The sequence below is a fragment of the Bos grunniens genome, chromosome 11, assembly GCF_055505025.1.
Source record: "Bos grunniens cultivar Pamir isolate PY7600 chromosome 11, Bosgru_T2T1.0, whole genome shotgun sequence".
In the NCBI taxonomy this organism is placed as follows: Eukaryota; Metazoa; Chordata; class Mammalia; order Artiodactyla; family Bovidae; genus Bos; species Bos grunniens.
In genome coordinates, this window is record NC_141175.1 from 17,364,227 (window position 1) to 17,436,315 (window position 72,089).

A 72,089-nucleotide genomic window follows, 5' to 3' on the forward strand; every position below is an offset into this window, starting at 1 on the left:
ATTGTGTTGACGAGTCTCAAACTGATTATTCCTTGGAAAATAAGGAAATAAACAGAAATGAAGATAGAACACAGGGCATCTATCTAATAGAAATATTACTGATAGCCGGGATCCAGATAATATTTGTGCTCACGTTCTCTTTGGGGTGGCATTCCCATCTGGGTAGCGGGCGTCGGTGTAAATGGGAGAGATGAGGACAACTGAAATTAAGCCACGGGTACATTCCAGACCAGCTGTGCTATACAGACATTCAACCCCAGTGGCCCTCTCATAGGCTGATGGGGGAGACCACCTGCACTAATGAGCCTGTGATTATTCAGCCCCTCGAATGGCTCATGTGGGCATCCCCTCTGGAGGGCAGCGCCGAGGTTTTATTGAAGGCAAGGCTGAAGATTTATGAGGCAGAAAGCACCCCAATCAGGGACTAGCTGAAACTTCTGCAACTCATTCAAATCTTGATGACCAAGTGTTCAAAGTGCAGTTTGAAAAGGTGAGACACCATCCCCATCACCCTGACTTGCTACAAGCACTTGGGGTGGTAAATCCAATGGACATGTGAGCCCCGTGAGGCTACCGGCAAGGATCCCACGGAAGCATCCTATAAAGTGATGTGAGGTGTCAGAATGCTTGGAAGCCCTTCTGAATCCTGACTGGGGAGGAGACTGGGGTTTAAGTGGCAGAGTCCATGGGAAAACCGAAAGCAGGGATGCGGGAGTGCAGAGTGCCCTGCTCTGACATTCAGGGGGCTCTCGGCCATGCAGAAAACCCCTGAGAGCCCGACTCCCCCACTCTCTCTTTCATCAAATAAGCAGGATGCTCTGCCCTGCCTGCCTCATGGTGTTCATGAAGATAATCCAGGTCAACACACCAGGACCAGAGCAAAGGCAGTAAAATAAACCTCTTGCTTTCTGACGAATGCAAGGTTATATATATTTACATCCATGCAACGTTTGGTTTGACTGCACCTGAGTAAAGATGAACTTGCCCTTGATTAGACTCTTCCTCTGTGAACCAACTACCTTACTGTTTAAAAAATATGTTGTCCTTATTCCCTAGTCTATTGCATTTCTATTTAATCAGGATCCTGTGTCTTTACGAGGATCCCAGGTATCATTCCTCCAAAAATTAGTTTTGACTTGATATATGGTAGAAGAATATAAGGATGTCCCTGGTGGCTCTGCAGTAGAGAATCCACCTGCCATGCTGGAGACCTGAGTCTGATCCCTGGCTTGGGAAGATCCCCTTGAGGAGGGCATGGCCACCCACTCCAGTATTCTTGCCTGGAGAATCCCATGGACAGAGGAGCCTGGCGGGCTACAGTCCATGAGGTCACAAAGAGTCAGACATGACTAAAGTGACTGAGCATGCACACATGGAGAAGAATATAAATTTCTCACTGCATATTGAATTAAGCGTCATGTCTTCAGAACTTCCAGGCACACACAATTCAACAGTGGTTTAAAGAAACGGTGTGATCAGTTTGGGGCTCACAAGGCTCTCTCTCTGTCAGTGATTTAAAGTGGGAGGCATTGACCCAGGCATGAACAAGCCGCTGAGTCAGCACAGTCAGGAGGAAAGGCGCAGCTCTGGTTTCTCCATCTGTAAAATGAGATTGATAATCTCCTGCCGTCATTACTCCCAAAGAGGGTGTGTGAACACGGCTGGGGTGACGTCTGCTGAGAGCTTCGCCTGCTCAGAGAGGACGCACAGCCGTATCCACTGGGTCCAGCAGCTACTAATTAAAGCGGTATACACAGAATAATAAGGGTTGTGATAGGGTTGGTTCTCCCCTACACTACACTGCTGTGGTGTCCAGAGCAGCTGTGCATGTATTCTCTATCTTTGCAGAGAAAGAAATTGAGAGGGAGGGGGTCAGTCATTAACTAAAGTGATGAAGCTAATAAATGCCAGCTCACAGCTGGCATCTAGGAGTCCATTCCCCACACTGACCTTTACACTTTGTCCCTCTGCCATCTCCTTGCTCAGTCCTGACTCTGAATACTTTTTTTTTTTTTTGCCCTCCTGGAACTGGAAAATTGGATTATGAGTCAGGAGATCTATAGTCTACCCCAGGACTTCCTTGGGAAACCTCTTCATGTCTAAGATATGGGGCTGTTCACTTATAAAAATTTGATGCCATCTGAAATTCAGTAAGCTTTTCCAGTCCTAAACTCGAATGCATGCCATAGCATCACATAAGGATGTAAAGGAAGGAAGAATAAATACCTTGAACTGGATCTATTACATAGTGTACTTTTACTATATATTTTTGTTTGCATAAATCATGTAATATGTGATACTTAGTACATTTTAAAAATTGGGTATTTGAAACAAAATTCATTTCTGAGAAATCTTACTATAAAACACAACAGAATATGAAAAAAAAAAGATCTGAATTATAAAATTTAGATTTAGACTCTTTGAAGACTGCTGCTGCTGCTGCTAAGTCGCTTCAGTTGTGTCCGACTCAGTGTGACCCCATAAACAGCAGCCCACCAGGCTCCCCCGTCCCTGGGATTCTCCAGGCAGGAACACTGGAGTGGGTTGCCATTTCCTTCTCCAATGCAGGAAAGTGAAAAGTGAAAGTGAAGTCGCTCAGTCGTGTCTGACTCTTAGCGACCCCATGGACTGCAGCCTACCAGGCTCCTCCATCCATGGGATTTTCCAGGCAAGAGTATTGGAGTGGGGTGCCATTGCCTTACCTTTTTTAAATTAGAGGATATGACAGCATACAGCGGATAAGTAAAGTCCTCAGGATTAAAAAGCTATGGGAAGTTTTTAAAGATAAACTTAATTTTATTTATTTATTTATTTTTTTCATTTTATTTTATTTTTAAACTTTACATAATTGTATTAGTTTTGCCAAACATCAAAATGAATCTGCCACAGGTATACATGTGTTCCCCATCCTGAACCCTCCTCCCTCCTCCCTCCCCATACCATCCCTCTGGGTCGTCCCAGTGCACTAGCCCCAAGCATCCAGTATCGTGCATCAAACCTGGACTGGCATCTCATTTCATACATGATATTTTACATGTTTCAATGCCATTCTCCCAATCTTCCCACCCTCTCCCTCTCCCATAGAGTCCATAAGACTGTTCTATACATCAGTGTCTCTTTTGCTGTCTCGTACACAGGGTTATTGTTACCATCTTTCTAAATTCCATATATATGCATTAGTATACTGTATTGGTGTTTTTCCTTCTGGCTTACTTCACTCTGTATAATAGGCTCCAGTTTCATCCACCTCATTAGAACTGATGCAAATGTTTTCTTTTTAATGGCTGAGTAATACTCCATTGTGTATATGTACCATAGCTTTCTTAAAATTCTGACTTTTACATTTAAAACCAGATTTGAAGGTACTCCAATCCCAAGTAAAAACAGGCAGATTGGTGTAAAAGTAGGCATTAAAAACCTAACTTCTAAAAAAGCCTTTTTTATTTTCCAAAAATTTGTCCTTTTAATTTTATTTATTTTGTTTGTTTGCTAAAGACCTTTTATTTCCTAAAGTTCCTGTCAAAATACAAATCTGTCATGTGAGAACACCATACACTTTTCATTAGATTTTCCTATCATCAATCTGTTAAATTCCCTTATTCACCGAGAGTTTGGGAAAATCTAGTCAAAGAAAAAGTGATTAGTGAAGGGGAAATTAGAGAGAGAAGGAAACACCCAGGAGAGTAGAACATTCCAGGATACACGTGTTTCTAATGGGTAGTGTAACAGCTGAGAACATCTCTGTAATGGAGGGAACTAGCCAAAATTCCTCTCTTTCTTTACCTGGAGCTGAGCCTGAGTTCCAAGGTGACAAATCACACTTTCCAACTCTGAATATCATGAATAAGACTTACCCCAAACAGCTAATTTTCTAACAGGATGACTTAGATGTTATGACTCTGGTCCATTAAAAGGAAAAGATAAATTAGAATCCACTTAAGACTGTGCTCTGTGCACATGTTCTTGACTGAGGGAGATGACAAGGGATATGGTAGAGACAAAAAATACCAAGACACAAGTGCTTCCTCACCTCTGGTTTTCAATCCTGTAGGAAGACTGAAATATATGTTCCTATCCTCTGAACACAGTATAATCAGCTCTTCACTCTTTAAGTGTTTATTTGTACCCATAAGCTCCTGGAAAGCAAGGATTATATCTTAATTTCTGAAAGCTCTCTCTGTTGACTCGATACTAAAGTACAGTTAATCAATATTGGTTACATTAATGTTAGAGGTACTAAAGCAATGTAATTTTAATTTTTGACAATTAAGTAGGTAGGACAGATATTATAGAACATTTTCTGGGATAAGTAGTCATTGAGGTGGGCTTTAAATACCCTGTTAGCAAAACTACATGGGTGTTGGGTATCCATGCTTATATAAAACCCCAATGCTTTCCCGGCAGAACTTTTTTATGAATCATTAAGCTTTTGTGTTGCCTCCTTTCTCTGCCAGGAAATAATTCTCAAAACCTAAATCTGTTTAATCTAGAAGAAACCACTATTCGTATACTTCAGTTAGCCAAGCTACAAAGATGGCTTGCATGCAGCCTAGGATAGCAACCACCCCCCACCTCCAAATTTGTGCTTTCATATCTTTGGTGGTGGTCACCCAGGCAAACGAGGGGGTAACGTAGGTGGTAGGTTTGTTACTTCTGGTACAGCTGGGCTCTGGTATCTAACAGAGAGAAAAGATGTCAACAATTTGTGAGGCACAGCACCTGGAATAGGGGTCCAGCTGCCAGTACTTAAAGTCTCAACAGGAATTCAACGCATGAAACAAATATAATAACACAAATTTCAACTGGTATAAATCTTTTCAATACTTAATCTCACATGGCTTGAATATTCTCCAGCTTTGAAAGAGAGGGAAATAGAAGCATACAGAATGATTTGAGAAATAGAATGTAAAGCAAGCCAAGCGTTCACAGAGTTGCAAAGCATTATGGCTGAAAACAATTCTAGGGATCAGTATTTTTTCAAAATATGGATTAGAGGTCTATATCAGAATCATGAGGCTTGGGGGCCCCCAGTCAGATTTTCTGACTCCCTCTAAAAGGTTTAACAGATCTGGGGTGGGTCCCAGAAATCTGCATTTTTAACAAGCACTTTTTTTTTCAACTGACTCACTTCTCTCATATGGTCATTCTGTGAAATTCGATGCCCAGTGGGGAAGTCCATTCACAGTGAGGGAAATGGGCCTTGGAAAAGCTCACTGCGTGAAATCGATTAAGGACTGGGGCAGTTATATTGTACTAAGAGGTTTCCCAAAGAGCCATCGGCATTCACCTTGGCTGTAATGGGAATAAGTGGATGGATATTCATGCTTCGTCAGCGTGCCAAATGGGGGTGGTGTGCAGTGTAAACTAGAATACATTTCTCAACACACAGGCAAAATGTGTGCCATAAAGATGGTGTGAGTGTGAAATTCAGTATATGCAAAGCTTGGGGAGGCAGCTGCTTCTGGAATATAGGTGGTGAGCCTGGTCTTTCTACCAAGGTGTGTCTGCTAATTTGTTAAAAACAACTAACAAGCAAATTAAAGGGAGATGATTTTTATCTTTACAATAAAGAAATCCCTCAAGGGCCAGAGAGTGAATTTTTTAAGGCTCTGAGACTAGATAGTCAATATGACAACTATTCAATTTTGTTGCTTGAAAGCAGTCATAGACACTTCATAGACACTACATAAACTAATAAGGGTGTCTTTATCTCAATAGAACTTTATTTACAAAAAGAGATAATGGGTCAATTTGACCTAGGGGCTCAAGTTTGACAACCTGGATTTATATCATGAAATCCAGGTTTATAATTAATGCTATTAATTTATAGCATTAAGCTTTCATGAGTTGTTGTAGTTGTTTATCTGTTTAGCAAAAATTTGGAGTCTTAAGGTCTTACATATACCATCTATCTTTTCTTAGAAAGAATGGGAGGTGTATTAATAAATGTTACAACTGAATAGTACAATGTCTTGGACTGTGTGATCATTTTTATGAGTAGACTTTGTTCAAAAATAATTAGCACAAGTCTTTTAGTTTCATCTACCATTTCCCCCAAATTTTTATGCAGGAATACAAGCAAGTCCATAGCACTCTTGACCTATTTTTTTCTAGGTGGGGGGTATCTCTCATGTATGTGTTCATTTTATACCTAAATGGCATGTTACAATTCCCCAACTCTTCTGCTCTGGTTTGTCCATTGGGTTCTACGTGTTGATCACTGCAATTTCTTCTTTATTCCTTCGTTGCACATGGACGTGACCCAGTCTTGTGGGAACTAGAGCAACTGGCATTGGGAATTGCCACTCCTGTTTGATAACTGTGCTCCACTGAGACAAGTTTTCCTTGCACTGAGGATCTCCACGGCCAGGCTGACTTGGCTGAGGTGGAAGAGCTAGAAGATGATCTGAGGTCAAATGAGGGGATGGCTCTCTGTTTCTGTGTCACAGTCTGACCTGAAGATGTTTGCAGAGCCTGGAATTGTATCTAGATACTTTCAACAGTTTTAAAGATGCACCTTTTACATTTTCATCCAAAGTACTGTGTGCGTGTGTGTGTGTAACCCAAACCCAGACCAAGACAAAAACTACTTAGCGACTCTAGACCAACTCTCCTGCTCTCTTTGCAAGTGGGGCTCAAGCTTTCACCCTCTCCACTTGTTTCTCTCTAAAAGTAGGGTCTGCATTTACATGTCTACTCAGCTCCTCTACAAGAAGGTGAATGCTGTCTTCCCCAGAGGAAGGCACATCCCAAGATTCAATTTAAGGAATCATCCATCCTTCCAGAAGCACCCCCTCATCTAAATTGTGATCCCTTGCTCTGAGCTTTCTATTTTCCTTTTGGCCAGTAAATTGATTTATTTTCCCATTAAATCTCAGTGTCCCCAAAGGCTCAATTCTAGGTCTGCTCTTCTTTCTACTTCTTATTCTTTGAACAATGGTTTCCCTCCCCAGGATGGCAATGAGTATATATGGTCAGATTATTTTTAACTAAAAATTCTCAGCATAGTTTTTCCCCTGGAATCCAAAGGAAGAGACTCTATAATGTCTTAGTGTCTTGAACTCAAGTGTCTTAAGACATTTTGAGTGTGTTGTGTGTTCTCACCACTTTCTTTGTCCTCTGTCCATATTCCCTACCATGAATGGTGCCACCATGGGAAAAGAGACACAACAATCACCACATGCTCCCGCCCTGTATCTCCTGCCATATCCAATCAGATATGATATCCCGTATAGTTTACTTTCTGCATTTCTTTCAAATCAAAATGCATCTTTTCTGGTTAAAAAGGAAAAGAAGATTTGAATATATTATTTCATTACAAACTTATACATATTCTTTATCAAATACTAGAGTGTATAAAATTATGCAGAAATGATCTGAGCTCTCCCCTACAACAACTCAGATCCCAGAGTTAACCCCAAGAGTGCTATGATTTTCTATACAAGTTTATTGTAATGCAAAGTGACCACAGGACTGGAAAAGGTCAGTTTTCATTCCAATGCCAAAGAAAGGCAATGCCAAACAATGTTCAAACTACCGCACAATTGCACTCATCTCACACGCTAGTAAAGTAATGCTCAAAATTCTCCAACCCAGGCTTCAGCAATACGTGAACCATGAACTTCCAGATGCTCAAGCTGGTTTTAGAAAAGGCAGAGGAACCAGAGATCAAATTGCCAACGTCCATTGGATCATTGAAAAATCAAGAGCATTCTAGAAAAACATCTATTTCTACTTTATTGACTATGCCAAAGACTTTGACTGTGTGGATCACAACAAACTGTGGAAAATTCTTCAAGAGATGGGAATACCAGACCGCCTGACCTGCCTCTTGAGAAACCTGCATGCAGGTCAGGAAGCAACAGTTAGAACTGGACATGGAACAACAAACTGGTTCCAAATAGGAAAAGGAGTATATAGGAAAAGGCTGTATATTGTCACCCTACTTTTTTAACTTATATGCTGAATACATCATGAGAAACGCTGGGCTGGAAGAGGCACAAGCTGGAATCAAGATTGCTAGGAGAAATACCAATAACCTCAGACATGCAAATTACACCACCCTTATGGCAGAAAGCGAAGAAGAACTAAAGAGCATCTTGATGAAAGTGAAAGATGAGAGTGCAAACGTTGGCTTAAAGCTCAACATTCAGAAAACTAAGATCATGGCATCCGGTCCCATCACTTCATGGCAAATAAATGGGGAAACATGGGAAACAGTGGCTGACTTTATTTTTGGGGGCTCGAAGATCACTGCATATGGTGATTGTGGCCATGAAATAAAAAGACGCTTACTCCTTGGAAGGAAAGTTATGACCAACCTAGACAGCATATTAAAAAGCAAATACATTACTTTGCCAACAAAGGTCCGTCTAGTCAAACCTATGGTTTTTCCAGTAGTCATGTATGGATGTGAAAGTTGGACTATAAAGAAAGCTGAGCACAGAAGAATCGATGCTTTTGAACTGTGGTGTTAGAGAAGACTCTTGAGGGTCCCTTGGACTGCAAGGAGATCCAACCAGTCCATCCTAAAGGAGATCAGTCCTGAGTGTTCATTGGAAGGACTGACGTTGAAGCTGAAACTCCAATACTTTGGCCACCTGTTGTGAAGAGCTGATTCATTGGAAAAGACCCTAATGCTTGGAAAGATTGAAGGTAGGAGGAGAAGGGGATGACAGAGGATGAGATGGTTGGATGGCATCACTGACTCAGTGGAGATGAGTTTGAGTATATTCTGGGAGTTGGTGATGGACAGGGAGGCCTGGCGTGCTGTGGTCCATGGGGTTGCAAAGAGTCAGACACGACTGAGCAACTGAACTGAACTGAACTGAAAAGTACATTCCCATATACTTATTCATAAATTGTCTCTAGCAACCAATTCTGCTGTAACTACATGATTTACTAGGTTACTCTAAATATACTTTTAATGGAATGCAATTCTCCCAGCAATGTAAAAGATCACTGTGCCCCAACAAAAATGAAGTCCCGTGGTCAAGATGGTCCTTTAAGAATAAATGGAGTTGTGGCTTGGATGGATAAGCAATTTTTAATTGATTTGCTTTCTAGTCCTAGGATTCAAGCACAAAATGAAATGAATCTCTGTGCTGTTTTGTAAGGTGCTAAGACTTTTAAGTTTTCATCAGTTGACAAAGGTGGAGAAGCCATACTTAGAAAATCCACATGCCAGGACCATAAAATGAATACACACTTGGTCTCTGTGTAAGATTGGCTCCAGTCCAGCCTGGCTGTGGCCAGGTTCTATAGTCCCTGCCATAGACTCAGCTGAAAGCCTTCCACTGCTGTCTCTGCTTCCAGCCATCCTTCAAATGATTTTCCAAATTGTTGTTTTTCTGTTTACCACTCTTCAGTGACTTCCCTTGCCTTCAGGATGAAACACCAACTCCTTAGACCCTAGACAGGAATGCATAGCACATACTGTCCATCCCACCTCCCCTCTAGGACCATTCTTAGATAGAGACCTTAGCTAGGGCTTCATCCAGACCCAAGCCCTATGAGGCTCCCACCTCTGTGGAATCCCTGATGCTTTCTCAGCTTAAACCACCTTCTTTGATCTCATCTACCTGGGATCTAACTCATTCTTCAAGATTTAGTATAAATATTTCTTCAGCTGAAAAAAATCTAGATTATAAAAATGTACACATTTCATGATTTGTTGTATTGTTCTTAAAATGAAATACAGGATGCAGGATAAATAAGGAATTTGGGATTAACATATATACACTACTATAAATAAAATAGATTAACAACAAAGACCTACTCTATAGCGTAGAGTATAAATAAATAACCTGTAAGAGAAAAGAATATGAAAAAGAACATATATAACTGAATATATATATATATATAACTGAATTGCTGTACTGTATATCTGAAAAAAACAATATTGTTAATCAACTATATTTCAATAAAAATAAAATACAGAGAAAAGTCTTCAAGTACATATGACAAATTAGGCAAAAATTTTCAAGTGACTTTTTCCCACCTTATTACATTTGTTTTCTGCAATGAGCATATACTGCTTATGTGATGTCATTTTAAGACTCAGTGCAGATATTTGAATCCTGTGAGAAGCAATTCCTTCTTAATGTTGATTTCACTCACTCACAGTTGTGACTTTGTGTATTTGCTCTATCCAGAGCACTCTGAGATCAGAGTCTTTTGTGTTGTTCAGTGGCTGAATCAGTGTCTGACTCTTTGCAACTCCGTGAATCACAGCATGCCAGGCTTCTCTGTCCTTCACTGTCTCCTGGAGTTTGCTCAGACTCATGCCCATTGAGACAATGATACCATCCAACCATCTCATCTTCTATTGTCCCCTTCTCCTGCCCTCAATCTTTCCCAGCATCAGGGTCTTTTCCAATGAGTTGGCTCCTTGCTTCAGGTGGCCAAAGTGTTGGAGCTTCAGCATCAGCATTAGTCTTCCCAATGAATATTCAGAGTCGATAACAACTATCATTATTCTGTGATGGTTTTTTAAGAAGTCTATCCTGGCAGTCAGGACATGCATTTTGAGGTTGGTACTCACCTTCCTTCTGGGCTTGAACCCCAGCACCCAGCAAGGTGCCTGGCACATAACTCAGTAAATAATGAATTAAAGAATCAGTGTATTAGATCAAAAGCTACTGAGAAGCAGGGCCAGATTATGCAAGCATCCCTTTTCTTACCATCACCTGGGTGAGTGGATGAGTACAGGGAAGTTTCCATCCAGACAAGAAGTGAGCACCGTCCGCATCCACAGTGCAAACACGCTGGCACCCTCAGCAGGAAAGCTGTCTAGGAAAATCTAAGTAATAGTGGAGTGTGGATAGACCTTATGAATATTTATGAACCAAGGGTCTTAGCAGCCAAGCTAAGCACAGAATTACAGCAATTATCTGAATGATTTACACACGCACAAAGCCAGCCCCAAGCAAAACTGTCAAGGAGGCTGGAAGTCGGCTGTCCCTCCTGCTCTGTTCCTCCTTCTGCCTTTCAGCATGCCCTGCAGGGGCCTGTGGCTCTCTGCCCACCTGGGGGGTCTCTTGTGCCAACTCCCTCCAACCACCTCCTCACCCTCCACCCCTTGTGACTGGTCTCAGGTGACTTGGCTTTTCCTTCCAATTTCTAATGGATCTATTCCCTTGGAGCTTAAGTATTTAACTAGCTAACCCAGCCAACAAATTTGACATTTCAATTTATGTTGAGATATAAACTGACCTTGCTGTTCTATTTCACTGTTGTTGATATAGAACCTTGTTTAACAGCCTTTTAGTGGTAAGGTTCTTTAACTGAATTTCAGTATGAGAGGCTATAATCTGATTTAGTAAAGAAATATATGTTGAAGCTGGCAAAAGCTTGATGATGTATTAAATACATCAATATTATAGAACCATAGAGAAGGAAGGAAATTTGTAAGCCATTTAGTTTGATGTTCCCCATGCTGAGTTTCAGTTCAGTCACTCAGTCGTGTCTGACTCTGCGACCCCATGGACTGCAGCACTCCAGGCCTCCCTGTCCATCACCAACTCCCAGAGTTTATTCAAACTCATGTCCATTGAGTTGGTGATGCCATCCAACCATCTCATCCTCTGTCGTCCTCCTCCTGCCTTCGATCTTTCCCAGCATCAGGGTCTTTTCCAGTGAGTCAGTTCTTCACATCAGGTGGCCAAAGTATTGGAGTTTCAGCTTCAGCATCAGTCTTTCCAATGAATATTCAGGACTGATTTCCTTTAGGATGGAATGGTTGCATCTCCTTGGATTCCAAGGGACTCTCAAGAGTCTTCTCCAACACCACAGTTCAAAAGCATCAATTCTTCGGTGCTCAGCTTTCCTTATAGTCCAACTCGCACATCCATACATGACTACTAGAAAAACCAGAGTTTTGACTAGACAGACCTTTGTTGGAAAAGTAATGTCTCTGCTATTTAATATGCTGTCTAGGTTGGTCATAACTTTCCTTCCAAGAAGCAAGCATCTTTTAATTTCATGGCTGCAATCACCATCTGCAGTGATTTTGAAGCCCCAAAATATAACGTCTGTCATTGTTTCCACTGTTTCCCCATCTATTTGCCATCAAGTGATGAGACCAGATGCCATGATCTTACTTTTCTGAATGTTGAGTTTTAAGCCAACTTTTTCACTTCACTTTCATCAAGAAGCTCTTTAGTTCTTCTTCACTTTCTTCCATAAGGGTAGTGTCATCTGCATATCTGAGGTTATTGATATTTTTCTTGGCAATCTTGATTCCAGCTTGTGCTTCTTTCTGCCCAGCATTTCTCATAATGTACTCTGCATATAAGATAAATAAGCAGGGTGACAATATACAGCCTTAATGTACTCCTTTCCCTGTTTGGAACCAGTCTGTTTTTCCATGTTCAGTCCTAACTGTTGCTTCCTGACCTGCATACAGATTTCTCAAGAGGCAGGTCAGGTGGTCTGGTATTCCCATCTTTTGAAGAATTTTCCACAGTTTGTGGGGAGCTACACAGTCTTTGGCATAGTCAATAAAGCAGAAGTTGGTGTTTTTTTGGAATTCTCTTGTATTTTCGATGATCCAACAGATGTTGGCAATTTGATTTCTGGTTCCTCTGCCTTGTTTTAATCCAGCTTGAACATCTGAAAGTTTACGGTTCACGTATTGGTAAAACCTGGCTTGGAGAATTTTGTGCACTACATTGCTAGCTTGTGAAATGAGTGCAATTGTACAGAGTTTGAGCATTCTTTGGCATTGCCTTTCTTTGGAATTGGAATGAAAACTGACCTTTTCCAGTCCTCTGTCCACTGCTGAGTTTTCTAAACTCACTGGCATGTAGAGTGCAGCACTTTCACAGCATCATCTTTTAGGATTTGAAATAGCTCAACTGGAATTCCATTACCTCCACTAGCTTTGTTGATAGTGATGCTTCCTAAGGCCCACTCAACTTTGCACTCCAGGATGTCTGTCTCTAGGTGAGTGATCACACCATCATGATTATCTGTGTCATGAAGATCTTTTTTGTATAATTCTTCTATGTATTCTTACCACTTCTTCTTAATATCTTCTGCTTCTGTTAGGTCCAAGTCCATACCATTTCTGTCCTTTATTGTGCCCATCTTTGCATGAAATGTTCCCTTGGTATCTCTAATTTTGTTGCTTTTCTCTATTTCTTTGCAATGATCACTGAGGAAGGCTTTCTTATCTCTCCTTGGTATTCTTTGGAACTCTGCATTCCAATGGGTATATCTTTCCTTTTCTCCTTTGCCTTTCACTTCTCCTCTCTTCTCAGCTATTTGTAAGCCCTTCTCAAACAATCATTTTACCTTTTTGCATTTCTTTTCCTTGGGAATGCTCTTGATCACTGCCTCATGTACAATGTCACTTACCTCCATCCATAGTTCTTCAGGCACTCTGTCTATCAGATCTAATCCCTTGAATCTATTTGTCACTTCCACTGTATAATCATAAGAGATTTTATTTTGGTCATACCTGAATGGTCTAATGGTTTTCCCCACTTTCTTCAATTTAAGTCTGAATTTTGCAGTAAGGAGTTCATGATCCAAGCCACAGTCAGTTCCCGATCTTGTTTTTACTGACTGTATAGAATTTCTCCATATTTGGCTGCAAAGAATATAATCAATCTGATTTCAGTATTGACCATCTGGTGATGTCCATGTGTAGAGTCTTCTCTTGTGTTGTTGGAAGAGGGTGTTTGCTATGACCAGTGCATTCTCTTGGCAAAACTCTATTAGCCTTTGCCTGCTTCATTCTGTACTCCAAGGCCAAATTTGCCTGTTACTCCAGGTATTTCTTGACTTCTTGCTTTTGCATTCCAGTCCCCTATAATGAAAAGGACATCTTTTTTTAGTGTTTGTTCTAGAAGGTCTTATAGGTCTTCAAAGAACCGTTCAAATTCAGCTTCTTCAGCATTACTGGTCGGGACATAGACTTGGATTACCGTGATATTGAATGGTTTGCCTTGGAAACGAACAGAGATCATTCTGTCGTTTTTGAGACTGCATCCAAGTACTGCATTTTGGACTCTTCTGTTACCTATGGTATATTCACAAGGAATTTATATACATCAATATGGAAAGTGATGATTTTCTGGTAGCTAAGTGAAAATAGAAATATGTAAATAGGTAATTAACGAAAGGAGAAATGCAAATAACCAATAAACACATACACTGTACAAAAATATATAAACACAATAGCATTCATTTCATTGCTCTTTATATTGGCAAACAAGTCAGAAGTCATCTAAACATCACAAAAATGATGTAATGGTTAATGCTTCATAATTCACAGATGAATGTAACAGTATTTGCCTATGAAAAATATGGCCATTAAGACAAAGCAATAATAAAAAGATTTGATTAGTTTATAATTTTTAGCAAAGAAGCTGAAAAATAATATGTATTATGTAAGACGTTAAATCTTTGAAGACATCACAGAATAAATGCTCTAAAGGAAAATTCTCCAAGTATTTTATGTCTCTTGACAGTGTTCTTATAAGAGGTTCTTATCTGTGTTTTTCTGTACTTGCTGTAATAGCACATAATCAATTCAGTCAGAAAAACAAAGTTTGACCTCACCAGTGCTTCCCAGGGCAGAGCAAAGGCAATGTCACCCTGACGCGCGGCGCTTTCACAGCATGCCTCCGAGTGCTGCTCCCAGACCCGCGGCAACCTCCTCCAGAACTCTTCCTCCCCGGCGATGACACGGTCTTTGAACCCCACTCAGTCTGATCTGTCCCTATGCTCTCTACTACCTCGTCTGTCTCCCCTCCTCGGCTGAGCAAACCCCTTGCAGTCTACAGGCTGCCAGGAAGGAAGAGGTGCCCTGAACTACAGGAGGCCGTGCTGGCCTTCACCCGCGACCCTCATGGCCAGGGCGGGGACCGCATCTGCAGACGCAGTTTCCTTACTGTAGCAAGCAAGGAAACAGAATCGATAGGTTCATTTGTCTCTTAAATCTAATGATAACAATGGGGAAGATGATGATAGTGCTTGTGCTTTTTCACTGTTCAATCTTAATTTTCAATTTATTTTATTTAAATTTTATTTTACAAACAGTATCTGTCCACACATACTGGAAATGAAAGGGGAAAAAAAAAATAACAAAGACTAAAGCAAATCCAGCTCTGGTTCCTCACCACAGGAACTTGGAGAAGCGAAGTGTTGAGGACCCAGTCTCCAAAGCACAGGAGGGGTGAGGCCTTCAGATCAGACAGCCTGAAGTCCAGAGGAAGCTGCAGGAAAGACAGGGGCTGAGAAGGACTGGGGGGCACTCTGGACGAAGGAGGCCTTCTCAGGATCGCCTGGTGGGGAAGGAAGCTGAGGATGGCAGTTGCTATTCAGAAAAGTCCATCCAGGATAAAAATCTACCAGCAGCCAAGGGAATCTTCCTTTCCCTGGCTCTTCCAACCACATCTTTTGAAAAGCGTTCTTTGCCCTATTGTGGGCCTGAAGTGAGTGCCCAGATGTGTGTGGAGATCAGGTTACCCTCCCAGCCCCCAGCCCACACCCGCCCCCCACCGGAAAAGTGACACCGGAGGCAGTTTGGAAAAAAAAAATGCATGAATGATTTCGTGATTTCACATTTGTGTCTCTAGGGCGCTGCCTACTCGTTTGTTAAAAAGAATCTTACGTTTTTATAAAAACAGAAGCCCACCTCCAAAAAAAAGAAAAACCCCAAAATCCCTTCAATGTAGCCTTCTTGTTTTCAAACAGAGGTAGGAGTATGCTGCCAAATTAAACTAGGAACTTTTGTAAAATTTGATCTTGATGAATAATAGCGAGCAAACAAGAGAGACAGAGAGAGATATTCATTTCAATAGAAGTCACCATGGCCCCTGAGATGGGAGTAATCCCACTATTTTGTTATGGGATTAGATGTGGAATCACGGTTGTGCTTCACTGAGTGTTTTCGAGTATCATGGTTCTCATTTTTACTACCTGCTCTTATCAATTAAGAAGTCTTATAATGCTTTCTACATTTTTCTATCATGCTGTCACTTTATTTCAGTGAATTTTGCATATCCCTGGAACTGTCTAGCCAAGGGAATATACTTCAGATTACACACACAAGTAGGGCCCCAGTGTCTCTGACCCCCAGAAATACAGACAGAAGTGTGCTAACAAAGAGTGCCTTATACTGGCTTGTCCCTCTCACCAGAGGATGGAGTTAATGAATCCAAGGTCAGGAGATCAATCACCATATGAGCCACTTAAGCCGAGGCTGGAGCAGAGCTGTGTCCCCAGCCAAAGCTGCACCCTGTCACAGTCATCTTGTAAATGTCAGCCACCAGCCACAAGTGCAACTAGAAATGAAAACAGGGCTCGTTCCAAATAGCTTCTAACCAACAACTAACTGCAAAATAGTTCTGAAATAAAACCATTGTCATCAAACTCCCAGTGATAAGAGGTGTCCGTCTTTAAAGTATCTGTGTAGACATTTCTTCACTCTCTTTTAAATATTATTTATCACAACTGCCCTTAAGGAGGTAAGTTAGGTGTTATTACTTCATTTTAGAGATGAGAAGTCTGAGATAAAAATATTACTTTAGGGACTTCTCTGGTGGTGCAGTGGATGGAAGTCCACCTGCCAATGCAGAGGACACTGGATCAATCCCTGGGCTGGGAAGATTCCTCGTGCCTTGGAGCACAAGGCTAGTGCACCACAACTCCTGAGCCTGCGTGCATAGAGCCCTTGCTTCACAGCAAGAGAAGGCGCTGCGAGGAGAAGCCTGTGCATTGCAGCTAGAGAGTAGCCCCTTGGTGCCACTAGAGAAAGCTTGCTTGCAGCAACAAAGACCCAGCCCAGCCAAAAATCAACAAATTATATTTTTAAGATGTTACTATAATGATAAGCTTTAGAGTCAGGACTCCTTCAAATGCCAGTAAATATTTTCCAGAAATGAATGTTTTAGCGACAAAGCAAAGGTAGAATTTGTGCATAAATGGTGAACCTTTCTTTCTGGTTTTATCAAAAGGCAGGTGTGGTATTATCACAGAAGGTAAGAGCAGAGTATGTTTGGGATAGGCCCTGGGGTCATGGAGACTGTCAGTCATTTGGGTGGGCGGGCTGTGAAAAATTTCACTTGGAGGTGAAATAGCCCTTTGACAGTCTCTAGTCTCCTTGAGACCTAGAATTTTAACTCTTGGCCAATTAAAAAAAAAATCAACTTTCATCTCAGTCTCTGCAAACATTCACCCAGTGTTTGTACTTATCTAGGAGACTTAAGGGCTTCCCTGATGGCTCAGTGGTAAAGAATCCACCTGCAATGCAGTCAGGAAGATCACTTGGAGAAGGATGGAAACCCCACTCCAATATTCTTGCCTGGAGAATCCCATGGACAGAGCAGCCTCACTGGCTACAGTCCATGGGGCCTCAAAGAGTCAGACATGACTTATCAACTAACATGCACACACACACACAGGAGACTTAAAGCAAGCTCACTGAGTGCCAGCTGATCAGACACTCTTCACAATGCATCAGTCTGCTTGATTGTTGGTGTTTAGTTGTTCAGTTGTGTCTTTTTGTGACCCCATGGACTGCAGCACAACAGGCTTCCCTGTCCTCCACCATCTCCCAGAGCTGGCTCAAACTCATGTCCGTTGAGTTGGTGATGCCATCCAACCATCTCATCATCTGTCATCCCCTTCTCCTCCTGCTTTCAATATTTCCCAGCATCAGGATGTTTTCTAATGAGTCCACTCAGTTTGATAGGTATCCTTGAAAAAGGGTTTGACTCCGGTTACTCTAATTCTCTATCGATCAAGGAAACTTTCCATTCTCACATGTGTTTTTAAGCAGTATTTTTATACAGAGAGCTTATAGGCTCAACGGTCAACATAAATGAACTTCTCATTTGCATTATCTGTATTTAGCTCACATAGAATGCTTTCTGTCAGTAAGGTACCAGGATAGATGTTTTTACATACACGAATGCTAAGACCCACCTTTTGAGACCCCAAAGCCTTTGAGGTTCTGCATCAAAGATAAGACAAGGGAGATGAGCATGCCTCCCCAAAGCTGACTGGACTGGAACACCTGCTGATTCACCCAAGGGATCACACCAACACATTTGGGTCCACATTTCTACAAGTCCCCAGAATGCCCTCTCCCTTTGCTGCGCTTCACATCCCTCTCCCATGCACAGTCCTCTCCTTTTGCAGTAACAACTCCCATCCCGTGGTTGCCATGACAAACAGATGAGGCACTGTTAAGAAAGATGAGAGCTGAGACCTTCACTTCTATTTCAATTTTGCAGTTTATTTTTACTCTTGAGTTCTTAGTATTTTACGACCTGCTTCATTTGTCCATGAACTCCAAATGATTTCCAGAAGGATCTGGACTTTATCAGATATGTAAGTAACAAAGGTCCTCCTTTGTCTTCCCTCTTACTTGGCAGTGGTGATCAAAGTACCAGCATCACGGGATCTGTGAGCCAATTATGACAGAGTGATCCAAAAGTAGTCGAAGACAAAGGAGCCACATATTTACCACCACTGACTTCATGTGAAGTGAAGTCACTCAGTCGTGTCCAACTCTTTGCAACCCCGTGGACTATAAAGTCCATGGAATTCTCCAGACCAGAATACTAGAGCGGGTGGCCTTTCCCTTCTCCAGGGGATCTTCCCAACCTAGGGATCGGATCCAGGTCTCCTACATTACAGGCGGATTCTTTACCAGCTGAGCCACAAGGAAAGCTCAAGAATACTGGAGTGGGTAGCCTATCCCTTCTCTAGCAGATCTTCCCGACCCAGGAATTGAACCAGGGTCTCCTGTATTGCAAGCAGATTCTTTACCAAATGTTATCAGGAAAACTGGCCTTATGAAGGGTTGTAAAAATGTTTAATAATGGAGAAACAATTAAGATCACCAATGTGAGTCAATGAAGACTCAGTTCCAACCAAAAGCACTTTGCATGTTTGAACATGTCCACTCCATTAATAGGATAAAATAGCAACCACGTGGCAAGGTAGGTTCTATCATATCCTCCTTACAGCTAAGAAGTTGCAGTTCAGAGCCATCACATTACTTGCTCAGGACTGTTTCAGGTGGTAAACAGTAGACACAGACTTCCAGACCCAGAGTTTGCCACACTTCAAGGCATTCCCCAGGCTTCAACAATATTCTTCTCCATAGATTAATACTTTACGTTTGCTGCAAGGTGGTCTTTTGCCAGCCTGAATGGCATGAGCAAGACTTGCTGCTGTGAAGCCATCCCTGGGGATACCCCTGCCATGCAGAGCTGTGATATCACTCTCCTAGTCTGAGCTTCTCTAAGTGCAACCAGGAAGGACCCTGAGCCTTGCACATTTTATGCCAAGTGAAAAGTGGTTCTCACGCTTGCTGCACATTGGAAACACCTGCTAGGATCTAAAAATACTGACTCCTTGATCCCTCACCTCTTAAATTCGCATTTAATTGGTATGGAGTGTAGGTTGGGCACCAGGCTCTTTAAAAGCTCCCCAGATAATTATAGTATGAAGCAAAGTTGCAGAACCACAGCTCTGAAGGTTTCAAGGCAGGTTAGATTCTATAATAATTTTCTCTAAACCCTGTAGAGCACTAGAATCATCTGGACAACCTGGTAAAATGCACATTCCCCGGTCCGTTCTATGATGCTGATTCAGCAAGTCTGGGATGGAAACTCACTGGGTCCCATGTATTAATAGCTCGTTGATGGCTGGTGATCTTTGGCTCCTGAAGTGTGGACAGAGTAGAAAAATGGCTTACTTCAGACTCTAAGAATCAACTGACCTCTACTAACTACCATGACTTTCAAGTAGGTTTATTTCAAAACTCAGTAACAATTATACATGCTTCCCTGGTGGCTCAGAGAGTAAAGAATCTCCCTGCAATGCAGGAGACCCAGGTTCAATCCCTGGGTCAAAAAGATTCCCTGACGAAAGGAATGGCTACCCACTCCAGTATTCTTGCCTGGAGAACTCCACGGACATAGGAGCCTGGCAGGCTACAATCCATGTGACCGCAAAGAGTCGGACATAACTGAGTGACTGAGCAACTAACACTTACTTATCACAGTTTGGCAGATCTCTTAGAGAGAAGAACACATTGATGCCCACCAGCCCATTTGAAGAGAAGCATTCTATATTGGCAGCTGTCAGGCTATGACGTGTGGTTCATCCAACCCTGGGAAGGGCACAGAATCCACATCACTGCTCAGAAACTGCTTTTTCTCCAAAATACTTGCTAATTTCTTTTCCCCTCAATTTCTTCTTTATTTTAATTATTTTGACAGGAAGACTTGAGCTATTAGGTTGATGCAAAAATTTTGGCAAACTCATTATCTGCTAACAGCATCTTCCTAAACAAGAATCACTGGCTGGATTGAGAATAAAATGTCATTGGAAACTTGAAAGAACTTGGACAATTAGGAAGGTCTATCATCAGCTTCCGCTTTCTTTGCATCATTTGTTTTTAATTTTTGGAACCACCTGTGTCCTCCCCTTTCTACCTAATACTTCTCCCCTAGGAGCCCAGGGTTAAATTAGCTTACTTCTCTCATCAAATCAAAGCCTACTCCACAGAAAGTACCCAAAATCCATTAGATCCTTGATATGAAATCTTGAGAATAACTTAAAATGCTACTGTCTTAGTGAAGGTCACATTTATACCAGATTTACAAAAAGATATGCAAGAAAGTAGAATAGAAGTTGAATATTTATTCTACAGCAGCATGTACTATGTGGGGAACTCGAGGAAGAAGAGTATGACATGGCCCTGATGTTAAAAAGCTTCCAATTCTGCAGGAGATGAATATCAAGCCTGTGAAAGTCCTGTGGTGACTTGAACAGCAAAAGCTTTAGGAGCTGTTGGGCTTCATCAGCCACACCCCTTGTTTGTTACGCCTTTGTAAACTGTTGGGTCCACACCGCCTCTGGTCCTTTAATCCAGATGAGCTACTTTCTCTCCGTCTAGCACTCAGCAGTGAACACGTCAAGCTATGGTTACCTGAAAGCTGGCTAGGATCTTGGATCTGTTCTCACTTCAACTTTTCCCTACTTACTCAGATATTTGGATTCAAACCCTAACCCAGTCCTGGATCCTATGGACTTAATGTAATATTTGGTACTCCTGTTCCTTACCCTTTGACTCCAACTAACCCCTCATGACTCTGCAGGGAATCCTTCTGTGTCTCCTCCCCTTCTGTCCTCCCCAGTACTTCCTACAGTACCTGGTCACACAACTTACAGAAATGGGCAGATTAGAAGAGCTCCTGCTTGGGAATTGCTTAGCAAGGCGAGACTGACACTTTTTACAGAGTCTAATTATAGGATTTTCTCATTCTCAACTCAACTCGTAACAGAGGATTATAATGACTATCCTCGAGGAGGCTATTCATATCTGGAGAACCTCGGTTCTAAGGTAGATCTCATGGCCAATAAGGAAACATCAGATTTAAGTGACTTCTGCCAAAACCATACTACAGATTTTCCTTGAAAATCTACATATGTTGTCATCTTATTGCTTTCTTTTAGATTCAGGACTCTGAGGCTGTATTACTATATCTTATACCTTAGGAATAGGATGACAACTGTAAAGAAAATTACAGCTAAAATTAAAATATTTGCTGAGCTATGAGAGGTGTTATGGGTTCCCTCACCTGTACCACAAAGTCATATGCTGAAGGCCTTACTTCAGTGTGCTGGTGTTTGGAGAAGGAGACTTTGGGAAATAATGAGGTTCAGAGGAAACCATCAGACTGGAGTCCTCATGATGGGACTGGTTTTCTTATAAGAAGAGACACAGGAAAACGTGCTCTGTTTACCCTTCCCCCAGTTCCATCTGCGAGTGTGTGCACGTGCGTGTGTGCATGCATGGAAACACAGCGGAAAGGCTACATGAGGACAAAACAAGAAAGTGGCCATCTGCAAGCCAAAAAGAGAGTCCTCATCAGGAATGAATAGACTGGCACTTATAATCTTGGACTTCCCAGCTTTTAGAACTGTGAAAAATCAGTTTCCACTGTGTCGGCCACCTATGGAATGGTGTTTTGTTCAGGCAGTTCAGTCACTCAGTTGTGTCCGACTCTTTGCAACCCCATGGACTGCAGCACGCCAGGCTTCTCTGTCCATCACCAACTCCCAGAGCTTAATCAAACTCATACCCATTGAGTTGGTGATGCCATCCAATCATCTCATCTTCTGTCATCCCCTTATCCTCCTGCCTTCAATCTTTTCCAGCATCAGGGTCTTTTCAAATGAGTCTCTTCTTCACCTCAGGTGGCCAAAGTATTGGAGTTTCAGCTTCAGCATCAGCCCTTCCAATGAATATTCAGGACTAATTTCCTTTAGGATGGACTGGTTGGATCTCCTTGCAGATCCAGCCACCGCTTATCTAGTTGCACTGAAGTGAACCTCCATCCATAGTTCTTCTTCATAGTTCTTTTTCGATGATCCAATGGATGTTGGCAATTTGATCTCTGGTTCCTCTGCCTTATCTAAATCCAGCTTGAACATCTGGAAGTTCACGGTTCATGTACTGTTGAAGCCTGGCTTGGAGAATTTTGAGCATTACTTTGTTAGCATGTGAGATGACCACAATTGTGCAGTAGTTTGAACATTCTTTGGCACTGCCATTCTTTGGGATTGGAATGAAAACTGACCTTTTCCAGTCCTGTGGCCGCTGCTGAGTTTTCCAAATTTGCTGGCATATTGAGTGCAGTGCTTTCACAGCATCATCTTTTAGGATTTTAAATAGCTCTACTGGAATTCTATCACCTCCATTAACTTTGTTCATAGTGATGCTTCCTAAGGCCCACTTGACTTCACATTCTAGGATGTCTAGCCATAGGTGAGTGATCACACCATCGTGATTATCTGGTCGTGCTGGAGTAGCAGCTGCACAGCGCCGGAGGGGCTGTGAGGAGATACCCCACATCCAAGGGCATAGGAGAAGCCTCAGCAATATGGTAGGAATGCGAAATCACATTTAGAATCGAACCCCATACCCGCAGAGACACTCAGAGGGCCCAAACAAACCTTGTACACACCAGGACCCAGAGACCCCACAGAGACTGAGACAGAACTGTGTTTGAGTGTTTCCTGTGGAGGTACGGGTCAGCAGTGCCTGCCACAGGGGCAGGGGCTCTGGGTGCAGCAGACCTGGGTATGGCATAAGCCCTTTTGGAGGAGGTCACCATTAACCTACCATAGAACCGCCAGAACTTACACAGGGAAATAGACTCTAGTTGGGCACAAACAGAACCTTGTGCACACCAGGACCCAGGAGGAAGGAGCAGTGACCCCACAAGAGGCTGACCCAGACTTGCCTGGGAGTGTCCAGGAGTCTCCGTCAGAGGTGTGGGTTGGCAGTGGCCTGATGCAGGGTGTAGAAATGGGTGAATGGGACCTTTTGAAGGAGGTCACCATTATCTTCATTACCTTCACTATAGCTTGGCCCCAGGTAAATAACAGGGAGGGAACACAGCCCCTGCCCCACCATCAATAGAAAATTGGATTAAAGATTTACTGAGCATGGCCCCGCCCATCAGAACAAGACCCAGTTTCCCCGTCAGTCTCTCCCATTAGGAAGCCTCCATAAGCCTCTTATCCTTCTCCATCAGAGGGCAGACAGACTGAAAACCACAATCACAGAAAACTAACCAATCTGATCACATGGACCACAGCCTTGATTAACTCAATGAAACTATGAGCCATGTCATATAGGGCCATCCAAGAAGGATGGGTCATTGTGGAGAGCTCTGACAAAACATGGTCCACTGGAGAAGGGAATGGCAAACCACTTCAGTGTTCTTGCTTGAGAGCCCCATGAACAGTGTGAAAAGGCAAAAAGATAGGACACTGAAAGATGAATTCCCCAGGTCGGTAGGTGCCCAATATGCTACTGGAGATCAGTGGAGAAATAACTCCAGAAAGAATGAGAAGAGGGAGCCAAAGCAAAAACAACATCCAGTTGTGGATGTGACTGGAGATGGAAGTAAAGTCCGATACTGTAAAGAGCAATATTGCACAGGAACCTGGAATGTTAGGTCCATTGAATCAAGGCAAATTGAAAGTGGTCAAACAGCAGAGGGCAAGAGTGAACATCGACATTTTAGGAATCAGCGAACTAAAATGGACTAGAATGGGTGAATTTAACTTAGATGACCATTGTATCTACTATTGTGGGCAAGAATCCCTCAACAAAAGAGTCTGAAATGCAGTACTTGGATGCAATCTCAAAAACGACAGAATGATCTCTGTTTGTTTCCAAGGCAAACCATTCAATATCACAGTAATTCAAGTCTATGCCCTGACCAGTAATCCTGAAGAAGCTGAATTTGAATGGTTCTATGAAGACCTACAAGATCTTCTAGAACTAACACCCAAAAAAAGATGCCCATTTTATTATAGGGGACGAATGCAAAAGTAGGAAGTCAAGAAACACCTGGAGTAACAGGCAAATTTGGCTTTGGAGTACAGAATGAAGCAGGTCAAAGGCTAATATAGTTTTGCCAAGAGAATGCACTGGTCATAGCAAATACCCTCTTCCGACAACACAAGAGAAGACTCTACACATGGACATCACCAGACGGCCAACACTGAAATTGGATTGATTATATTCTTTGTGGCCAAAAATGGAGAAGCACTATACAGTCAGCAAAAACAAGACCAGGAGCTGGCTGTGGCTCAGATTATGAACTCCTTATTGCCAAATTCAGATTTAAATTGAAGAAAGTAGGGAAAATCACTAAACCATTTAGGTGTTTTGTTACAGGAGCCTTAACTGACTAGCATTAAAGGTGAGAAGTTGTTGTTCAGTGGCTCAGTCATGTCTGAATTTCTGTGACCCCATGGACTGCAGCATGCCAGGCTCCCCTGTCCAGTATCTCCTAGAGTTTGCTCAAACTCATGTCCATGGAGTCAGTGCTGCTATCCAACCATCTCATCCTCTGTCACCCCCTTTCCCTCCAGCACTCAATCTTTCCCAGCGTCAGAGTCTTTTCCAATAAGTTGGTTCTTCACATCCGGTGGCCAAAGGATTAGAGCTTCAGCTACAGCATCAGTACTTCCAATGAATACCCAGGATTGATTTCCTTTAGAATTAACTGGCTTGATCGCCTTGCAGTCCAAGGCACTCTCAGGAGTCTTCTCCAACACCATAGTTTGAACAAATCAATTCTTTGTCACTCATCCTTCTTTATGGTCCAACTCTCATATCCATACATGACTACTGGAAAAGTAACGGCTTTCCTGTCCTTTATGACAGGTCTGACTTGATTTTCAGTATCCCCACTTATTGGAATTACGTAATAATAAAGTAAAGCAATGTCAAAGAATGCTCAAACTACCACACAATTGCACTCATCTCACACACTGATAAAGTAATACTCAAAATTCTCCAAGCCAGACTTCAGCAATACATGAACCGTGAACTTCCAGATACTCAAGCTGGTTTGAGGAAAGGCAGAGGAACCAGAGATCAAATCAACAACATCCACTGGATCATCAAAAAAACAAGAGAGTTCCAGAAAAACATCTACTTCTGCTTTGTTGACTATGCCAAAGACTTTGACTGTGTGGATCACAACAAACTGTGGAAAATTCTTCAAGAGATGGGAATACCAGACCGCCTGACCTGCCTCTTGAGAAACCTGTATGCAGGTCAGGAAGCAACAGTTAGAACTGGACGTGGAACAACAGACTGGTTCCAAATAGGAAAAGGAGTACATCAAGGCTGTATGTTGTCACCCTGCTTATTTAACTTATATTCAGACTACATCATGAGAAATGCTGGGCTGGATGAAGTACAAGCTGGAATCAAGATTGCCTGGAGAAATATCAATAACCTCAGATATGCAGATGACACCACCCTTATGGCAGAAAGTAAAAAAGAACTAAAGAGCCTCTTGATGAAAGTGAAAGAGGAGAGTGAAAATGTTGGCTTAAAGCTCAACATTCAGAAAACTAAGATCATGGCATCCGGTCCCATCACTTCATAGCAAATAGATGGGGAAACAGTGGGAACAGTGCTGACTTTATTTTTCTGGGCTCCAAAACCACTGCAGATGGTGACTGCAGCCATGAAATTAAAAGACACTCCTTGAAAGGAAAATTATGACCAACCTAGACAGCATATTAAAAAGCAGAGACATTACTTTGTCAAGAAAGGTCCATCTAGTCAAGTCTATGGTTTTTCCAGTAGTCACGTATGGATGTGAGAGTTGGACTATAAAGAAAGCTGAGTGCCGAAGAATTGATGCTTTTGAACTGTGGTGTTGGAGAAGACTCTTGAGAGTCCCTTGGACTGCAAGGAGATCCAACCAGTCCATCCTAAAGGAGATCAGTCCTGGGTGTTCATTGGAAGGACTGATGTTGAAGCTGAAACTCCAATACTTTCGCCACCTGATGTGAAGAGCTGACTCATTGGAAAAGACTCTGATGCTGGGAAAGATTGAGGGCAGGAGGAGAAGGGGAAAACAGAGGATGAGATGGTTGGATGGCATCACCAACTCAATGGACATGAGTTTGGGTGAACTCCAGGAGTTGGTGATGCACAGCGAGGCCTGGTGTACTGGGGTTCATGGGGTTGCGAAGAGTTGGACACGACTGAGTGACTGAACTGAACTGAACTGAATGATAGAACCTTTGCTTGTTCATTTGATTTAGAGTATTTCTTACTTGGGAACCAATGGATCTCTGCTCAGTCATGTTTCACTGCGTTCATTCATCACCTGTCCTTAATGAAAAAGAAATTTAAGTTAAGTGAGTGGTGAGATGGATTAAATTATTCTCTAGAGTTTTGGAGGGTGTTTCATGCTCCCTGGATGGTATATAAATGCCTGAACATTTGTATACAAATTGAGCAAACATGCAAATCAGTAATCTGAGACTAAAGAGATACAGAAATGATCTTGGAAATTGCATTTAAGAAAAAAAATGACAGTATCAAGTTGATAGACACAAAAGAACTTTGATGAAAGCAGCTGTTAAATTGTTAATTTAACATAAAGATGGAGCTGATGATTCAAAAATGATCAACTAGGCTGAAGATATTCTGTACTCTGAATAGCATAGACTGAGCAGCTTTCAGCCTTACCCTCTGCTGTAATTGGGGGTTTCATTCTATCTGCATTAGCAGAACTGTTAATAAATCACACAAGCAAGAAATGAGGAATTGAAAATCTCCAGGTGTTTGATGATGCCCCAAATATCCTCCCCACATGTTCCATAGGAGTCATGTGAGTTCATAAAATGACTTGATGATCACTCACTCAGGATACAGTCTTGTTTACTTGCACAGGATCAATTAAAACATAGGTTACGATCATTATAACCATTCCTCTAGCCTAACCCTCAGGAGTTTCTTAAATCCTTTGCATATGTTAGATATCTGGTCATTACTTCTCTGACCCTTCTGTTTTATTATAAAACTTACATACACACACATACACACCCATAATTTTGCCACAGAGATGGAGATTTGAGCTGTTAGTAGAATGGTTAAGGACCTAGTTAAGAGAGATGTGCTTGTGTGAGCTCCACATTTCCTGGAGAAGCTATTATTTAAAAGGCTTTGCTTAGTGTCATTACTGAGAAAGGATGAGGTGAAGACATGATTAGAATATAGACTCAAGCCTTGGCACCTGGCAGTAGCTGAGTAACTGGGCATCAGAAGTGAAATGGCTTGTCAGAGCCAATCTTATATAGCAAGTATAGTCTTCTATGAGATAATCTGCTAGACAGAGGGCCTGGGGACACTTAAGACCTAGGTCTTGAGCTCTTGGGGGACTTTGCCCTGATGTCTGATGTGTCTCAGTATCAGAGGAACAGAACATTGAAAGAACAGAGGTGAGTCAGTCCTCATACACAGGAGGCCTGACCGTGGGGAGGATGCCCTTTGTTCTTATCCAACATCATGTTGATGGTAAACCTTCCTTTTCTTATTCCAATCTACTTCTAAATAGAGGCAATGTAACTCTGTATTATAATTGTATTTTCCAATGGGTTTTATTGACTACTCTGCAAATGACCAGGAAATGAAAAAACTCTTGATATGTCTCAAAAAATGTGAAGATACATAAGCCAGTCTTCTTGACAAGATGATCTGTACACAATGCTTTCTACCCAAGAAGGAACATCATGCGGGTATTAGCATAGGGCTCTTTCTGCCTTTGAACAGAGAAGGCAACTGCCAAATGCTTTGCTCTGAGAAAAGATCAGTCCCACCTGTATATAGATATTCCCACCAAGATGTCGATTTCAGTGTAGATTTTTTTCCTTTTAAAATAATCCTAAGTGTTACAATAGATGCAGGAAGGAAGGAGGTTGTCCCCCAAGGACCCTCTACATTAACCAGAGATAAGAGGGGGAGTCCTCGCATCATTGCAGGGCATAGTTTGGGGGCAGAGCACATATACACACCTCTGTACACATTTCCAAATGTACCTGACTCAGCGAGCCCCTTCTCCTGGTGTCGTGACGTTTATGCAACAACAGATGAAAGGCACACATATTTTAACCCTAAAAACATCTTTCCAGGTAGTTTTATAAAGAAGTAAAGAAGAGTATAAAGAAGTCTTCTGGGATCCAGGATTCAGGGGCAAACTGCTAGTTTTATCTTCTTAAACCTCAGTACTCTCAGCTTCTCATTTTATAATGAGGACAATAATCAGCCTGTGTTATGAAATGATTGTGATGATTAGATAATGTATTTAAAGTTGCTAAGTAAGTATCCTCCCCTGCAAAAAAAAAAAAAGAAAAGAAAAAAATCTAGCTGTTACTATCTATCTGTCCATCTATCTGTCTGTCTTCCTGTTGGACTATCTATCTATATCTGTCAACCTATTTGAGGGAAAGATATAAAATCCCCTTACAAGTTGCAAGAATAAGATCATGGTAACTAAGCGGAGAAAAGCTTGGATTTCTGTTACAAAGCATTTTTTACTTAATGTGAACATGTGCTTTTGAACTAGTCAAATATGTATGAATAGTATTCCCAGCATTTAGTAGAAAAATCGGGTTAGAGCAATAGCTGTGATGGTTCTGTTTATTTTTAGCTACACAAATCATCTCAGAGGACTACATCCAATTTTGGTGTTGACTTATTAATATATATTTGGCAGAGATATACAGGAGCATGCTCAAAGAAGAACAACCAGGATAATTAAATTTTAAATCAAGATATGAAGAAATGGGTGGTGAGGATAAGGGCATAAAAATATTCAGATGCATAATATAATTATCTTCAAGAATTTGTTAGCCTGACAAGGGAGAATGGTTAGACATACTGTAAATGGTTTCATGTCATAAATGATCTGCTGGAAGATAAAAGAGCAGAAATGATCTCAAAATGGAGAGAGCATTTCTAATAGTTGGAATATTCACATAATACAAGATGCCTTGAAAGATGTGAAAATCGCTGTCATTCTATTCAACAAAAACTTGTCAGATGCATTGTATTTCTCATGGCACCCATTCAGCCACAGTAAGGATTCAAGAAATCTATGTTCCTGTCCTTGGGAGGTTTATAGTCTTGTAGCCAAAATGAGAACTGTATAATTATATGATTCGGCAGAACACGTTACATGATGTGAGCAAGGTAGGAAGACAGTGTTGAAGGAGAATGTTTCTATTGTATTCATTAAAATGGTAGGTCTCTCTCCCTATTCCCCAGAAGAAAAGTCTCTGAAGTTTAGATGATTTAAAATGTTTTATTTGGTATAGAAATAGGCAAATGCTGAAGTCAGATGTAAGAATAAGACATAACAATAAGAATAGAAGATAAGTATTTTTTTATTCTACATTGTTCATTATGTATTCTCAAAGAATGCCTTTTAAAGGATGTAATTAGGAGTAATGAGGTGCAAAATTTCATGTACAAAAATGATCTTGTTCAGGGCATTTCAGGCAGTGCAACTGAAAAAAAAAAAAGACTTTTAACTCTCGATTAACTCGGTATCAATATTACATACCCTTGACTCCTCTTTATATTCAGTTCCAGTGGAGTTTAAGAAAATCAGGAATTTAAATAATTCTGCTATCCCTTTGATTACAATTATTTGATTGTTTTGTTTTGTTTTTTTTAGTATAAGAATATTGTAGTGAGTTGCCATTTCCTTCTCCAGGGGAATCTTCCCAACTCAGGGATCGAACCCACAGCTCCTGCATCAAGCAGTGGCCAAATCTTATCAAAATCTCAAATAATCACGACTTTGAATAATCCAACACCTCTTGTTTGATACTTACTGATCAGTCACCTTCTTAGCCACATTTATCAAGTTCAAGAGCTTGGACAGAGTAAGTGCTCATCACAGAAACCCTTTCTTCCTCACTGCCATCATGGAGGGAGTTTCCCCAAGAGCTGCAGAGCCCTGAGAGTGGGCCAGCTCTCAGACACGGATAGTTCCAGCACTGTGTTTGCAAGATACGCTTCGCAATTTTAACCTTGCACCTTCTGCCAATGAAAAACTCAATATCCCCAAACTTAAATCAGTATGCATTCATTTTAAGCATTACAAGGAAAAAGGTGGCAGAGTAACACAGCATTATAAACCTAGGAAAGGGGGAAATATTGGAATTATCTTATTAAGTTTGGTCTCTATCGTGACACAAATCCAATAAAAATCCAGGTGATCCTTACTTTGACGTTCATTTCAAAAAACACTTTACTGAATGTTTTCAATGTGCCAGGACTTGCCAGGCAACAGAAAAACTCCCACAAATGCTTCCAGACTATGGGAGAAACAGATGAGTACCTGGATGGCCCCTCCATAGGATGGTATCGGGGATTGTATAGGGTGGTGTGGCTCCTCTCTGATGGGTCTCTAAATTCCTTGGGACATGCAAGGCAAAGCTTCCCAAAGGAGGTCACACTTATACTAGCTTGCATTGGGGGAGGAGGAGAGTTAGCAAGATTTAAGAATAAAAAATACATTATAAGGAGGAAGGACAAGTCCAGCAACTCTGTTATTCCACTTTGTTGCTGTTCAATCGCTAAGCCACATGCTAAGTCAATTGCTACTCTTTGTCACTCCATAGACTGCAGCATACCAGGCTTCCCTGTCCTACATTGTCTCCTGGAGTTTGCTCAGATTCATGTCCACTGAGTCAGTAGTACTACTGAACCTCAGCCACCCCCTTCTCCTCCTGCCCTCAATCTTTCCCAGCATCACGGTCTTTTCCAATGACTCGGCTCTTTCCATCAGGTGGCCAAAGTATTGGAGCTATATTCTGTATATATGGGGGCCTATTCAATCATAGGCTATAGCAATTTACGACTCAGAATGTACCTCTGCAAAAGCCACTGCGTACTCAGAGCTAAGCCCCATCTGTGTCTGGTAGAATGCCCAGTTACGTGTTGTAACAAGGGGGGAGGGTCCTTCATTACTCAGGTGCAGCCTGATAGTCATTTCACGCTTTTGTTCAGGGAAGAACACATGGAACAACTGAGACGTAAGAAATGCATTTTATACTTAGAATGCTCCTTTATGACCAGAGTAGAATATGTGCGGAAATGCTGAGAAGAGATGAAGAAGCCAAGAAGAAATGAAGTCGTGAAAGTGTTGTGGACTAAGGATTCGAACTTCATTACAAAAGCTATGGTGCACTCAGGAGGGAGGCACATAGATGAATAACGTTACATTGCTGATAAAAAAAATAATAAAAAAATAGCGATTTGAATTTTATTCCAAAAGCTATGGTGCACTCAGGAGGGAGGCATGTAGATGAATAACATTACATTGCTGATAAAAATACATTTGCCTTAACTTATAAGCTAAGGCAAAACCATGGAGACAGTAAAAAGACCAGTGGCTGCTGTTTGTTTGTTTTTGTGGAGGGGGAATGGATGAATAAGTAGAGCACAGAGGATTCTTAGGTCATTGGAAATACTCTCTCTCATCTGGAAAAGGTCAGTTTTCATTCCAATCCCAAAGAAAGGCAATGCCAAAGAATGCTCAAGCTACCAAACAATTGCACTCATCTCACATTCTAGTAAAGTAATGCTCAAAATCCTCCAAGTCAGGCTTCAAGTATGTGAACCGTGAACTTACAGATGTTCAAGCTGGATTTAGAAAAGGCAGAGGAACCAGAGATCAAATTGACAATATCCACTGGATCATCAAAAAAGCAAGAGAGTTCCAGGAAAACATCTACTTCTGCTTTATTGACTATGCCAAAGCCTTTGTGTGGATCACAACAAACTATGGAAAATTCCGAAAGACATGGGAATACCAGGCTACCTGACCTGCTTCCTGAGAAATCTGTATGTAGGTCAAAAAGCAATAGTTAGAACTGGACATGGAACAACAGACTGGTTCCAAATCAGGAAAGGAGTACGTCAAGGCTGTATATTGTCACCCTGCTTATTTAACTTATATGCAGACTACATCATGAGAAACACTGGGCTGGATGAAGCACAAGCTGGAATCAAGATTGCCGGGAGAAATGTCAATAACCTCAGATATGCATATGACACCACCCTTATGGCAGAAAGTGAAGAGGAACTAAAGAGCCTCTTGATGAAAGTGAAAGAGGAGAGTGAAAACATTGGCTTAAAACTCAGCATTCAGAAAACTAAGATCATGGCATCTGGTCCCATCACTTCATGGCAAATACATGGGGAAATAGTGGAAACAGTGACAGACTTTATTTTTTGGGGCTCCAAAATCACTGCAAATGGTGATTGCAGCCATGAAATTAAAAGACACTTGCTCCTTAGAAGAAAAGTTATGGCCAAACTAGACAGCATATTAAAAAGCAGAGACATTACTTTGCCAACAAAGGTCCATCTAGTCAAAGCTATGGTTTTCCCTGTAGTCATGTGTGGATGTGAGAGCTGGACCATAAAGAATGCTGAGTGCGAAGAATTGATGTTTTTGAACTGTGGTGTTAGACAAGACTCCTGAGAGTCCCTTGGACTGCAAGGAGATCCAACCAGTCCATCCTAAAGGAAATTAGTCCTGAATATTCATTGGAAGGACTTATGTTGAAGCTGAAGCTTCAATATTTTGTCCAACTGATGAAAAGAACTGACTCATTGGAAAAGACCCTGATGGTGGGAAAGATTGAAGGCAGGAGGAGAAGGGGATGACAGAGGATTAGATGGCTGGATGGCATCACAACTCAACGGACATGAGTTTGAGTAAACTCTCGGTGTTGGCAATGGACAGGGAGGCCTGGTATGCTTCAGTTCATGGGGTTCCAAAGAGTCAGACATGACTGAGCTACTGAACTAAACTGAACTGATACCATAATGGTGGATACATGTCATTAATCATTTGTTCAAACTCATAGAATGACTCTAAGAGTGAGCCCTAAGGTAAACTATAGACTGAGTGATAATGAAGTGCCAGTATAGGTTCCAGTACAGCTATGTTTTTTCCAGTAGTCATGTACGGATGTGAGAGTTGGACCATAAAGAAGGCTGAGAGCCAAAGAATTGATGCTTTCAAATTGCAGTGCTGGAGAAGACTTGTGAGAGTTCCTTGGACTGCAAGATCAAACCAATCAAGCCTAAAAGAAATCAACCCTGAATATTCCTGGGAAGGACCAATGCTGAAGCTGAAACTCCAGTAGTTTGGTCACCTGATGTGAAGAGCCAACTCATTGGAAAAGACCCTGATGCTGGGAAAGATTGAAGGCAGGAAGAGAAGGTGGGCGGCAGAGGATGAGATGTTGGATGGCATCACTGACTCAGTGGACATGAGTTTGATCAAACTCCTGGAGATAATGAAGGACACTGAAGCCTGAAAAGCTCACCTGCCATGAGCGTCAGCTTTTCAGGCACTGAAGCAATTGTGGCACACACAGGTTTATAATAAAATATGTCTACGCTGAAAAAGAAGGAAGTGCACAACCAACTTGTCTGTGCTCACCACTGGCTGAGCTGTGCCTGGCCTGCCATGGGCTGAGGCTCTAGAGAGTGGAGGATGAGTGTGAAATCATAGTGACCTCAGATCCCAGGGAACTAGACTCACACGAGGTGTAGGTCCATACAGACAGGAGCCACATACCCAGGCTGGAGGGGCATGGAACCCACTGGTGTCTGAGACGGACAGAGACCTGGAGCGGGCACCTTTTCAATGTCTTGTTCTCTTCTCTCATTTCCAAGTTCAGCAACATGAACTTGACTTCCAGATCTGGGCTCAAACAAAGTCTGCTGTACTCTGACTGTGGCATTTTGCAAATTATTTAACCTCTCTGAAGTTCAGTCAGTCCCCTGACTGGGGAGACAGAGAGGAGAAAATTCTTTTTCAAAGTGTTGATGCAAAGTAAGATAGAGAATATAAAGATCTTAGTGCACTTAGCGCAGCGTCTGGACTATTTCAGGGGATCCATAAATTTTAGTTTCTATTTCTCTACCCCTCCCTCTTTCATGAGAACTGGGAACAGAAAAAGTGCAGGTTTTAGCATTAGAATCTATGCTTTTATGAGGGTTTTTTTTTGGTCTATTCTCAGAGAGAGAGATTAAATCTAAAGTATAGTTCTCCTATACTATGCATTCCTAGAAAATAAAACAGGAAAAAAAGCACAATTTTCTCTTCACAGATAACCAAGGGGGAAATACCCAGCTAGCTCTCATCTCTAGGAAGACAATAGGTAGATCCATGATTGCCTGGAGTAGTCTGGGCTGCAGTGGGGTCCTCTCTGATAACCCACTGTCCCCTTATAAGCCATCATTTGTCTTCAGAATGCTGCATCGTGTGGAAAAATGACTACATTTCTGGGATTTCAAAGAAAAATTCAACAGACACACTCCTGGGTATATGGCAGCATTTTAAAGGAAAACCACACTTGCTTAAGTTAAGGCACTGTTTAAAAAGTATTAATCGATTTACATTAATTTGTGTATTTCATGTACTTACCGAAATTTTGGTCCTGTCGCCTGATATCATCTCCTTGGTTGTTCCTTTTAACTGTATAAACTCTTCAGTTTTAATATTCATTTCCTATTTTGTATGAATTTAATATTACAAACCCTACTAAAGGGTGAATATACAAACACATGTATCATTTACATTTATGATTGAATTTTGGGGAATAACATGCATTATCTTTATTCCCTGGATATCTGGAAGAAGAAAAAGTGGAGTGACCTATTTTGTGAATATACACAATGTTTTATTCCTTACTGTAAACAATGTTAAAAATAAGTGCCTATTTTTTAAAATATTGTTTGTTCAATGAAAAAAGTGCAATAAAATGAAAGGCCAAATATCTACAGAAACCAATAGTATCTGAAGACAAAGCATGTTAAGTATACAAAGACTATAGACCTCATACAGGTGCCAAATTCTTCTAGAAATAGTGCACTGCATACACCTCTCAAGACCCCAAGTATCACTACTTTCTCAACATCCACTTCTATTATTTCTACTAGAAAACATCAGAGCTGTCTCAGTAAGAACTCTGGGTAAAGCTAAAGGTATTTCCCACTATACACTCTGCTTTTCATCTCATATAGATTTCCAGGAACACAAAAATGTTCATGTGAACTCTGTGAATTTCAAGTGCTGTGGTTGGTAGCTATTGTGAAAGTGTTGCTCAGAGGTATCTGACCCTTTGCAACCTCATAGACTATACCCTGTCAGCCTCCTCTGTCCATGAGGATTCTTTAAGCAAGAATACCGGAGAAGATTGCCATTTCCTTCTCCAGGGGATCTTCCTGATCCAGGGATTGAAATTGCATCTCTTACATCTCCTGCATTGGCAGGCAGGTTCTTTACCACTAGAGCCATCTGGGAAGCCCAATACGGACACTAGTAGGCATAAAACGAGAGATTAGAAAATTGAGGAAGATGCTCTGGGACTCAATAGACCAAGTTACGAAAGTTAACCTAGACACGAGGCTTTCTAAAAGGTAAAATCACTGCCTCATGGAGGATGAATACGATAAAACAGAATAAATTTCATTGCTGCTGTTCAGTTGCTCAGTCATGTCTGAATCTTTGCAACTCCATGGACTGCAGCATGCCAGGCTTCCCTGTCCTTCACTATCTCCCTGAGTTTACTCAAACTTATGTCCACTGAGTCAGTGATGCCGTCCAACCATCTCATCTTCTGTCACCTCCTTCTCCCCCTGTCCTCAATCTTCCTCAGCCTCAGGGTCTTTTCCAATGAGTTGGATCTTCGCATTAGGTGGCCAAAGTGTTGGCGCTTCAGCTTCAGCATCAGTCCTTCCAATGAATATTCAGGGTTGATTTCCTTTAGGATGGACTGGTTGGATCTCCTTGCAGTCCAAGGGACTCTCAAGAGTCTTCTCCAAAACCACAGTTAGAAAGTATCAATTCTTCAGCTCTTAACCTTCTTTATGGTCTAACTCCTACATCCATACATGGCTACTGGAAAAACCATAGCTTGGACTATATCGACTTTTGTTGGCAAACTGATGTCTCTGCTTTTTAATACGCTGTCTAGGTTGGTCATAGATTTTCTTCCAAGGAGAAAGCATTAATTTCACGGCTGAAGTCACAGTCCACAGTGATTTTGGAGCCCAAGAAAATAAAGTCTGTCACTGTTTCCACTTTTTCCCTATCCATTTGCTATGAAGTGATGGGACCAGAGGCCATGATCTTCGTTTTTTGAATGTTGAGTTTTAAGCCAGCTTTTTCACTCTCCTCTTTCACCTTCATCAAGAGGCTCTTTAAATTTTAGAACAAGTTAAATTAATTAAAATTAAATTGAATCCCCAGTGGCTGTCTCCAGGTCCCAGAATTCCAAGGAGGAGAAGTTCCTGTTCCAGCCACAGGGTGGCGCATGGGGTTTGCATGCGGGCCCCAGAGGTCGCAGCAACAGGGTTGGCCCATGAAGCTGGCTGTTGACTGGAAATTCAAGAAAGGCCTCAGCAAATTTCAGAGAGTGAGTAAACCAAACAGGAAAACAGGAACCCCACTGCTCTGCAAAGCAGCGCTGAGATTTAGAAGACCTAAGCACTTTACATTGGGGGTTTCAGATGCTTAGGGAGGAATCGTTTCAAGGGAAAGTTAGGGAGGGCGCTGGTGGCCAGGAAGTGAGCCGGTCTCAGATTTGTGCTGTGTTTCAAGAGACAAAGCTGAAACCAACTAGTTCTAACTTTACTGTTAAAATAATCATAATAGTGAGCAAATCTGTTTTTTTTTTAATTCTTTAAAACTTCATGGAAGAAGAGATTGAATCTTGATTACATGCCGTATTTTCCCCAAGGATTACATAGTAATCAGTGCACAACAGAAGTCTGATTAGTATTTGTGCTTGAATGAAAATAGCACTTGAAACACTAATGAAAAAGAAATAATGGAAAATGTATAATTTTAGTTGCCTCGGGCTGACCTAAGATGTAATTAAAAAAAAAGTCTAAATTTTGACCTAAGGTAGACCTGGGTTCAAATCCATACTTGGTCACATATTTTGGCTTTGGACCAGCTACCTGGCGACTCTGACCTGGTGACTCTGGCGACTCAGTGTTTACTTAGCTTTAGAATGAGGGCTAGGGACTTCCCAGGTAGTCCAGTGGTTAAGACTTCACCTTCCAAGGCAGGGAGTGTGGGTTCAACCTGGGACTAAGATCCCACATGCCTTATGGCCAAAAAACCAAAACATAAAACAGAAACAATATTACAGCACATTCAATAAAGATTTTTAAAATAGTCCATATCAAAATAAAACCTTAAAAAAGAAAGAATGATTGGAGGATGTAATAATGCTTCTAACTCAAGGTTGATGCAAAGATTAAAGAAAAGAAGAAGTAACACACTTAGCAGAGAGTAAGTGCTCAAGACTCGTTGTGCTTCGTCGCTCGGTGGTGTCCCAGTCTTTCCTATCCCGTGGACTGTAGCCCACCAGGCTCCTCTGTCCATGGGGATTCTCCAGGCAAGAATACTGGAGTGGATTGCCATGCCCTCCTCCAGGGGGTCTTCCCAACCCAGGGATCAAACCTAGGTCTCCCGCTTTGCAGGCAGATTCTTTACCATCTGAGCCACTAGGGAAGTCCCAAGACTCATTAGCTACCTCTTTTGCAAAATTCTATCTGATAAATGCATTCAGTGGTGCCGAACAACCAATTTTGACTTTGAGGACAGAGCCATGCAAAATTGCTCTGTGACCTGAAAATAAATTTCCAGATGGTGGGAGCTGCTGTAGCATATGCTTGGGTCATCTGGCATGTTCCCATCATGCCCCTGACACATGAGTGCCTCTTTCCTGTGCCTCTGACAAGCCCTGGAAGTTGGATTCACACGTGTTTCAGAGTAAGTGTTCCCTGAGCACGATGGAGTTGGGACAGTATGAAAAATCATGGTGTCCCAGCAATTTGCAAAGAGTTAACCTGACCCTATCTCACACAAAGCCTCCTTTTACCTCAAGCCAGAGTGAGATGATCAGACCTGTCAAAAGTGTAAATGTTGAGAGTCTGATATGAATAAAATATAACTTTGATGGCTTCCATCTCATACAATACTACCTTCAAGAATTTAGAGGCTCCTGCATAATGTATCATCTTTCAAGTATAAGTGATCACTAATAATATGCCTTTGTTATTTATTAACATTTATGTCCACCACAGTTCTCTCATGTAAATAATATAACAGATTGTCCAACTACATATTTAATAGTTTGGGTATTTATTACTAATAACTGCGCATATATAACTTGATGCTCAGTGAGGAATGAAGATGAATGAATAATCAGCCCAGGGAATGTCTTATGGATGGAACGTGCATTTGGTATTTCAGGCGAGATGTCCAGGCAAGATCAAGGCTGGATTTTGTTTTTCCAGAACAGAACTAAAAGACAAAGCATGGCTTATTTAAGAGTCATAACCGGCTCTGAAATACACAGGGACACTATTAAGACAAAATGTGGACTTCTGTTCATCAGTGCCAGGCAGCGGTCATTCATTCATTCATTCATTCAGGAAATGCTTATTTGTTATGAGTGAGGCACTAAGAATATAATAATAGCCAAAACATTTATAGTCACCAGGAAATGCTGAACAAAATACTCACACAACTGCAATGAGGGTACTGAAGAGGGTGTTCAGCGGGACGATGGGAGATCTTTTTAAGGAAGTGACAAGTGGGCTGAGATTTGAAGGATGGCTGGAGATTAACTCATCAAAGGAATGTTCCAGGCCTGGGGCTGAACACAGTGTTCTTCATTTTTATGAGGGGGATGCAGACAGACTTGCTCAAGCTTTATATCCATCACTTATCAGCGCTGTTAGATTTTCTAATGTACGTGGCCTCTTCCACATCTGTAGAACAAGGAACACGGTTTCAGTCTTAAAGGACATGAGTCGGCTTTATAGAAAATAGGGCATGTATTTTTGCCAAATATAGTGCCTGGCACATAGTAGGTCATCAGTGGTTTCTTAATTCTTTTTCTTCCTAACTTCTACTTACCTACTCCTCACCCCCACTCCCTACCATCCTCCTCCACACCAGCTTCTCCCGTACATTTTCTAAGGGAGAGGATATAGATTTTTCTCCTAGCTCTGTTTTACTGGGGTTTCAGATTAACCTGAGAAAAGACTTGGTAAAAAACAAAATTTCTTGAGATAAAGGAGAGAATTCACTGGTGTGAATGACAATGCCTTTTGGAAGTTCACTTCCGCAGATGTGAATACACACTTTGCGTGATTGGTGATGGGGTCTGACGGCTGTACTTCATTTTAGAGCAGGGGAGATCCATGCCAAGCCAGAGGGAATTTTCTCATCAGCTGTCTTCTCCAGGCCATCCATCACCTAAGTGGCTCTCACAGGTTTCCAAGGGGCTGGCAGAGGCGTCTAAACAGCACCAGCCTCCGATCAGGGATACTGGGCGCCTGGTCCCTCCATCTGCCTTTTTGGTTCAGCACTAGGTCTTCCCAGGTGGGGCTAGAGGTAAAGAACCTGCCTGCCAATGCAGGAGGCATAATAGACTCAGATTCAATCCCTGGGTCAGGAAGATCCCCTGGAGGAGGACATGGCAACCCACTCTAGTGTTCTTGCCTGGAGAATCCCATGGGCAGAGGAGCTTGATGGCCTACAGTCTATGGGATTGCAAAAAGTCAGACAAAACTGAAGCGACTTGGCATGCACACACTAGGTCTGCTTGCTGGCTGGAGTAAGATCATTCTCAATGATAGCATCTCAGTGATTCAGCATGATCAGATCTGCACACACCCATATCTCAGTGGTAGACAGCAGGGTCACTTCCCGAAGCCCCCCTCCCAGGCTCTGAGAGTGACAGCTGAGCTTTCTCCCCATTGGGCCCCTCCCCACCTCTCCCCAGACAGCCCCCAGCCCGCTCAGCCATGCCAGGTGGACACCATTAAGCCTTCTGGTGAAGAGCCCAGCAGCACCCAAGCTGAGAAGAGAGGCTTGGAGGATGCTTTGGCGATGAGCCAGGTCCTCCACACATTCAAGAGAACCCAGAAACTCCCAAAAGAACCAAGAATAAGTCTCTGAAAAGACAAAACACAGAGCAGAGTGAGCCTGGGTTCTTCTGCCTTTGGTTTGATGGAGAAGGACATCTGCTGGCAGGAAGACAAGTTCTGCAGGAAAGAGCTCCCTTCTTGGTTTCGAATGCAGCAAACCGCAGCTTGTTGCCCAGCTGGAAGGCCAGCCTTTGACCTGAAAGGAGAGCCAGAGGGCGCTTTGGATGGTGCAGTGTTCAGGCTGGTCTCCAACCTGATGTAGGAAATTACATAAGTAATATATATAAATATATATGGGAAATTATAAAGAAAATATGTGCGTGCGTGTGTGCTAAGTCACTTCAGTTGTGTCCAACTCTTTGTGACTGTATGGACTGTAACCCACCAGGCTCCTCTGTCCATGGGATTGTCCAGGTAAGAATACTGGAGTGGGTTGCCATGCCCTCCTCCAGGGGATCTTCCCGACCCAGGGACTGAACCCGAGTCTCTTATGACTCCTACATTGGCAGGTGATTTTTAGCAGTGGTGCCACCTGGGAAGTCCATCGACTGTAACCAGCTTTGAAAACACTAATAAAAGCAAAGAATGGTATGACTGTGACTTGCCCCAGGAGCTGTCCGAGGTTGATTTCCAGATTTCATCCTCATGACAGTCCACCCAGGTCACTGATACTGGTATCCCCAAATTGTGGCTGAAGAAACTGAGACAGAGAAATTGGGTCGTTTGCTGAAGGTCGCCAAGCAAGCACACGGGGGAGGTGGGAATGAAACCCAGACTTGAACACCGCTCTCCCCTGACCCTTGCCCTCATCCTAGGCCTGTGAGGTGCAGGCAGAAGGGACAGTTGGGGGTCTGGGGACCCAGGGAGCCTGTGGAACACAGAAGCAAAGTAGAAGACGGGGTTCTGGATCAGACAAGGGGATTAAAGAGCTTTCAAAATAAAATCTATAAATAGCCCTCCTATAATTAGGTTTAAAAATAATTCCTGTTTCAACCCAGGTTTGTTTAAGTGCCAATAGCTGCGAGAGAGAGGGGCCCCAGGTCCTCACGCTGTCCTCTGTGCCCCATCAAGAGGAAGCGAGGAGGGAGACCTCGGGCTCTGTCCAGCGCTGTCCTTCTGGCCAGAGTGCTCTCTCCCCGGCAGTCCCAGGCGGCTCCGTCTTACTCTGTGCTCACGTTGCCCCGCCTGCTGGTGCGTCTTCACATGGGCCCCCCACCCACATCGTACCCCTGGAACAGCAGCGGGAAGGCAAAGCTTGTCCGCTGCTCTCCCCAGCTGCGGGAGCCGGGAGCACCAGGCTGGAGCCGCGGCTTCGGGAAGGCAGGCAGCTGCGGAAACCGCAGGCAGCTGGCGCCGCGGCTCAGCCCCGCCTCATGAGGACTCGCCGTTCTTTCTGATCCGCAGCGGTCCAGGAGGAGAAGGACCCGGAGAAGAGAGGGCAGAAGCAACGCCTCCCCAGATCCCCGGCCCTCCTCAGCCCAGCCCGGTCTAAGGAAGCCCTCCGTGGGGGCTTCAGAGACGCCCCGGTTCAATGACTTCAGAGCCCAGTCACTGTGAAGCGATGGACCAGCACTGCTATTTTAGCAGGCCAAGGTCATGGCCTTAGTTATAGGTGCTCTTTGGAAATTCAGCAAAAACCATCGTTACCAGGCTGCTCCCAGGAAACAGACAATTCCCACGGACAGCTAACAGAGAAGCAGTTTTCTTATAGGATTTTCTGCACAAAAGTATAAAATGATTATCCTTCATCCTAAACCAGCTCCCCACCTGCATCTTTGCCGGGTCATGAGAACAGCCTTCTGCTTTGGGACTTCTTATTTTTATATATTACTAATTACACTGTCAGCACATCCCCAAATGAACAGCACCTGGGAGCATCCAGAGATTTACAACTAGCTTCCATTTAGCTTTCAAGAACGGAGATTCTTAACCACTGAAGGCTGAGCTTAATCTTCTTCTGAAGTTTACACCATGAAAAAATACAAGAATACATCCACAGTGTTGCTATCAGCAATATTTACCTTGCTAAACCCTAATTTCAAGAGAAAATAACAGTACTAGGAAAAAAATCAATAAACTAACCCAGGTAGACTTTATTTTTGCAGAATTGCAGAAAGAAACATAAAATGCAAATTCTCAAAATCATGTCTAACTGCAACAGTGATGGTGGTGGTGTATATGACATTGATTATTTTTTATATTTCAGCTGCAAGAAGCTGCCTGAACCCTCAGGTACGTGTGTCATCCACCTCTGGGACAATGGCATAGGTGAGGAATCTAAGAAGGCTATTTAAACTTGGGAGTCTTCAGAACACAGATGGCATAGGCAGCAAAGAGCCTGGGTAAGATCACTGGGTAAATCTGGATAAAACAGATTATACTCAGAGTCTCTTCCCATCTTCATTCTCATTGCTCTTTCAGAGGTTTTATAACATGTATTTATGACACATTCTGCCATTGCATATGCCATTCACTTATTCCACCAAGATGCCTTCCAAACCCATGGCATTCACATATATGAGTCCCAGTTCAGCCTTTATATGGGGCTTCCCAGGTGGTGCTAGTGGTAAAGAACCCTCTTGCCAATGCAAGAAATACAAGAGATGTCGATTATTTATCCCTAGGTTAGGAAGATTCCTTGGAGAAGGAAATGACAACCCATTCCAGTTTTCTTGCCAGGAAAATCCAAAGGACAGAGGAGCCTGGTGAGCAGTCTTCATAAACATCCTAGGTCCATATTGTTTAGAAATGTGTCACTCTCCTGAGGCCTAGACATGAATCTTATATGTAAGCTTAATGTGTAGGAAGAAGGCACTGAGCAACTGAGGATTAACATGGTTAATTAACCTGGTTAATCCATCCCTTTCTTGACCCACTTTGTCCTTGGGTGCTCGTATACCTTGATAGCTCTGGTTACATCAGCGCTGGTGAAACTGCCCATTTCTGCCTTTTCAGTGTGCCTCCCCATGCATATTAATGTTCTTCTCCATTCAGCAGAAGATATTAAGAAGAGGTGGCAAGAATACACAGAAGAACTGTACAAAAAAGATCATCATGACCCAGATAATCATGATGGTGTGATCATTCACCTAGAGCCAGACATCCCGGAATGTGAAGTCAAGTGGGCCTTAGGAAGCATCATCACAAACAAAGCTAGTGGAGGAGATGGAATTCCAGTTGAGCTATTTCAGATCCTAAAAGAGTATGCAGTGAAAGTGCTCTACTCAATATGCCAGCAAATTTGGAAATCTCAGCAGTGGCCACAGGACTAGAAAAGGTCAGTTTTCCAATCCCAAAGAAAGGCAATGCCAAAGAATGCTCAAACTACCACAAAATTGCAGTCATCTCACATGCTAGTAAAGTGATGCTCAAAATTCTCCAAGCCAGGCTTCAGCAGTACATGAACAGAAAACTTCCAGATGTTCAAGCTGGATTCAGAAAAGGCAAAGGAACCAGAGATCAAATTGCCAATATCTGTTGGATTATTGAAAAAGCAAGAGAGTTCCAGAAAAACATCTACTTCTGCTTTATTGACTATGCCAAAGCCTTTAACTGTGTGGATCACAACAAACTGAAAAATTCTGAAAAAGATGGGAATACCAGACCACCTGACCTGCCTCTTGAGAAATCTATATGCAGGTCAAAAAGCAACAGTTAGAACTGGACATGGAACAACAGACTGGTTCCAAATCTGGAAAGGAGTACGTCAAGGCTGTATATTCTCACCCTGCTTATTTAACTTCTATGCAGAGTACATCATGAGAAATGCTGGACTGGATGAAGCACAAGCTGGAATCAAGATTGCCAGGAGAAATATCAATAACCTCAGATATGCAGGTGACACCACCCTTATGGCAGAAAGTGAAGAAGAACTAAAGAGCCTCTGGATGAAAGTGAAAGAGGAGAGTGAAAATTTTGGCTTAAAACTCAGCATTCAGAAAACTAAGATCATGGCATCTGGTCCCATCACTTCATGGCAAATACATGGGGAAATAGTGGAAACAGTGACAGATTTTATTTTTTTGGGCTCCAAAATCACTGCAGATGGTGATTGCAGCCATTAAATTAAAAGATGCTTAATCCTTAAAAGAAAAGTTATGACCAACCTAGACAGCATATTATAAAGCAGAGACATTACTTTGCCATCAAAGTTCCGTCTTATCAAAGTTCCGTCTCATCAAAGCTCTGGTTTTTCCATTAGTCATGTATGGATGTGAGAGTTGGACTATAAAGAAAGCTGAGCACTGAAGAATTGATGCTTTTGAACTGTGGTGTTGGAGAAGACTCTTGAGAGTCCATTGGACAGCAAAGAGATCCAACCAATCCATACTAAAGGAAATCAGTCCTGAATATTCATTGGAAGGACTGATGCTGAAGCTGAAACTCCAACTCTTTGGCCAGCTGATGCAAAAAACTGACTCATTTGAAAAGACCCTAATGCTGGGAAAGATTGAAGCCAGGAGGAGAAGGGGAAGACAGGATAAGATGATTGGATGGCATGTCAATGGACATGAATTTGAGTAAACTCCAGGAGTTGGTGATGGACAGAGAGGCCTGGTGTGCTTCAGTCCATGGGGTCACAAAGAGTCGGACATGACTGAGAGACTGAACTGAACTGAACTCCATTCTGAGGTAGGACAAATGGGAACCTTATTCTGGATCTTCACCAGTTAGAAACAAAGCCAATTTCAAAATTCTTCACATCAGAGCACATATAATATTCAATATCCTCTAATAAACCATAGGGATTCCTCCGTGGCTCAGCAGTAAAGAATCAGCCTGCAATGCAGGAGACCAGGGTTTGATCCCTGGGTTGGGAAGATCCCCTGGAGGAGGGCATGGCAACCCACTCCAGTATTCTTGCCTGGAGAATCCCATGGACAGAGGAGTCTGTCAGGCTATGGCCCATGGTGCTGCAAAGAGCTGGACACACTTGAAGCACCTGTTGCGAAGAGCTGACTCATTTGAAAAGACCCTGATGCTGGGGAAGATTGAAGGCAGGAGGAGAAGGGGATGGCAGAGGATGAGACGGTTGGATGGCATCACCGACTCCATGGACATGAGTTTGAGTAAGCTCCGGGAGTTGGTGATGGACAGGGAGGGCTGGTGTGCTGCGGTCCATGGGGTTGCAAAGAGTTGGACCACGACTGAGTGACTGAACTGAACTGAAGCAACTGAGCATATGAAAACAACAAACCACAATGGAAAGACTATGAAAAAGAATATATGTGTGTGATTGAATCACTTTGCTGTACAGCAGAAGCTAGCACAGCATTGTAAATCAACTATACTTCAATTAAAAATTATTTTTTAAAGTAAAAAAAAATTCCAGTATTATCATATATAGAGAGCTGGCTAGGTATTTTGTGAACTGGATAGGTGAATATTTCACTTGATTTGTTCTCAAGTAGCTCATGCCCTTCCCTTGTTGCTCAGATGATAAAGAATCTGCCTGCAATGTGGGAGACATGAGTTCTATTCCTGGGTCAGGTAGATCCCCTGAGAAGGACATGGCAACCCACTCCAATATTCTTGCCTGGAGAATCCCACGGACAGAGCCTGGTAGGCTACAGTCCATGGGGTCACAAAGAGTTGGACATTACTGAGCATCTAACAGTATCATTTTCAACTCATAATCCAATAGAAATAAGAACTATGAGTTCTGGCTCAGATGGTAAAGAATCCGTCTGCAATGCAGGAGACCTGTGTTCGACCCCTGGGTTAGGAAGATCCCCTGGAGGAGGGCATGGAAACCCACTCCAGTCCTCTTGCCTGGAGAATCTCCATGGACAGAGGAGCCTGGTGGGCTACAGTCCATGGGGTGGCAAAGAGTCAGACACAACTGAGTAACTAAGCATTGTATTATAGTTCTTATAATACAATATGGAGAATAAGGCAGGCCATCAGGAGGAGACCGTCCTGGGTGCTTCTACTGATACATCCTCTCGGACCCCTGGACTGGACTGCTCTGGGCTGCTTCCTCCTCTGCGGAGGACCCTTCAGTGAAGTGTCTTTCCCCGGAGCCTAGGCAGACCCCACAGCCAATAACTGACTGGCCTGGGGGTCCAAAGGCAGACTTTCTGACTCAAGGTTGGACCAGCTCGGTGATATAGTTCAGACCCCAGAGCATCCTCTGTGAGGAGGTCCGAGCTGGCCAGAGGTGGAGAACCATATCCATCCTTGGCTCCCCTTTGCAGATCCCATCTCCCTCCCTACACCTCTCTCTCCTGCTGGCCCTCCCTGAAGGAATCTCTCACGTGCAGCTTAATTTCCACCCCAGTTTCTCTAAGGAATCTGACCAAAGATAGGCACAAGGAAAGCATAAAGGGAGTTCTTACACAGACTCTGTATGATTTTAATACCTTTAGACCATGAAATTTTGGCACCTTGTTAATGTCCCTGGATATATTTCAGCGTCTCCTGGTTTATAAACTTTGAAAACTTGAATAAAATGTGTATCCTGCTGTTGTGTGAATTGTATAAATCTTAATTATCTGAAAAAAAAATTTAAAAAAATAAACAAACAAGCAGAAAGAAAAAAAGGAGTTCTTGCAAAATATTTCTGCCCCTTAGATGAACCAGGGATGCTGGTGATCATGGAGGACATGGTATTTGGATTTTCTAAGATAAAAGAACAATTTACGCATGAAGGAAGTATCCACGAGGCTTACCCTGTGTATGTCAATGGCCAGAAGCACACTCCAGTCCCTGTAAAAAAGATGCCCATGTGCATTTTAGGGCCAAGAAAGCCAGACTCTGCATATCTCAGACCCAGAGAGATGTTGAATTCAAAAGAACGTATTCTACACTTTGCTGTACAACTGAAACTAACACAGCATAGTGCATAACAATACTATAATCAGTAAATAAACAAATTGAATGTTCATGTGAGAACGCAGATCCCTTACCCTTGATTTCTGATTTTTGTGTTTATCAGCAGGGGGTCATTTCCCCTCACTGACTGATTTTATGATACATAAATATAATGATATTAAATTTGTAAAATTAATTCAGATTAATACAAAAACCAAAAGACCAGGTTCTAAGGTCCAAACTGCTTTGACAATCGCTTGCCTTTCACTTAGTTCCCAAGAACTCTGTGAAGAACCCAAGCTGATCTGCAGCCCTCTGCCCTTCTCCCCGCAGTGTCCCTCATCCCGTCTACTGACCACGCTCATGGACTTTCATGCTTCCCTGGACACACACACCCAGACACCCTGTACTGGACCCTCTACCCCATACCTTCTTCTCATCTCCCTGTTTTCAGGCACCTGGACAAAAAATTCTTCACTTGGCCACATCTAGCAAGACAGGTGTCTCCTCCAAGAGCCAGAGAGCGGGAACTTCCAATGGTGGTCTGATAGTTACGACCTTGCCTTCCAGTGCAGGGGGTGTGGATTTCATCCCTGGTTAGGGAGCTAAGACCCCACATGCCTCCAGGTTAAAAAATCAAAACATAAAACAGAAACAATTTTGTAACAAATTCAATAAAGATTTTTGAAATGGCCAACATACAAAAAATTTATTTTAAAAAAACAGCAAGGCAGGAAAACAGACTCCAGAGGTCAAGCCAAATGGCTGTTACTGGGCAGATTCAGTGAAAAGCGAAAGAACGGTTAGGTATCAGAGGTTGCTGCCTTATTGTCATTATTGGCGCATGCTGGGTGCCAGGCGATTTATGGCTGTTGTGTCTCTGTTCACCCTGACCCCGTCACTACCCCCATTTTGCATGCAAGTAAACAGACCAACGCAAAGTTGGTTTGACCTTTCTAAGCCTATCAGCTCACGTGAGCTTTTCCCTCTACACACATCTACTCCATGTTTCTCTCCTGTTCTCAAACATTCCCGGCAAAGCAACACCAGTTTCACTTGGCTCAGCAGAATTTGGGATTGGGTTTTTTACTGCGATCGAAAGAGACACAACTACGTGAACATATTCGAATGAATCTGAATAATTTCTGTGTTTCACTATCTCCAAGTTTTTCATCATCACCATTAAGAACCTTTGACTGCGTGCACATGGCAACTTGGTGAGCAACACAGTAATTTAACCCTTTCCCCATGGAATTCAGACATACCAGAACAGTGCTCATTACCATTAGCTATGTAATTCAGTTTTATCCCATGATATCCAGGAAAACAGGATCATTAACTGTGGCATTTTTGTGGACTACAGACAGAAAGCAAATGTCTCCATGTGAAATTAGAAAGACATCTAGTTATGATAGTTGGTATTTTAAATGATGCATTTGTGTTTATTATATGCATTTTGCTTATGTTATATTAATGCTTCTATTTATGGATGCTTATATTGTCCTTTTTGTTAAGTATTTCCACAAAATAAATGCATGTTTCATGATATGTATGTTTTTATCATAGAACTAAGATGATAAATTACATATATTTTATTTATTTATATTTATCAATATTTTTCAATGCATTGAAATGCATTTTTATAAAAATATTGACTGTCCATAGTGATTTTAACTTCTTTCAGTTTTTTTATTCTGTTGCATACACATTTTAAAAATGACTTGGGGGGATTTTTATGTCTTGTCAGCTAGAATTTTTGAACCTGTTTTGAACAATAGGTATGCTGTCACTTGTATATAGAAAAGGCAATGCAAAAGAGAAAAAGAACATTTTTGTTGTTGTTTTATGGAAATCTGTGAAATTGTTAGCTGAGTTGTTAAAGAATTAAAGAGTTGAGATAAGTTAATATGTACCATTTAAGCCAGGCTTTTTATCAAAATATGTCATGTCCACATTTAGAAATTAGTTTATGATTAACTTACATTTTGTTCAGAATGAGCCTCTGACAATGGATAATAATGACTGCATCACTCAAGTGAAAACAAAATAAAATGAAGAAGCAAAGATTTGCAAATCTCTCACAGAGAGAAGTTTGGGTTAATAAGATGGGTTACTTTAAAGAAGTAAAGTTTAATCCAGCTATAGAATAGGCCTAGAACTGTCGTTGTAGTATTTCACATTCGTTTCTAGTCAATTTGGATCAAATCGAAGGAATTTCGAGTACCTGAAACACACTTTGAAGTCTGAGGGAGCAATGCATTTCTAAACGCGAGCTGGATGAATGGAAGTGTGTTATCACTAGAACCTTGTCCTGTAGCTGCATCTCTCTGCTCACACCTGAGGGACGACTTCCTTCTCCTTGGAGCCCAGCAGGCAACCACACTGCTCTGTGCCATGGGTTTCCTGGGTGATGGATCAAGGCAGCAGCATCTATTCCAGGGGTCACTGAAAGACAAGAGCGGACTGGTGTGAGATGGACATCTGGCATGTACTAAAAGCATTTAGGAAGCTAATAAACTGCTCATTTTGAGTAACTCCTGAGACTGATTCCAACATGAGCAGTTGGGAGAGAAATGAGCTTTTAGGAAGGTCATGTGATGTCATAGAGAATCTTTCTCTATAACCAGTTAAATTGTTTAGCAATTTACAAAGCAAATCGCAGCCCAATTTTGACCTGGGAATTGATTGAGCCTTCTAGTCAAGCCAAGGCTGTGCATAGGAATTTAATATGACCGTACGTCTTTGGCTTTAATAATTCAGGATTTGAATCGCCAGATGGGATTTGATGAGAGAAAGTTGCTAAAAGAGATGTGGAAATCTCGTCACACGCATCAGGGCATTTTAGGTTTCTCAGAAGCTACAGGTCAGCTTAGTATATGCAGCTGCTCCTCCCACAAGTGTATCTGTCAAAATTATCATACTAATTTTACAAACACATTCTTAGGGTTTGGTGAAGGCTATGGACATGATTAAAAGGGACTCCATTGCTCTTTCTGCAGGTCTTGCCTGTGGGAATCAGATTTCTTTCAAAAGTTTAGTGGAAAGAGCTGCTTATCTCCGTATGGAATGAGTGAAAGCAGAAGTTCCAGGGAACAGGGGTTTCGGCAAGCTCCGCTCTGCATCAGAGAGGAACACGAAGCCCCAGAGACAAGCCAGCCACACAAGAGGAAGTCGAGGAAGCGACAATCTCACCAGTGGTGATACTGGTAACATGGGATGCTGTTAACATCTTCGTAATGTTTATTCAAACATCTCAATCTTCGATGCTGTTTCATTCTTTTGTTATCATTATTGTTTGGGCTTCTGTTGCAATAGCAAAGGTGATATTTTGCATGTATCATAATGATTAATATAGCGTATGGGCTTCCCAGGTAGCACTAGTGGTAAAGAACCTACCTGCCAGTGCAGGAAAAGAGATGCGAGTTTGATCCCTGGGTCGGGAAGATCCCCTGGAGAAGGGCATGGCAACCCACTCCAGTATTCTTGCCTGAGAGAATCCTATGGACAGAGGAGCCTGGCAGGCTATGGTCCATAGTGTTGCAAAGAGTCATACACAGTCAGACTGAAGTAACTTAGCATGCACGCATGCATGCATTCTGAGAGACAACTCTTGAGAGTCCCTTGGACTGACAGGAGATCAAACCAGTCAATCCTAAAGGAAATCAACCCTGAATATTCATTGAAAGGACTGAGGCTGAAGCTGAAGCTACAATACTTTGGCCACTGATTCGAAGAGCTGACTCACTGGAAAACACCCTGATGCTGGGAAAGATTGAAGGCAGGAGAAAAAGTGGGCGACAGAGGATGAGATGGTTGGATGGCATCACCAACTCAATGGATGTGTTTTTGAGCAAACTCTGGGAGATAATGAAGGGGAGAGGAACCTGGTGGGCTGCAGTCCATGAGGTCACAAAGCATCGCACATGACTTAGCAACTGAGCAACAACATGCATTAGGACAGCATCCTAAGACCAGATTATAGGAATCCCCGGAGCCACTGACATGGAAGTGGCAATTTAGAACAGCAGTGGTCAAACATTCCTTAGTATGTGTTTTAATCATTTGTGAATTGCTCTAAAAAATACTTTTTTTGCAGAAATAATGAAAGAACAGTTCACGAATGGGTAAAACATTTATTAGTTCATTTTCAACTGAAATTTTTGAACCTGTTTTGAATGATAGTTGTATTGTCATTTGGATATAGAAAAGACAATGAAAAGGAAAGAATCATTTGTTTTTTGTTTTTTATTTTATGGAAATCTGGGAAACAGATTGCTCTATAGTTAAAGAATGAAAGAGTTAAGAATATAAGTGAGTAAGTGCTGTTTAGTAAGTACTGTTTAAGCCATGTCTTTTTTATCAAAATATGTCTTCTTCAAACTTATAAATTATTTTATAATTAACCTTAACAGAGGCGGCAAGAAATGGTGGGACCATCTCTCTGATTCATCCACTAGCAGAAAGCCCAAAAACGCTGAACAAAATTCTACATCCTTGGCAATGGATGACCTCTGGGTGACCCCTTTTTATGGTGAAATAAGGTATTAAGCAAGGTCATTCTCTCTGGAGCCATAAAAAGACTGACAAGGGAAGACTGCACCTGCTTTGTTTCCATCAGAGCCCCTGAGTGTCCCTTGCATTCCCAAGGCGTGGGTCCAGACACTGGTCATTCTAATAGTGTTGTCTGTTACAGCTTCTGTTGGGATGTCTCTTCCTCCTCTCATTTAATTATAAATTGTTTATCACCTCATTGTCTCAGTTCAAATGCTAATAACAAACAGCAGCTGCAGATCAGCTTTAGAAACTGAGAAGTGACCTTGTGACCCTGGTGCTGCTTGGTTTCCTAGCTTTCACTTGGTTTTGATTCCTTCACTGACCCTTCCATTTGAATATTTTGCACCCTAAAGCTCAGTGTTTGCTATATGTCATTTGACCATTATCAGTAATGAGCACATTCTGCTCCAGTAAAATAATGTTGCAATTTAAATGCCAGGAATGCAGGTTCACAGTCCTTTATATTAACTTAAATTTTTAAAAATTTTTTCATTGCTTCAGACCCAGGAGTTTAAAATATTTACATTTATCTGTTAAAAAATTGATTATCTTTTCACAAGGACATGGCATGTGCTGGATATTCCTCCTCTTTTCTGCTTACAATATTCAGCTAGGCAGATAATAAAATACTCATTTTTCAAATGGATCCATGGTGTAGGGAGGGAAAGTAACTTGTCTAAAGTCACATGACTAACACAGGGAGGAATTCACCTTTCAATGTCAGTACATCTCACTCTAATATTTACATTTTTTTTTATTATTTTACCCAATCCTGCTTCTCCCTCTAGGAAGAGCCATGGGACAGAATGTTCCCCTCAGTCTTTACCTTTCTTTTTTTACCCCTAAGAACATAAACAATTTTCACATATGAAGCTTTTTTTTTTAACTTCTTATTCATTAATAACTACGAACAAAGCTAGTGGAGGTAATAGAATTCCAACTGAGCTATTGCAGATCCTAAAAGATGATGCTGTTAAACTGCTGCACTCAATATACCAGAAAATTTGGAAAACTCAGCAATGGCCACAGGACTGGAAAAGGTCAGTTTTCATTCCAATCCCAAAGAAAGGCAATGCCAAAAAATGTTCAAACTACCACACAATTGCATTCATTTCAGACATTGGAAAGTAATGCTCAAAATTCTCCAAGCTAGGCTTCAACAGTACTTGAACCGAGAACTTCCAGGTGTTCAAGCTGGATTTAGAACTAGCAGAGGAACCAGAGATCAAATTGCCAGCATCCATTGGATCATCGAAAAAGCAAGAGGATTCAAGAAAAACATCTATTTCTGCTTCATTGACTATGCTAAAGCCTTTGTGTGGATCACAACAAACTGTGGAAAATTCTTAAAGAGATTGGAATACCTGACCACCTGACCCGCCTCCTGAGAAATCTGTGTGCAGGTCAAGAAGCAACTGGACATGGAGCAACGAACAGGTTCCGTATTGGGAAAGGAGTATGTTAAGGCTGTATGTTGTCACCCTGCTTATTTAACTTATACACAGAGTACATCATGTGAAATGCAGGGTTGGATGAAGCACAAGTTGGAATCAAGATTGCAGGGAGAAATATAAGTAACCTCAAATATGCAGATGATACCACCCTTATGGCATAAAGCGAAGAGGAGCTAAAGAGCCTCTTGACAAAAGCGAAAGAAGAGAGTGAAAAAGCTAGTTTAAAACTCAACTTTCAGAAAACAAAGACCATAGCATACAGTCCCATCACTTCATGGCAAATAGATGAGGAAACAATGAAAACAGTGAGAGACTTTCTTTTCTTGGGCTCCAAAATCACTGCAGATGGTGACTGCAGCCATGAAAATTAAAAGATGCTTGCTCCTTCGTGGAAAAGCTATGACCAACCTAGATAGCATATTAAAAAGCTGAGACATTGCTTTGCTGACGAAGGTCTTATAGTTGAAGCTATGATTTTTCTTGTAGTTATGTATACATGTGAGGGTTGGACCATAAAGAAAGCTGAGCACCAAAGAATTGATGCTTTTGAACTGTGGTGTTGGAGAAGACTCTTGAGAGTCCCTTGGACTGCCAGGAGATCAAACCAGTCAATCCTAAAGGACATTAGTCCTGAATATCCATTGGAAGGACTGATGCTGAAGCTGAAACTCCAATACTTTGGTCACCTGATATGAAGAGTTGACTCATTAAATAAAACCCTGATGCTGGGAAAGATTGAAGGCAGGAGGAGAAGGGGACGACAGAGGATGAGATGGTTGGATGGCATCACTGACTCAATGGACATGAGTTTGAGTAAGCTCCAGGAGTTGCTGATGGACAGGGAAGCCTGGCATGCTGCAGTCCATGGGGTCACGAAGAGCTGAGTATGACTGAGTGACTGAACTGATTCATTAACTAGTTCATTAATTAGTAAGACAACCCAGAGAATGCACACAGCCCAAAACTAGCATTATGGATGAATTAGCAAACTAAATTTGGAGCATCCATACAACTGTATATTATTCAATAAAGAAAAAAAAACTACTTATGCATCAATGGCATGAAAGAATCACAAATACATTTTATGTTAATTATTGGGTTTTTTAAAAATGACAAGATGAAGGATTCAAAAGAAGCTTATGGTGTTTATTTGCTTGTTTTTCAAGTCTGACTATATCATATGGGTTTCTACTAAGCATGGATTTCTATTGAGATATGCAGGAGTGGGATGAATACGTCTTCATGTTTCAGAATTCTATTTTTATGTTGAAATTACTGAAAGCAAAATACTTCTTTTCAAAGATTTTTAGTACCATTATAATGGCAATTATGGGGTCAAAATTTTATTTTAACCATTCAGATGTTGCACATGTTGAATTTTCTTAGTTACCTGCTCAATATTTCCATTTATAAAACTAACACACTTATGTGCCTTGTAGGAAAGAAAGTAATGTCTATGCAAAGAAGTGCATAGACTTTAAAAAATTATTTTTAATTATTAAAAATTTAATTATTTTAATTATTATTAAAAATAATAATTTATCCATTTTATTTTTTGTATGTAAAGAGGAAAGTTTCAATTTTATCATGTATACATTTAAGAACTCAAACAATTTTTACTACATAAAATATAAGCAATATAATTATTTTCTGTACCCAGTTTGCCTTGAATTGAAGCTTTACTTTGCATATCAAACATGTACCCTATTTCCTCAACCTTTTAACTATCAATTATATTAAACTTTTTTTTTAAGATTTCTCTTTTTTTGGATGTGGACTATTTTTAAAGTCTTTATTGACAGTGTTGTTTCTGTTTTTTGTTTTGGTTTGTTTGCTGGAGAAGGCAATGGCGCCCCACTCCAGGACTCTTGCTTGGAAAATCCCATGGACGGAGGAGCCTGTTAGGCTGCAATCCTAGGTCACTAAGAGTCGGACACGACTGAGTGACTTCACTTTCACTTTTCACTTTCATGCATTGGAGAAGGAAATGGCAGCCCACTCCAGTGTTCTTGCCTGGAGAATCCCAGGGACAGGGGAGCCTGGTGGGCTGCCGTCTATGGGGTCGCACAGAGTTGGACACGACTGAAGTGACTTAGCATAGCATAGCATAGCATATGGGATCTTAACTCCCTGACCAGAGACTGAACCCACATTCCCTGCACTGGAAGGCAAAGTCTTAACCACTGGACCACCAGGGAAGTCCCGATTCTATTAAACTTTTGAGATTCAACTCACATTCTACCTTTTCCTGTTTGTCCTATTGTTCATTTTAGTTTTCGATAGGGAAATGTTTAGTAATTAGAATCACACACTTCAGTAAGTGGTAAGAATCTAGGAGATAGAGGCAACTTTCATATTTTTAATAAATATGGAAACAAGGACTCAGTGAGAAAGTATAAGGTAAATTTTGTTTGTTTCAGTTCAGTTCAGTCCCTCAGTCGTGTCTGACTCTTTGTGACCCCATAAATCACAGCATGCCAGGCCTCCCTGTTCATCACCAACTCCCAGAGTTATACTTGATCATGTTGCTACGCCAATAAATGAGAGAAATTCAAAGTCACAATGACTGTGTATGTTCCTGAAAGTGGAATCACAGGAAATAAAATCATTGTTGGAGAGGACAAACTTGATATCCTCCCTTCAAATATGAAGAAAAAAGATAAAAGTGAGAAAGATGCTAAGAGGAAACATAATAGAGTTGGACACTGAGATTTTCCATCTAATCTAAAAATTGAAGTTTTTGCATTAAATGCTGAAATGTGAAGAAGCCAGGTGAGAGTCAAAGGTATATCTGAAAATGTTCATAAAGAAATAAAAATGAGAGCTCTGTAACTGGATAGAAACCACCCATTGCATTTTAGAGAAATTAAGTAGGAAAAAAAGCGCACTCTGTCAGAGCACTCCCCCAAGGTCTTGCACTATATTTCTGAGGCCATGTGTCGAGTGGACAGCTGCATGTAAATGCAGCATGCAGCCTGAACAGCGCTCCTGCCTCAAGTGGGTCCATCTACTTTTCCCTCTCTGACCACCTACAGGGCCTGAATGTGAGGGGGTTATGCCCTCCTAGGGCAACTTCAACCAGTGGGGGGCAGGGGACAGCAGTGACGACTCGTGTCCATAATCCCATGCATACAGTATTGGAAAATCATCCAGAACGACTCATTGTGCAGAAAAAGAACAGTGTCTTGGACATATGTCCAATGTTGGAATTTTAGGCTAATGGGACCCAGAACAAGATTTGCCAATGTAAACCTCCCAGCACTAGAAGCAGGTGCTTTACATACAAAACCAGATATTGACATCACTCATTTCCCAAGGACCAGCCTCTGGTCTAAAGTCATCTTTCCACTGATGAAGTTGAAGGTTGAACGGCAGGTAGGATTTGATGACTATCCAGGATTCATCCTAGAATGCAGTCAACCTTATCCACACGATCATATTCAATGAGTCATTTTTAAAGCACTCTTAAAGACTGCCATAAGAAGACTTATTGAAATTGTAGCAAACTAAGAGGTAGTGGAACACTGTGGCTGCTTCATGTTGACATCTGGCAGAAACCAACACAATACTATATAGCAATTATCCTTCAATTAATAAATTAATTTTAAAAAGGAGATGGTGGAACATGTAAGCAAAATTATAAATCAAGATCCAGATGGGTTCTCTGCCCTGTTTAATGTTGGAATCGTGGCAGGCTCCGTTCCCAAAGAAAAATGAGGCATTTCCCAGGATCACAAGTCACATTTTACCCCTTTCCTTTCTTTGAAAACATCCAGGAATAATTAGAGTTGCTTTTTAGTCAGCATTTATAATTGTGTGAACAAAGAAAGTCATCTGTGCATACACATAATAAAAAGCAGTGTTCTTAAATATCAAAGCAGGCATCTCACAAGTTTCCTTCGCATCAAATTGTTTCTGGCCTCCTGGAGATCACTGAATTTGCCATTATTCTAAAAATAAAAGAGAATCGTGTATTTCAGGCCATTAGTTTGAGTTGAAATTAGTTCTTTCTCACTAGCCAGATTTTCTTTGGCATCAGACATAGGAGCATCCTTCTGTTTTCCAGTTTACAAAGGCACACCGAAGCCCTGCTGGTTCTTGCCAAGGGTTAAAGTGCATGATGGAGAAGGCAATGGCAAGCCACTCCAGTACTCTTGCCTAGAAAATCCCATGGATGGAGGAGCCTGGTAGGCTGCAGTCCATGGGGTCGCTACAAGTCGGACGCGACTGAGTGACTTCACTTTCACTTTTCACTTTCACACAATGGAGAAGGCAATGGCAACCCACTGCAGTGTTCTTGCTTGGAGAATCCCAGGGACGGCAGAGCCTGGTGGGCTGCCATCTATAGGGTCGCACAGAGTCGGACACGACTGAAGCGACTTAGCAGCAGCAGCAAAGTGCATGAAGTGCTGGATGGCCACACCTCACAGCTCTTACTGACTTTCTAGTCAAATATCTTAAGAGGATGAGAAAGAGAACACCTTCGATGACCCGCAGATTTTCTGCTGCTGCTCATGATGGTCCACGGTTCTCCACATCTCCCCGGGAGCACCAGGGCCATCAGGTGAGCTGTCTCTTAGTGCTCAGCTCAACCCTAGTCCTTTCAACTCTGCACCCTTTGTTTTTGGTGTTCAGTCACCAAGCCATGTGACTCTTTGGATTTCATGGACTTCAGCACACCAGGCTTCCTTGTCCTTCACAATCGCCTAGATTTTGCTCAAACTCATGTCCATTGAGTTGGTAATGTTATCCAACCATGTCACCCTCTGCCATCCCCTTCTCCTTTTACCTTCAGTCTTTTGCAGCATCAGGGTCTTTTGCAATGAGCCAGCTCTTCCCATCAGGTGGCCAAGTATTGGAGCTTCAGCTTCAGCATCAGTTCTTCCAATGAATATTCAGGGTTAATTTCCTTTAGGATTGACTAGTTTGATCTCCTTGCAGTCCAAGGCACTCTCAAGAGTCTTCTCTAGCTTGTACCACAATTTAAAAGCATCAATTCTTCGTCACCTAGCCTTCTTTATGGTACAAGTCTCACATCCATACATGACTACCGGAAAGACCATACACCCTTTGGAATTTAGACTTTCCCTAAATTTCGTGTTTATCATTTTTGAGTTCCCTACTGCAGACATTGAAACTACCTGAACGAAAAGGTGTATTTTCTGTTTCCATGTTCACCCTCATTAAAGAACTATTGTTAGCCAATCTGCATCCGCAGGACAGTTTGAATTCTTGGTTTTGCCCAAGTAGCTCCCTAGACCATAACCTCCTTATCTCCTGATCTCTTCTTGCAAATATCCTCACCTTCACTCTCACCCTTGCCAGCAGCAAGCACAGCATCACAGCCAGCCTTCAGTTCTGTCTTTTCCCCACTATGAAGTCTGCACAGCACCCAAAAAGCCCAGAAGGTTCTCCTGCAAGGATCACTTAAGCTCTTTCATACTTGTTACCAAGCCTGCAGGCTTGACCACACTCACATTTTGAGATTAGCTCTTTATGCTTTCACACTGCTACCCTTTTCTCATCAGTTTCAATTTTTCTTTGTACCTGCACTGACCACAGGCGGCATTCTGTTTAGTTATCACAACCCTGTTACACTTTTTCTTTCTGTCTTTCTTTCTTTTTTTTTTTTTTTCAGTAAACAGAGAATTTGAATTAAATCAAGAACACAAAAAATCATCTATCTCCCCTATCTCAGCAGTGAGTTCTCAGGCTTCCCTCCCTCTCACCTGCATATTGAGAGAGCTATCCTACCAGCTCAGCTGCACTTCCATGATGGATCTCCTTTCTGGCTGTTGGTTGCTCTTTCTCCTTTATAATGGAGTTAATTATTTAAGTCCATCCCTAGGAATGAGGCCTGACTTCTGCCTTTTGGGGATCACTCCCATCTGTCTTTCAGACGTTGGGAGGATCCAGGGCTCCCCCACCAGCCATCCCCTTTCACTTCCTCCCCTTTCCTCTTTTGATGCCCTCAGATCCATCTGATCAAAATGCATTCAGCTCCCCAGACTCTTGTTTCCTAGGTTTTCTTCATCAGAGTCCTCCACACCAATGCCCTAGGCATTCCAGCCTCTGATTTTTTATACTGAGGACTCCGTCCTCCTACGTTTCCAAATCCTGCCCTTCAGGTGTCATGGAAACAGAGGTTTCTTCAATAAAATCTTTCCCACCATCTGAACTCGCCATACACTCTTCTGTTCTGCTCCCTTTTATCCAGAAATCAACAATAAATGATTCCTTCTAAATGTGATTTCCCCAAGAACAAAGGTTGTTTTGGGCCCAATTCTACATGGTGATGAGTCTCTCTTGCTTGGAATCCTTTTTGCTCTTGACTTCCCTGGAGGTCTACCTCCTGTGTCTTCTCAGCCTCTTTATCCAGGCTTTTTCTCTTTCTCTACTACTGTCGGTTCTTTAACCCTGAGCAATCTTACAGGCTTCCTGCTTTGATGCTCTTTGCATACTTAGGCAATGTATTCTCCAATAGACAACGTGTCCAGCACAGGACTCCAGATTCTACCCATTCTCTGCTGGCTTTCAGATATAAATCTCCAAACTGAACCTGCTTCAGACAGTGGGCTGCATGGACCGACTCAAATAGGTCACAGGCCCTCAACTCAACATTCAGTTTTACTAGCCAGTTAGTTTTAGCATGTCAGTCATAACTTTTATGAGGTAGACCTCACGGATTGCTTATCCCCCAATTCTGGTTAGTTTTTCCATGTTTATCTTGCCAAAAAATGGTTCATATCACCACGTACTTGATACTTCACTTGTCATAGCCTATCCAATAGACAACCAAACAACAAGAACAAAACATTCAGGAATCGCTCAAAGCTACAAAGGAGCCTTCTTGTTTCTACATTTCCAACTATTTCTCCACTTAACAAAGTTCTCTAGGCCAGGAACTGTGCAGACACTGGTGAGATGTGAAGTTGAGTCAGACACCCTCTGTCAATTTCAGAAGCTCACACTCTTCTAGAGGAGGTGGATTATTACACACAAACAGTGCTCTGAGCTCAAGCAGAGCTTCAGAGGATGATTTGGGGTTTCTGTGAGGGGAGAGACATGGATGCCAGCTGGGCATCTGCACATCACCAGCCATGCAGTTCTCCAACATGTAGAGAGTAGATTTTATGTTTGCCAGTCTCATAAAATCCTGGGGGTTCAGATGGTCATCTTGGATATGATACAAACCAAGTGATTAATAGGAGATGCACACACTAGATGTGGTTGGGAGAGATAAACAAAAGAGATCAAGAAGAGTTTAGAAAGTTGAGAATGGGATGCCTAGGGAAAGAACAAAGTTGTTACTAAACCACAGGCTAAGATGTATGGACCTGAGACACCAGTCTTGACCTCCATGGGAATGCCACCGCCCACGTCTTCAGACGTAACTACTCACTTAGAATCTAATGCCAAATGCTTCCTCACATGGGGAGCTGGACCCTGGGCTCCCTAAAATAAGATAAAGTGTCAACTGAAAAAAATATGCACAACCTGAGAGTTGAGAGTTTTGTTTTATTTGGCGGAACATTTTAAGACCTCAAGCCCAGGGAAGCAGAATTTCAAATAACCCTGAAAGAACTGCTTTGAGGAGGTAAGGGGGGAGTCAGATTTTAGGGAAGTTTTGCAACAAAAGTCAGGTAGTCTGAATGTCAAAAACTTACAATAAATTAAAGAAAACTAGACAGCTCAAGTTAAGGAATTTAGCAGTTTTCCGTGTATGAGAGGATGCTAGAGTCTGGGCTCAAAAATCATTCCTTTGATACACACCTCAGCTATCTGGGACCAGTATCCAGTGTTTTCACATCCTGAGTTTTCCCAGTGCTCACTGTGGCGAGTGGCTGCAGTCTGATGGCTACTAGATGGCAGGCATTCTTTCCTTCCTGAGTTCCCTTGGGGCTCACTGGATCACCATCCCTGGTGGCTGCAACTGTTGATGGCTGTCACTTCCTTTGTTTATTGATACGGCAGGAAGGTTTCCATTTCTCAATAGCAGTAATTTTTTTTTAATGCAACATTTTCTCTGGAAAATTATTTTTTACCTTTGCAAAGTTTTAATTCACATGAACTAAGCCGTCTTTGGAGTCCCTGTCAGGTGTGGAGCCCTGTACTTTCCCCCCTATGGCCCACTGAGCATTTGTCAGGTGCGTCCTTTCCCTCAAGAAACTATCCCAGAGCCTCACAACTAAACGTGTTCTCTTTCCCTTTGCTTATTCCCTCCCCACCCCTGTGGTTCCTCTTGACCTCAGGAGGGCCATCCTGTCTCCTCACAGATGACTGAGGAAGATAGACTCTGTTCAGATGCAATTCATTTGGAACTCAGAAATGTACTGGCCTTCCAGATTCTTGTGTATTTGTATTTTATAGAATTTCTGATTATATGTATATAACCTTCACTTTCATAATAACAGTCACCTTGACTTTTGTGTGTTTGTTTTACCTTCAAGTTTTATATATATGTAGCCTTGGAAGGAAAGTTATGACCAACCTAGATAGCATATTCAAAAGCAGAGACATTACTTTGCCAACAAAGGTCCGTCTAGTCAAGGCTATGGTTTTTCCAGTAGTCATGTATGGATGTGAGAGTTGGACTGTGAAGAAAGCTGAGTGCTGAAGAATTGATGCTTTTGAACTGTGGTGTTGGAGAAGACTCTTGAGAGTCCCATGGACTGCAAGGATATCCAACCAGTCCATTCTAAAGGAGATCAGTCCTGGGATTTCTTTGGAAGGAATGATGCTAAAGCTGAAACTCCAGTACTTTGGGCACCTCATTGGAAGAGTTGACTCATTGGAAAAGACTCTGATGCTGGGAGGGATTGGGGGTAAGAGGAGAAGGGGACGACAGAGGATGAGATGGCTGGATGGCATCACCGACTTGATGGACATGAGTTTGAGTGAACTCCGGGAGCTGGTGATAGACAAGGAGGCCTGGCGTGCTGCGATTCATGGGGTCGCAAAGAGTTGGACACGACTGAGTGACTGAACTGAACTGACTGAACCTATATTCATCAAAAATATTTCAACATTTGCAATGTTCCTTCCAAAAGTCTTGTAGGTAGGTTTTCAGGGTCCTTCAATTTTAAATTCAAGCCTTTGCCAACACCATGGTATAAAGAAAGACCCAATATCTATAAAATCATCAAGGAGAAAACTATGATGATGAAGAGCTGCTCTTGAACTAAAATGCTAGTTTGGATTTTGGATTCTTCCTGTAAATAATAATCAGCATAAAAATTAACTCAAATGTATAGGGCAACTCATTTTCCTAACTAATCAGAAATTCTATAAAATTCAAAGACATGAGAATCTGGAAAGCCAGTACCTTTCTGAGTTCCAAATGAATTCCATCTGAACAGAGTGTGGAGAACACATATGCACTTTAACAAGGGCTACATTATTTGATTTTCTGAGTCTTCTTAATTTGATTATGCCTTTATGTCAATGACTATAAGGCACTGGTGCATTGTGTCTTTGATCCCACTGTCAGGGTCTAAAAGGTCTTCTTGGTCTTTACTTTTAGAAAAGAGTAAAAGCTCTTCCTGGGAAAGGGTATCCCTCTAAGCCAGCTGCTTTTCAAGTCGAAACAGAAGGGATTGTTTCCAGGCTGGCAGATAACAAGCCTCCATTTTTCTCTTTCTTATGGTGCTACTGCCAGATAGCACTTAAGTGATACAAAGAGTTTCTCGTGGGCTATATTACCTTGACATGAATAAAACTCAATGCATTATTGTAAATGGCAGAGATGTTCTGATTTTGGTAGCATGAGGGCTTCAGTGTGGAAGAACAAGAAGATGATAATGGTAAAATGAGAGGGCTGGCCTTAATAAATGAAGAATCTTACTGGAGAAACTGGTGAATTATTGTGTGTGAGAGAGACAAAAGATTTGCATTGGCTGAGTCACCACGGATCACGAGAGCAGATCACTGCAATCAGCCTGTTCTCAACGTATAATGGACCCAGCCTGCTTCAAGTCCAGGCAAGCCAGAAAGAACACTATCTCTAAATCCACTTACTATGGGTTTATCCATTCCCATGTTTTGTTTGCTTGGTTCTTGTCTTTACACAAAATTGATACTGGCTCCTACTCTTCCTAGCCTCAAGTGTTCACTGCTCATCCTTTTCCATCTTTTGTTTTCATGGGGATGGAACTTGATGACATGTTCACCCATCCGTTTCACTCCAGGCAGACTGAAAAGCTAGGCATGCATGCTACACAAAGCTACCTAACTCTAGGTTTCATCCCGTCCAGAGCTAGTTTGCTTTCATCTTCCTGCTGGTACTCTTGGCTTCATGCCCCATTCTCTCCTCTGAATTAGTCAGTCACCTAGTAAAGTAATGCTCAAAATTCTCCAAGCCAGGCTCCAGCAATATGTGAACCATGAACTTCCAGATGTTCAAGCTGGTTTTAGAAAAGGCAGAGGAACCAGAGGTCAAATTGCCAACTTCTGCTGGACCATCGAAAAAGCAAGAGGATTCAAGAAAAAGATCTATTTCTGCTTTATTGACTAGGCCAAAGCCTTTGTGTGGATCACAATAAACTGTGGAAAATTCTGAAAGAGATGGGAATCCCAGACCACATGACCTGCCTCTTGAGAAATCTATATACAGTTCAGGAAGCAACATGGACATGGAAGAGTTAGAACAGTACAGTTAGAACTGGACATGGAACAGCAGACTGGTTCCAAATCGGGAAAGGAGTATGTCAAGGCTGTATATTGTTACCCTGTTTATTTAATTTATATGCAGAGTACATCATGAGAAACGCTGGGCTGGATGAAGAATAATCTGAAATCAAGATTGCCAGGAGAAATATCAATAACCTCAGATATGCAGATGACACCACCCTTATGGCAGACAGTGAAGAAGAACTAAAGAGCCTCTTGATGAAAGTGAAAGAGGAGAGTGAAAACATTGGCTTAAAGCTCAACATCCAGAAAACTAAGATTATGGCATCTGGTCCTATCATTTCATGGCAAATAGATGGGGAAACAGTGGAAACAGTGGCTGACTTTATTTTTTAGGGCTCCAAAATCACTGAAGATGGTGATTGCAGCCATGAAAATTAAAAGACACTCCTTGGAAGGAAAGTTATGACCAACCTAGACAGCATATTAAAAAGCAGAGATATTACTTTGCCAAAAAAGGTCCATCTAGTCAAGGCTATGGTTTTTCCAGTAGTCATGTATGGATGTGAGAGTTGAAATATAAAGAAAGCTGAGTGCTGAAGAATTGACGCTTTTGAACTGTGATGTTGGAGAAGACTCTTGAGAGTCCCTTGGGCTGCAAGGAGATCCAACCAGTCCATCCTAAAGGAGTTCAGTCCTGAGTATTCATTGGAAGGACTGATTTTGAAGCTGAAACTCCAATACTTTGGCCACCTGATGGGAAGAGCAGACTCACTGGAAAAGACCCTGATGCTGGGAAAGATTGAAGGCAGGAGGAGAAGGGGAGGACAGAGGATGAGATGGTTGGATGGCATCACCAACTCAATCAACATGAGTTTGAGTAAACTCCGGGAGTTGGTGATGGACAGGGAGGCTTGCCATGCTATGGTCCATGGGGGTCACAAAGAGTCGAACATGACTGAGTGAATGAACTGAACTGAACTGAAAACATTGTGTATGTTTAAAGTATACAGCATAATGACTTGACACACATATGCTGTTAAATGTTTACTGAAACAAGTCTAACATCCATCACCTCATGTAGTTAAAAAAAAAGTTTTCCTGTGATAAAACAATTGGATCTACTCTCTTTAAGCAACCTTTAAATACACCATGTGCCAGTGTTACACCTATAGTCACTAGGCTATACATTGCATCCTAAGTACTTACGTCTTGTCATTTACTCACTGTTTCCAACTCTTTTGCAACCCCACGTACTGTAGCCTGCAAGACTCCCCTGTCCATAGGATCTCCCAGGCAAAAATACTGGAGTGGGTTGCCATTTCCTTTACCATCTTGAATCTTAGTGTGGCTTTGGAGTTTTCAACTTTTTTCTCTTTCTGACCCAAGGTCCTTTATTTTCCAGGACTGAACTCCTTTTACAATCTTCTCTGTAATGGACAAGACTGTCAACACTATGGCATTGGGTGGGCCCAAAAGTTCATTTGGATTTTTCCATATGATGTTATAGAAGACTCAAATGAACTTTTTTGGCCAACCCAATATTTTATATTTATCCACAAATACATGTAAAATTGACCAGAACCTGGAATCCCTAGTTCTTTTTCATAGTTTTCAGTAGGGAACTTGGTGAATTTGAAATCCGTGGAGAAACATTATGTAGCTTAGATCTAAGAACTTAAAGGCAATAATGAAGGTCTAGCTAGTTGAGTTTAGAGACCAAGTAGACTTTGGTTCCAACTCCAATTTAGACGAGAAGAATTTGTATAAATATTGGCTTAAACTTTAACTCCAACTATAGAAGGGAAAAAATTGAACAAAAAGAAACAAACGTATCCTTGAGATAAGTAAAATCTTAAACCCCTACAAAATGCTGCCCTGATTCTCCATCCAGGTCTGCAGCTGACCCTGGAGATCCTGGGTCAACCTCCCCAAGTCTTCAGCACTAAACACACTGTCAAGACGATCTACAAAGTGGTAAGCTTATGCAGGCTTTGCAGGCAGCATAGAGAACAAGTGAATGGCATTCCAGAGACTTCCATGTATATATACACAGATAGGTTAATCTGTTTTGAAGCAGGCACCAGGATTAAGGTAAAAAGGGTGTATCTTACTGGTTCACACTTCGGGAATCAGAGTAACCACATTTTTCTATGATTTTAAGGATGTGATGACATCAGACACATTCCCAGATTTCCAGCTAAGACCACAGAGCCCAGAAGCTCTGCACAGCACTCAATTCAGCCATCTAATGAAACACTCTTCATGGTTGTCATGACAACACCCTCATACTCCCCACATGAAGTATGCTTCTTTCTTCTGGCTGGAAGTGTTTACTTGAGGACTATCGGGAGTGTGTAAATTTTTTTATTGAAATATACCATTAGAAGGGCACTGAATTGGAATTCATCAAGCTTTCTTTGAGATTATAGTGTATGAATCCAGGTAACATACAACACCTTCTTGGAGTTCTTCTCTCACAGCATCCAGATACTTGTCACATCTCTTCAGATGCTTTTATTACTCCTTTAAGAGAAACTATTCAAAAGACCTGATTCAAAGCCCAAGGGTCTTTAACATTGTCAGCCTTGTTCTTAGTCCTCTCAGGACCAGGTAAGACCGTTCCAAGAATTAAGCTTCTATGGTTTTATCAAGAATGAGGCTTTTATGATGCTGGCATAGGAGTCTCTAATTTATTTATCTGGAAATGGTGATCTGTTCTTCTTTTATCAAAGTCTAGTTAATTTACAATATCATGCTATTTTCAGATGTACAACAAAGTGATTAAGATATAAATATATATACATATAAGATATATATAAGATATTACAATATATGTATAAGATATTAAGATACATATGATATAAGATATTAATATATATACATCTGAGCCACCATATATATATATATGTATATGTATATATATATATATATATATATACACACATATAGGGCTTTCCTGGTGGCTTAGATGGTAAAGAATCTGCCTGCAATGTAGAAGACTTGGTCTCAGTCCCTGGGTTGGGAAAATCCCCTGGAGAAGAGAGCAGCTACACAGTCCAGTATTCTTGTCTGGAGAATTACATGGACAGAGGAGCCTGGCAGGCTACAGCCCATGAGGTTGCAAAGAATCAGACACGATTGAGTGACTAACACACAAACACACACACATATGAATATATATATATATATATATATTCATGTTTGTAATTTTCAAATTCTTCCCTTCTATAGTTAGAACTTCCCAGGTGGTGCTAGTGGTAAAGAACCCGCCTGCCAATGCGGGAGACATAAGAGACACGGATTTGATCCCTGGGTCAGGAGGATCCCCCAGAGAAGGGCATGGCAACCCACTCCAGCATTCTTGCCTGGAGAATTCCAGGGATAGAAGAGCCTGGCAGTCTAGTCCATGGGGTCGCAATGAGTCAGACACGAGGAAGCAACTTAGCACACACACATAGTAAGAGCTAAAGATTAAGCCAGTCTTTATCTTATACAAATTCTTCTCTTCTGCAGCTTATAACCAACTTTTAAGTCCAATGATCTCTAAACTCAGTTAACAAGATGTTCATTAGCTGTCTCTAATTTCTGAGAACTAGGTTAATTAATGGATTCCATGGATTCCAAATTCACTGCATTCCATACTGAAAACTATGAAAAAGAACTAAGGATTCCAGATTCAGGTCAATTTTACATTTATTTGAGGATAAATGTAAAATATTGGGTTGGTGCTCTTGTCCTTTATGGAGAAGATTGTAAAAGAAAGAGTTCAGTCCTGACAAATAAAGGATCTTGGACTAGAAGAAGAAAAAAGCTGAAAACGACAAAGCCACACTATATATGAATGTATTCATATATACAAATATATGTGCACACACATATATATTCATATATATATACATATATATATATATTCTTTTTTGGATTCTTTCCCCTTATATTGAGTATAGTTCCCTGTGCTATACAGCAGGTCCTTGTTGTTGACCTGTTTTATATATAGTTATAAGTATATGTTAATCCCAAGCCCCTTATTTTTCCCTCCCTCCACTTTATCCTTTGGTAACCCTAAGTTTGTTTTCTACGTCTGTGAATTTCTTTCTTTTTGTATATAATTTTATCTTATTTTTTAGATTTTCATAAACAATATCAGATATTTGTCTTTGACTGGTCTACTTTACTTAGTATAATAATCTCTAGGACCATTCATGTAGCTGCAAATAACATTGTTTCATTACTTTTTAAGGCTGAGTAATATCCCACTGTATATATGCTCCACATTTTCTTTATCCATTCATCGAATGAACATTCAGGTTGCTTCCATGCCTTGGCTTTTGTCAATAGTGCTGTGGTGAACACTGGGGTGCATGTGTCTTTACGAATTAGAGTCTTCTCACAGTATACACCCAGGAGGGAGATTGTTGGATCACACAGTAGCTCTATTTTTAGTTCTTTAAGGGACTTCCATACTGTTCTTCATAGTGGTTGCGCCATTTATATTCCCACCAACAATGTAGGAGAGTTCCTTTTTCTCCACACTCCAAACCCTCTCTAGTATTTATTATTTGTAGACTTCTTGGTGATAGTCATCCTGAATCTTTAAACGCCCATCAAGGTCTAAGGGTTTTTTGTTTTGTTTTCTATATTTTCATTTGTTTTAGTTCTTTTTCTTTCTCTATGTCCTCGGGCACTATTGTACTTAGTCTTTCCAACCATTGTTTTCTTCTTTTGCCATAAGGCTTTGTAATATACCCATCTACTTGAATTACTATATTTTATACATGCTTTACAACTATTTGTTCTTGTTTCAAATACAAGATATTCTCTGTAAGAAAGTTGACTGTAAATTCCTAATCCCTCTGCCTTCATAATCTGAAAGAAAGTATGCAATTAGTTGTCTCAAAATGTCTTGTTATTTTTCCTTACGAGCTTAGAGTCACTTGATATTTTCAGATGTCTTGGCTGAAGCTGTGTGGTTGGGAGGGAGGGGTCCTGGCCAGGTTGTCCTCTGTGTCCGTTCCAATCTGGGTCACAAGAAGTGAAGGTCAAGGCCTAATGTTCCAAGTCTCTGGAACCATCCCCCTGGCTCCTCACACCTGCCACGCTCTGTTCACAGTCTCCTCATTTGTGTTTAAGTCTTACTCGATGGCTTGAGGCTATTGGTATTAAGAATGTGCTCTGAGGCTGGCAGGATGTTAGCTAAATTTTTTTTCTCTCTTTTTTTTTCAAATTTTGTCTTGAGTTTCTGTCCCCACGCCCCCCTCCCTCCCAGTCTTGTGGAAGTCCTGCAATCAAATCCCACTGGCTTTCAAAGTCAGATTCCTTGGGGATTCCCAGTCCCTTTGCCAGATCTGCTGGCTGAGGAGACTGATGTGGGGTTCAGAAGCTTCACAACAGTGGGAGAACTTCTTTAGTATTATTGTTCTCCAGTTTATGGGTTGTCCACCCAGTCGGTATGGGATTTGATTTTGTTGTGGTTGCTCCCCTCCTGTGGTCTTGTGGTAGCTTCTCCTTTGTCTTTGAATGTGGGGCATCTTTCTTTGGTGGGTTCCAGCATCCTCCTGTCGATGGCTATTCAACAGCTAGTTGTGATTTTAGGGCACTGTCAGGAATTGAGTGCATGTTCTTCTACTCCACCATCTTGAAACAATCTCCTCTTTAATTTTGTCTTGAAATAGTGATAAAGCAGTCAGTCATCTCCCAAGGGAATATGAGAATTTAAAATAGTCCCTTGCCAGTCTGCCCACCGTGGCCTTCTGCCAATCCAGCTCCCAATACACACTGAAGTGGGTTTTGGTTTTTTTTTTAATAATTCTATTTAGTTTGTTGTACTTTAATTGATCAATAGTCTTTCTTCCTGTGGAATCTTCAGGATTGCATTAGGGAGGCAAAGAAATCTTGCCCAATTTGACCTTCTGGTAATAAACAAGCAAATTTCTTTAATACTTTCTTCATTGTTGGACTCGGAGAAGGCAATGGCACCCACCCCGCCCCCAGTACTCTTGTCTGGAAAATCCCATGGGCAGAGGAGCCTGGTAGGCTTCGGTCCATGGGGTCGCTAAGAGTCGGACACGACTGAGCGACTTCACTTTCACCTTTCACTCTCATGCATTGGAGAAGGAAATGGCAACCCACTCCAGTGTTCTTGCCTGGAGAATCCCAGGGCTGGGGGAGCCTGGTGGGCTGCTGTCTATGGGGTCGCACAGAGTCGAACACGACTGAAGCGACTTCGAAGCAGCATTGTTGGACTAATATTTATTTTAGACGCTACATCATTAAGACAATGTTCCAATCACTTGTTTTCCTGAGCAACTTTTACCTTTTATCTCTATGCTGTCTGCAAAACTACTTAAATTGCACTGCATTTTTTACGTTTACTAGTTTATTGTAAAGGGTATTATAAAGGATACAGATGAACCACCACATGAAATGTGAGGTCTGCAGTGCCCTGAGTGCAAGAGCGTTGGTCCCAGGGAACTGGGCTCAGCCCCACTCCTGGCACATGGATGTGTTCACCAACCCAGAAGCTCCTGCACCAGGTTTTTTGAATGAAAAAGGTCTTGGATTTCAAGACCTGCTTTTGTCACTGTATAGCTGGGTGAACCAAGTGTGAAATAAAAACTACATGTGAGTTCCCTAAGTATCAGAACTCTTATTTACAACATGGGATTAATATTATTGACCTCATTTTAATTGCTTTGATAAAATAATACAATGGATGTTGTGACATGCCATCCAGATCTTCATAAGAAAGACACAGGAGGCTGGCTGCTAGCTGGTAAATGTCTATTCAGGAATCTCCCTTGCCCCTTGCCCAAAAGGTGTAGTCTCCCCAAGGTTATGGAATTAGGCATGTTCAGTGACTGGGCCCTAGGATACAGATGTCCTGTCCCTTGACTAGCCTGGGGATAACTCTCAGGGTCATCCCACTTTTAAAGCACCCTTCCTTATCAGCTGAGGTCTCTGCTGCAGTGACACTGAGCTCAACCATCCGTCTGTCCCAAGTGCCCCCCAACTCCCTTAATGGTGCTGTTTCTGAGTGCTTGCCCCCAAAATCTCTTGCACATAAATCTCTTCTGCTAAAGCCATTTTCTGGGGAAACAAACATAAGCCAGAAATTTGTAAATATCAAACCTGCATATACTGTAGAAGTGGAATCACGTCCTGAATACCAAATAACAAGCATCAAAAATGAAATCTACAGACACTGAGTACTTAAAGGGAAATATCATGGTGAAAGGAGATCACTGTGAGCTTCTGAATGGAGGGAGGGTTCGCCAGGAATGTGAAACGTGACCTTCACCTTGATATAAGGTGAGCATCTGGAGAAGCAGCACCAAAAACACACCCATGTTTCATCCCCCTCTGAAACTGCAGTTCTGGCTTCTACAAAGATGACTTTGAGTGTCTGGCTCCTTTAAGCAAGACTGACATCATCTAGTTGATGAATTCAAATCTGAACACGTCCTTCAGTTTAGAAGTCACATGACCTTGACAGACCTCTGTGAATGTTATTATTTGGCAGAGCCTCTGACCTGGGCTAAACCATAGATACTGACATTTTTATTTTAAATATTTAACAGAGTAAACAATGACTGTCAGAACTCCACCAGAGCTTCTCCAAGTAGCCTGACATTTACACAAAGTATTTGGCTACAAAATTGGCAGGAGGTAAGGCAATGGCAACCCACTCCAGTACTCTTGCTTGGAAAATCTCATGGACAGAGGAGCCTGGTAGGCTGCAGTCCATGGAGTCACTAAGAGTTGGACCTAACTGAGCGACTTCCCTTTCACTTTTCACTTTCATGCATTGGAGAAGGAAATGGCAACCCACTCCAGTGTTCTTGCCTGGAGGATCCCAGGGATGGGGCAGCCTGGTGGGCTGCCGTCTATGGGGTCGCACAGAGTCGGACACGACTGAAGCGACTTAGCAACAATGTAAAGTGCAAAGCCCACACTTTGAGAATCTGGGACCTATGAGCCATCAGCAAACACTTGTCTGTGGCAGGATCAGTCTGTTTTTGAACACTGTGTTGAACACTTTATTGAGACACTGATAAGAATCAAAGAAAAAAAATGGGCTCCAAATAAACAAGAAAGCCAGCTAGGGGAGGGGGAGGATCCTCTTGTTGAAGGAATACGGATACTAAATTGTTGCTGTTATTCAGTCACTAAGTCATGTCCAACTCTTTGCAACCCCAGGGCCTGGGGCACTACAGGCTTCCCTGTCCTTCACTATCTCCTGGATTTTGCTCAAACTCATATCCATTGCATCAGTGATGCCATCCAACCATTTC

At 41.8% G+C, this 72,089-nt stretch overlaps 1 long non-coding RNA gene across 5 annotated transcripts; it reads right to left on the minus strand.

Annotated features, from left to right (window-relative positions):
- Window positions 1-15,037: 15,037 nt before the first annotated feature.
- LOC147362662 (uncharacterized) lies at window positions 15,038-42,346 on the minus strand. 5 transcript variants are annotated; one of them, XR_015135747.1, is made up of 3 exons: window positions 41,436-42,345; window positions 38,934-39,181; window positions 15,038-15,224 (listed from the first exon to the last, which is right to left on the minus strand). It is a non-coding gene; the product is annotated as an uncharacterized LOC147362662 (long non-coding RNA). The 5 variants fall into 5 exon arrangements; XR_015135746.1 differs by lacking the exon at window positions 15,038-15,224 and adding an exon at window positions 38,533-38,711 and having other exon boundaries at window positions 41,394-42,346; XR_015135745.1 differs by lacking the exon at window positions 15,038-15,224 and adding an exon at window positions 38,533-38,711 and having other exon boundaries at window positions 41,436-42,341.
- Between the last annotated feature and the right edge of the window lie 29,743 nt (window positions 42,347-72,089).